At 42.9% G+C, this 57,731-nt stretch overlaps 1 protein-coding gene across 1 annotated transcript; it reads right to left on the bottom strand.

Annotated features, from left to right (window-relative positions):
• Window positions 1-30,035: 30,035 nt before the first annotated feature.
• LOC139642758 (uncharacterized protein C8orf34 homolog) lies at window positions 30,036-53,880 on the bottom strand. The gene is made up of 9 exons (XM_071517768.1): window positions 53,760-53,880; window positions 51,363-51,513; window positions 47,184-47,269; window positions 46,985-47,058; window positions 39,252-39,378; window positions 35,134-35,624; window positions 33,367-33,463; window positions 30,662-30,700; window positions 30,036-30,142 (listed from the first exon to the last, which is right to left on the bottom strand). Exons 1-9 carry the CDS (start codon window positions 53,878-53,880, stop codon window positions 30,036-30,038), a joined length of 1,293 nt encoding a protein of 430 aa, XP_071373869.1.
• Between the last annotated feature and the right edge of the window lie 3,851 nt (window positions 53,881-57,731).

The following is a 57,731-nucleotide window of genomic DNA, read 5'->3' as shown; positions in this document are numbered from 1 at the left end:
CATTAGTGTGATATCATAGACGAGGTAGGCTAGCCCAACAAACTTTTTTTTCCTTATTTCTGGTTAGAGAGGCCATGTTCACTGATACAAATAAACTGTTTTAGGCCAAAGAAAAATGTATTTGAGTACTGAAGACATTACTACCTGATGAAGAAAAATAAGATGTGAACTTTTAAATTAATGGTAGGAGTTAGTCTAAAAGAGGATTTGGCACTCCACTGACTCATTTCCTATAAGATGAGGCCCAATCCATATTTCATACTAAAGGGATGCTGACCTACACCATTGTAAATGACATTGTAAAGTACAGTGAAGCAACTCTACACTCCAGCGCTTCATTTCCCAACAGTACAATGAATACAGTACCTCATCCATCGATGGTACAATTGAGAGGTCAGCGCAAGTGCAGGAAGTGAAATCCATGGATTTGTAAAACAATCCCAGTTTATGAAAAAGAAATGTGCCTCTAACCACATTAACTGCAATTCACAATAGCATGCCAGTAATGAAGAGCGATTGGTTGAACCATCCAAATTATGACAAGTGGCCAGACATGACCGACATCTCCAGGTCCAGATGTGGTGTACAGTAGGCATGATGTTGCTACGCTTATTTCCTGGCCCTTTGATCCATAAGATGAAGTACATCTGCTGGAAATTTTGCTGAGACATTTTGCCCTGTACAGCCAAAGGGAATCAGAGCCAAACATTGGCTAGCTTTAAATTCAGTATAGACGATTTAGACAGTGGTTGATCCATATTTATTGAGCCATCAATACGATGTCAGGACCCTTCCACTCCCTGCAGTTCTTTCACCTCCAATTTGAGAACCTTCAGCCAGTCTGTGTTTGACTTTGCCTCACTGATGTTCCTCAGAAGCCGTGTGGTTCACTTCCACTGCGGCGACTGCCTTCTAAAACTTCCATGTGTCTGATTCTCAAAAGGATCCTTTGGGTTCCTGTGGTGGCGGTCCTAATCAGCGTGTTGCACACAGCACCCAGCCGGAGGGCCAGAGTTGGGCCTGGTTTCCATCTGAGGGAACAACAATGGCTCCCCATGCCATCCTCAAGAACCTTCTCCCCTCAGATCACACACGCTGATAGATCAATCTATAGGAATGACTTTGTCATTTTTAAACAGGGGCTTTCATGTCTCCCTTAAAAAGGGCCCCTTCCCTACAGTGCATGTCAAACCCAATAACCACTTGTTAAAAGATCATATAGAGAAAACATGTCCTGTGTCTCTGCATGGTGGGGAATACCTCCGATATGAAAGCATAGGAACAATGACGCAGAATGGACACAGTGGGCCATAACCACAAAGAAAGCATTATAATAGTTCCCTTTAAAAGCACCATCATACTTTCCCTTTATGCCATCATCCATCTGCCTATAGGACCACAATGTGATTTTTTTGGCTTAAATTATGCTAGTCTCACATATCGAGAGAGAGCGAGAGCTTGTTTGGGAAGCAGAAGTAGAGAGAAAATGAAAAACAGGGAGACAGACTATGCCAATTGACCAGTGATGTCATAAGAGAGAGAGACTGACCGCTGTCTCTCAATCTCTTGTAGCCAAGCGAGGGGGCTTTCATCAGATATCCGCAGGCCACATAAGGCAGACAAGCCACCAACAGCAGCCGTGGACTTTTCTCTCGGCAGTCAGGAGTGATTGGCTCTCTCTCCCTTGTAAAGTCCTTGTTCTAATGACAGTCGCGCGCTCCACACGCCACTTTAAGCTCAGGCCTCACAGCCGCCGCACTCCTCTCAAACATGCTCACCAAAAACATGAGATCAGCATACCATCTGCCAGTTGTGTCTCCTCCAGATCATTAATCAAAGTCCCTATCGCCGCATTGATGCTGTAGAAGATATTGTTCCCACCACATCATTACGACTACAGAGGCCCACATTGTTTTACACATGACATCATCGTGTGACAGCAGTTGAACTTGGATAAACAATTTAGAGTTAGGCTTAAAAAGTATTTGGCATTTAATTTTGCTCCACACCTTCGTATTCACATGACAATGAATGGGTTTAAATAATGGGTGAGATAGAGTGAATACATTGTGCAACACCAATTGTTTCCTTCACCCTTGCATTTCACAGAAGAGTGCAGAGAGTGCACAAAATGAAGTCTTTCATGACAAACAAACCAAGACAAAAAGGAACACTAATACAAAAAACTTCCCTTCCTATTTGGAGAACATTGGTTTGGTTGCACACACTGGAACAGATGTGGCCGGTGCCAGACATACCATCTTCATAGTGCCATGCCAGAACACCAACACACCAACTCCCCAAGCAACGGCTGTCACTCTTGTACTCATGTTATACCATCTCAGAACAGACCCACTAACCACAGCCCTCCTAAGTGAGGTTGTGGATGGAATGTATGCTTCTTGCAATGTTCTTTTTGTTGTTAAAGGCTTTAATGTTATTTTGACACCTTGACGGTGCAGCGTGAAACGTGGTCTTGCAAAGCAAGTCTAGGTATTAAAATACTAAAAGTGCAACATCCCAACGTGAAATCTTCTGTCAAAAGGGAGCCATGTAAAAAACATTCTGACATATGAATTTGGACATTTTACCATACACAAATACACAAAAAAATGCCTCCATGTTATTTGACTTAAAAAAAGATGTATGGTTGTAGCTTTGAGCGGGGTTTAGATATGGACCACCAGCACATAGAACACCAAAATATAATACAGTGCATATTGGTACACAAAAAAGACCACTGGATGTCAAAAGCAATAAATCAACAACAAACTTGTGTCCATCTGCTTCTTTGAACATGTCATCTAAATGCAAGTCATGCATGACCACCCAGTAACTACAGCAAAAGACTACTTTTACTCTTAAAGTGAATGCAGAAATAAACATTTCTAAAGACAGTGTGTTAACAGTGTGTTAATTTGTAAGTGGTATTCTTTTGTGCTGAGCCAAAAGATATCCATCTCTACAGCAGTGTCTTCCAGGTTCATTACATGCAAATGTTTGCCAACGCTTATTTACTCTGGACATCACTATTCTGGATATCAAGCAATGGTGAGACTGTCGATGGTTAAGAGTCAGATTCCAAGTCCAGGTTGCCTATTGATTTATGGTCCTGAGATGCTAGGATAAGTAGCAGCCTTGTTCTGCCAGCAGCTGAAAAGAAGGGGCCTATGGGCCCCAGCTGAGGGGCTAAATGTCAAAAATACAGCACTACCCTAACCTCCCACCCATGTAAAAACCATCCCCTAGGTTTGGAAGTGTCTATGTGTGAGTGATGGAAGGAAATGAAGAAAGCCAGTATTGTTCAGAAAAACAAAACTCGCTTCTTCCCTCCATCATCAGGGATTCCTCTGTGTGATTTACTATTGGTTCGTGGTCATTAATTATCCATCACTGCAAATTAGTGAAAAATGTAAACCACTTCCTCTGAACAATATCTGTGTTGAACTTCTTGGTCCACCCACCAAAACAGTGGCTCTGGCTGAAAATGAAGGACAGCAGTTGGGGTCCAAAGTACTGTATGGAATTCTTTCTCTTGACCAAGACAGGAGTTAGGCTATATATCATATGACAGCACAGCTATGGTAGCAGAAATGGGCAGTCATATATTGTTCTCTGCTCTTGGTATAATTGTTTTACATTATTAATTTTAGTGTTTGCTCATACAATTCAGTTTCTGAACTGCTGAGTGGGCTGTATCAAACCATCCATTACAAGTTTGCACATAAATTCTATCCTACCCATTGGAGACTTTTCCAAATTAAAATTCTCCAATATCTCAATTATTCTTTTTGTTCTCATAAGAAGCTGGGAATGTTTTTACATATGATATGGGAATGTCCTCAGGTGATTTCTGGAAAATGATTTCCGAGACACTCTACGAGACAACCTTGGAGCTTTCCTTATCACAGAAGCGGCCGTGGCCTCTCCCATATCCCAGTCATCCACTTGATGCCCTCCTGGGACAGGTTAGGATTGCTGGGAGGGATGGGAGGGTGTGATGGGTTGGGGTACAAGAGGGAGAGGGTTCAGATGTGGGGAGGGTGGACTTGGAAGGGAGGTTGGTGGTGGGAGGAGGGTGGAGTTCTCAGGAAGGGGGGCAGGTTGGAGGAGGGAAGAGTGGGGGGTAAAGAATGCCAAAACTTATGCTGAGCCTTCTGGAGGAGTCACGGGCCTAATTCAATGAAACATCTGTGATGGGAGGTGCCCACTTGATAAACCCAATGACCCTCTCCCACCATATATCTGCTCCAAAATCAGAGTTAGTTTCTACATAGATGTTCTCCCAAAATTGCACAAGGAATAGTTAGTCTACGTCAGATCCTGTGCACTGGCAAATACTCATGACAATAATGCTAATGCAAATAGGCCTAATGCAAACTTGACGTGCATGCATATGCATTATTCCTCATAGTATGGTCCCAATGGACAATACTGTTATTCATACATTATTCCAAAACTTTGTGATTGCAACATTTTGTTTAGCATTCCCATCCTGGAAGCCAGGCCAGGCCAGTCTGGAGTGATGTGGAGTTTGAGTGGGTCTTTTGAGTCTGGTGTGGCAATGCCCTTGGAGGCCTTTGTGCCTGTCCTGCTTCATGCTGCTTTATGAGTGAGTACACGCTGCTGTCTTGTTCTGTTCTCTTTATGCAGCCTTCCAAACATCTAACACAACTTTTGCTGTGGCTCTCCAGCTAAGCCTTTGAAAGTGGCAGCCAGGCTTGCCGTTAATCCCAGGGGAGAGGGTACATCTTGGGCACAGACATCCCTGAAAGGTCCAGGGGGGTGGGGCAGCGTAGGATCTGTCCTGTCTCTACTTTCACAGCTGCTACCAGCTGTGATGAATGATTGCTCAATGTTTCCTTGGACTTCCTTGGTTCCATTCCAAATAAAGTTTGACATGCATTTTTGTGTTAAACAAAATTTCTGTGCAGCCTCCACAAATTGCACACCCATGGAATCTAGTTAAGCAAAATAACTGCTAACATCAGCAACCAAATACAACCAATATTTTTAAGCATATAATGCAAGTCCAGTAATTAACTGAAAACATTGCAGCAGGCTTTACAATAATTATTTTCATGCTACTTCTATATATTCTTCAAATTATGCCTCTTCTTCCACATAGAAAAGAGCACTGAAAGCAGCTCAGCGTGAATAGATGAAATTTTCAAGCAACAAATCCCAGGCAGCAATTCCCAGAAGAAGGACAGTAGGAGACAGGCGGTAAAAACTAAAAGACTGCCTTGAGAACAACATCAATGAAAACCACCTGTTATTACAGGTTTGAAACGAGACCGCAACAGCAGAACAAAGTGGTGTGATGGGGACGCTTCTTAAAAGTCTGGTGTAAACTGAAAAAAAAACTCGACCACTCCACTTTGCCATCTGAAAAGATCATTTTCTTTCTTCCCCTCTTCCCGCTCTCAGAATTTATGGCTGCTATGACAATATGCTCACTGTTTAATAAGGGCCGCAGGAACATCTGGATTCACCGACAGAAACACAGCTTGTCCGTAAACGGCTGAAGACACAGTGACTTAGCTCTGTTTGCCTTCTTGGAGCTGGGGATCAATTATATGCAGTGCAGACATTATCACCAAGACTAATGTATCGGGTGGATTTTTCTCTTACTCCCTTCATAGACCTTCGAAAACACCTGAACCAACTACATGCCAAGATTCATTTTCTAGATTACCTCTTAAGTGGAGAAATTGTAATGGTCACTTAAACTATGCAAACTGTAAACAAAGGCAGATTTAAAAGCAGACCTACTGTAAAACATTGTGTGATGAAGCTCGAAAATTAATGGCTACAGAGAGCTTAAGTATTGGGGAGAGATTTATATGGTACAATCCCTGCTTCTGTACTGGTATCCATATGTGTTATTTACACTGAATGTCAATATAAAAAGTATATATTTTCGATGATTGAATGAAAGTACAATACATAAATAATTGATAATTCTCCGTCTCTATGGTGGATTTGTAATTATCAACATCCAGGGTAGTGCTGAAACGCTGTAACTGGAACAGTTAAATTATAATGACAGAGAAAGAGAAGATATGAATGATGGCCCCTGTGTGACAGTCTACATGTGGTTCACAAAACAAAACAAAACATTCAAGTGACGATAACAAGAGGTGACTCTGTGAAACTGGCCATAATTTACTGCAATTGGAGCTCATCAGAACCCGATGGCTTAACCTTGAGGTTTTTCATAAAGAAACTCAACCTAAAATCAAACAAACACAGCAAACATTTGGAGGAGTCCACCGATAAATTGGCTAAATTCAAAACAACCCAGTATGCAGGGTAGAGCATTACAGGCAGTTCCTGTATTTATTTGGACCCTACTGGACCAAAAGAACCATGATAATTTGACAAATAAATAAAAGGGTTGGAAATTGAACACACCTGTTAATATGTTTCCCCCTCCCTCCTGACAGTTAATATGGCTCAGCCTCAAATATCCCATGCATAATTGGTGTGTAAGAGAGAACAGACGCTGGCGTTTGCACTTTGAAGTGTTTATTTTTGTAGCCTTGGGATACAAAAAGGCTGCTAGTAAAAGGCTGCCTGGCTACACGGTCGTAGATTTACACATGGAGTAAGAGAGATGGATTGTGAGAGACAAAGGGAAAGAGGGGGAGAACTGAGGAGCAGGAGTCATGGAGAGAGAAAGTAAGTTAAGAGCTTTCAGTGCCATCTCTCAGGTGACTTTAATAGCCTTGGTGGTGACATCAAAACTGGAGTTCTCTGTCAATCTGTTACACTGCAACGTTTGTTGTTTTTTTCAAGAATAGACCATTGATGGGGGTCAGTATTTCCTTGATGGTAGAAATATGGAGCTCTAGCTAGCAACTGTCGTTATTTTAACAGCTATGTAATCACAATAAAGTGAACATTTAGCTCTTACATGGGCATAAATATAGTAATCTAATGAAAACATTACCTTATCCCATAGCAATGTTAACAGTGTTGATGAATTGAGAGCCCTACGGACCATTTATTGGATTTTTAAACACAGGTGCTGCAATAACAGTCTATAACTTCCTCTCATACTGACCCTATTTTTGCCCAAATATGTAGAACGAGACCCTGCCAACGTAGTTCAACGTTCCGTGTAGGGTTATTACTGATCCATGTTCAGAAAGCCCATTTTCTCAAAATAATGATTTGTTTATTACCATTTGTACCCACACAACAAGTGACATGCCATGAGATTTTAATACTACCAGCCTAATGACTACACTCACAGTATAAGTTTTGACCAAAATGGAAGACAGCCATACACGGTAAGGAATTGCACAGCTTGTTGAGATTTATAACTGTGTATACAGCATTTCATTTAGGACGCTGCTGTTAAATTTAGGAGCGGCCCAAGACGTTCCACCAATCCAAAATGGTTCACAAAATATATACACAAGGGCTAACTTAAGATAAGTACTGAGCACTTCTTCTATCCTACCCCCTTCACACCCTCATAAGTCATAAGACACATATTCACACGTGCTGTAGAAATAAACACATACCCTACTTTATGATCTCATTCTGACCAATGTTGCTGGGTACACCCTGACTCCTCTGTCTAAAGTGTCCAAGCCCAAACACCTCTCGCTCCCCAGTGCATCACTTCCCACCTTCTCCCTTTTGCCATCACTCCTTCCCAGTCTCTCCCTTTCCTTGCCTGCCTCGACTCCCTTCCTCTATTCCTTCTTGTGCCATCATTCCAGATGCTCTCTGCTGTCATGGGTGCTCCATTAATCTTTCTTTCTTCCTGTCAGACATCACTCTCTCCCTTTTCTTCCATCCCCCTTTGCCTTCCCTTACCCCTCCTCCCTCTGCATAACCAAACCTCAGTTCAAGTGTCCCGGCCCACAGGTATACTGATATGAGCACTTGCCCGAGACGCCATGTTTTCTTTAGGAAATGACTCATAAATTAGGGGGAGCTCCCAGGCTGGCTGTGAAAGAGCCAGACATGCATACACAAGGGTCCCTGATTAGTGTGGCGGGGAGAAAGGCCAGACAGACCAAGGCTGCGGGACCAATTTAGGACCATCACTGACTTGAAAGAGGAAAGGAAAACATATTGATCATATGCCACTGGCTGGGGCATTCTTAACTGGTGGGAAAGATATTCATATACATAAGATCTATATAAAGACATAAGATATGATCTTTATGTGTTGGTTATTGACCAAAATCATGAAAATCTATCAAGCACAAACAATTCTCAATCAGTCCTTTGGAGCTCAACAATACAGGACTCTAGAAAGGATCAGAAAGAAAAGGGTGAGTGCAAGTCACAGAGTTAACTATAAAGACATATAATTACATTTAAATGTAACACCTTGCTACTGAAGCCAATAGTGGAGGCTACAGGGATTTGATCAAGAGAACACGTACACAAAAAAAGCAAGTTAACAGCATTCTCCAATTAAGAGTTGTATGATCATCCCTGAAACTAGAAAAGGGCAATAAAAATGTGAGATTGTCCACAGTTGTTTCCAGTTGTTTCCAGTAGGAGGAGGAAAAAGCCACAAGGTCAGGTGGAGATGCTGTGTGATTACAGGCTACTCTCCACAGGGGGACAAAAGGAAAATATCTCTGCAATTACATTCCTCGAACGGAGACTTTATGGCCACAAGCTCCTCTCTGTGCTCACAGGCACTAGTGTGGCTTTAAAAGACAGGAAAGGAAGATGTTCTGCTTTAACAAGTGAGAGTCACCCCTCCCCTGACTGAAATGAGATCTCCCCTCTGATATGCTGACAGTGACAATTTAAAGCATAGTGCAACTCATTTTCTTCTAGAACACAGGCCAATTGGGAAGAATCTGTATCTAGGAGATGAATGCCAGATACCTTTATAACAGTTGTAAAAACAAAGTATGCTGATGAGTTATACTAGCACTCAAGTTTTGGACTGGTTCCATTGTTAAAATAGGCTGTCCATTGAAGAAAACCAGGATGATATGCTGGTGCTTATCTAAGTGTTCACCCTCAGCATAGTTTATTGAGTGATGATAGCATCAAATTCTGAGGAGCAGCCATTTTGCATCAAAGCATGGCTACATTTCCAGCATTTTTCTGTCCGTTAGATTCTGTAAACATGGGGGCACATTTTGAGAAGGAAGATTGCACAGCTGTTCCGTTTAAACCTGTGGCGTCCCGATTACAAAATGGCAGCACAAATCAATTCACAATGCGCACGTGTACACACGCACACGCACAGACACACCTACTTCAAACACCACAGCACAGGAACAGAACTTCCAGCAGCCCCGGAGGCTTGGCTGACCACCGTTAGCAACCTCCATTGTTTGGTGTTTACCATGGGGCTCGCAACTCCGTGCTTAGCGTGCTTGGTGATGACATGTTCCGCTAAACAAGACCCACTGGCTGACGCCCGCGCACACTGAACACTGGTACAGAATCAAACACAGCTACAGAACGATAGATTACCCAATTTTCCCTTGGTGATCATTCAAGTTCATCTTATCATATTATACAAGAAGAGGCCCGCCTCACAACATCACTGGAGGTTTACTCCCAAAAAGCAGTAGCAGCTACACCTTTGAATAGCATTAAGTAGCAGTTAGAAGTAAGGACTGAACAAAAAGAAGACTACATGCAAAAACCATTTCACTCTGAATAAAGATGTGCGCCCATTCCAAGTTGACTGCCACCTGGCTTTTCTAGCTTACAGGTCCTAGCCCAGATGATCTTCTTTTACCATTTATTTGTGACATTTAAAAGGGCAATTTCCTTGCAAAATAAACACTACCAACTACAGAGGAAATAGCAAATAGTCCAACACAGCACACTTGTCTCAACAGAACAGCTTCTTCAGACAGACAGGCAATGGAGTGCATGGGGAAGCACGGGGCGTCTAGGCTGAGAGCTAACAGGCTAATAAAGGTTATTCTATTACGTCTTTAAACGGAGACATGTAAAAGAGGAAATAACAGCCTGCGAGGGGAGACTCCAATAACTCCAGGCATCTCCTGATCTTATCAGCAGGTCTCCGCCGCTGTGCCTATAGCCAGCATCTCCAGCCACACAGCATTTTCTTACACGTAGACACTCTCTCTCTCTCTCTCTCTCTCTCTCACACACACACACACACACACACAGGCAGCTTGCAAGATCCAAGCAGTTTAGAGACACTGCCATTTCACAGTTCTCATGTCAACGGGTCTTAAATTGCAAATGCATGACAACACCACATTACATCGACAAACTAAAAGCCACAAAGTTCTTTTCCACTTGTTTTGTCTACAGAATCACGAACAGTAGTTGTGTGAACTTGTGACTGCTTGGTGGTGGGTTATTAAGAACACAGGCATTTTCCACACTCACACCTACAGCACTGTACCAGCTTAGACTAATTAAAAAGCTTCATGGGGCTAAACACATACTGCACCACTTGCAGTGGGGTCTGTGGCTGTTCATGGTCTAAACTGATGAAAACGTAACGCACAAAAGAAAACTTTGTAAGAATATCGAACTAATAATTATTTATATGGACAACAATATAAAATCTACAACCTCAAGCTGAGCAGACATTCAAAGTCAGTCATAACGACACCTAACAAAACCAATCCTTGAATGCTCAACGAATGTCCTGCAATTTTCCGTTCACGTTTTTACAGGATAAAAAAAAAGCTGTACAAAAGGGATTTCAGTTGGGAGTGGAATTTGGGTTTATGGGCAATCCCCACGGATCCATTGGGGCACAACAGTTTATTTTAGCAGGTTCTCTGGGGAGCAACCTTTAACCAGCTGCCCAGAGGAACATAAATCCAATTTGAGTACCTATTGAGCGATCAAAAAAACCAAACAGCAGATTTAAGACAAGGTGTATACGCGTCACACATCAGTGGGTCAGTCGGCTCAACAGGACGCCATCCGTCTTCGTGCTCAAACTTTACAGAGAATAAAAACACACTCATTCAAACATTCCCGGCTGTTCAACAGGGTATTGAAAACCTCAAGTCAAGCATGTTCCTCACATCATTACATGGAGTCTAACTTTTTTGAGAATGTCATTTAGACCAGGCGGTAAAAAAGAAAAAAAAAAAAAAAAAATGTGACCCTTAAACAAACAGCTATATTCAGTGTTAAACTTTAGGATCCAAATGAGTGTTTCTGAATGACCGGGTGCTGTCTAGCTTTTGGGAGAATTTCCTTAAAAGCAGACAACAGCAGAGGCTCTGTTTGTGCTGTGGCAGCACTATGAGCGTAAATGGCCCTGTGCTCCGGTCCCAACAGGACAAAACACTGAGGAAGAGAACAGTAAAGCCCCGAGGAGAGTCTTGTGATAACCATTTTCTCACACAGACAGCGGGTTGCAGAGCAGCTGTCCCTCACCTACCCTTAACTGTCCCAGCCAGGTCGGGCCTGCTTTCAAGTGCCAAAAACAAAACCCTGGGACAATAGACTGGCAAATTAGCATTTTATAGTCTTGGGTTGTAAGGAAGGTAGAACAGAGAATGAGGGAGGAGGCGGAGGAGAGGGTGGGCAAGAGGAAGTGAGGGGTTTGACCTGAGATACAGCAATGACAGTGATTGTCATTCTCACTGCCGTAAAAGCGTAGCTGAGTGTAATGAATTTAAATGGATACTAAAGGAAACATTATTCACAGAGGAGGAAATTGTTGATGCTCATCTATGAGCCTATAGGTAAATATTAGTCAAGGAAACTGAACAAAATATGTAAGCTAGGCTATAACTAGAGCTGGAATGTTTTATCTCATAACAATGCTTCAACAGACTGCAATGAACATTGTAGGCTTTGTGATTGAGTGCAATTAAAATAAAGAAAAATAACCTTAAATTTGCATGAATAACCAAAACAGATGAACTTAGGTACAATGGCTTTTAAATTAATTTGTATCATTTTTAGACACAGTGTGATTGAATATTTACTGATTAGCCTACAGCTGAGCTATTACTTAATTACTTTCAGACAGGAAATACTACAAACATGTATCACCTGAGTGTTAACTCATCAGGGCAGATGTCATCATTATGCACCTTATTGTTAAATGGCCTACCAGGGGCATCGTCACCCTGATGAAATCTGGGAGGTAATTTCCATAATCAGTCATTGTATTACTACCTGTTGAAGAATGAGCAGTAGACAATTGATGAACTCTTGACCTTTTGTGGTGTTGTGTAGTATGAAATACTCACAGATGGACCTGAAATTGTCCTTGAGAGAGCAATAAAATAGTGATATTCAATAATGTTTTGTATTGCTGTAGAGACAGTTTCAGAAACACCAAATAACTGGACTAATATAGCTTTCCACTGGCTCCATAGCTGAACATTGCACCAAATGAAAATGGGTGAGTTTTTGGCTTGAAACCTAACAATGCGTTGTGTCATGCTGAAACCGGTCTAAATTTTTCAGGAATTGAGAAAACAAGTTGTTTTTGCCATTAATATTTATACTCTATTGATGTTTTGTATAGTGTTTTCAATGGTTTGGCTTGATGTTTTGTATAGTGTTTTCAATGGTTTGGCTTGGTCCCAGGATAATGAAACATTTTTGTGGGGGCGATAATACCTGCCATTTATAGTTGTGCAATGGAAAAACAGGTGATACAAGGTTTTCACAGGAAACCAACACAAACACGCCAGCAATGTGCTAGAGGTTACTCAATCGATGACACTAGACTTATTTTTATGCCAGATAAAATGCCACAACGGAAAATTCCATATCAGTCCAATTGAAACAGTGTAGTTATTAAAGGCTTGGTGCACCAGCTCTGTCGACACCACTGAGAAGCTGTTTCTTCAGGTGTTTTTAACTTGTAATTTAATAAAAAACCATTTAAGTGTGTCTGCTGCCTCTGGGTAGTAAAATCATAAATCCATTACATTCTAAATATTTTGATATCTTACTGCTGTTGGCTTTTAAAAGCCACAAATGAAGTAATTGATTTTATTTGGAGGCATGTGTACAGTAAACACAGAAAAGGTTGTTAAGATACCTTATCAATCGACACATTATACTGTATGCACAACATATCAAATATCATAAGGTAAAATTCGGCCCTTGAAACCAAAAGTCAACAAAGACAGCAGTAAAACTACGACCTGACTTCCTTTTCTAATACCCATTATTGCCACCTGTACATACAGTGTAAAGCTGAGAAATTATGTTATCGGTATACATTAACAAGCACACACACACACACACACAGAGCGAGCCCTCAGCTGATCTGCGGAGGTGGTGTTTGTACAAATCTAGGAGGAGAGCTAGTCCCTGTTGATCCTCACCACACCCTCTGGTTTCCTCTCTGAAGGGCCTGGAAGGTAAATAACAGCAGGACAGAGAGCATTCCGACTGCTCCGCTCCCTGACCACACGTGCACTCACACACACACACACACACACACACACACACACTCTGTCCTACTCCCACTGCCAGGTTGGCTGTACCGACTCTGTCTCCCATCCTCTGATAGTCTCATCTCCCCTTTTCTCCCCACAATGTGACTTCCTCCATTTCGCAAGGCTTGTAAACAAACACACCAATGCTAACATTGCATAACCTGGGCAGAGGCCCTGGCCACATGTCGCCCCTACACACAGACACACTCACACTTGTCCACAGTGAGGGGAAGAATATGTGAGTGCTCCCCACTCTCTGATCCAAGCATCCACAAATTTGCTTATCATTCAGTATGTCTGTCACTGATTTTTTTCCCCCTCCTCTCCCTCAATCCCTTTCCCTCCTTCACGTTCTTGGCCAACAGGTCCTTCCATCTGTTAGCCAGCTGGTGGAAGGGGAGGACAGGGGGTTGGAGGAGGAATGGAGGAGGAAGGGAGGGGGCCTGCTCCACCCGGCAGTTTGCTACTCTCAACAGTCTAACTTTCTCCCAGAGACTCTAATGACTGTACGGTGGGTCTCATTAGGGCCTGGCCCGGCGCTGGGTTCACCTCCCCGCATGATGTCACATCCAGGCCACAGACATCCCACCGTCAAATACAGAGCAATGACATGAATCACTGAGAAATGAAGTGGATCCATATCTTGGAATATCAGTTAAATGCAGCTGGAATATATTAACTTTGTTGATAAACAAAGTTTGACCCTCTCCAATTTAGCAGCATAAATCATGAGAAAAACTGTTCACTGGACAGTCCAGTTCCTGCAATCTCATTGGCAGCATGCTCTCCAAAAATAAAAGACAGCACAGACAACTTGGTTTACCTTTGTGTGATTTATAAATGGCTCTAATGTCAAGCTTCAGGTCTGATTAAGCTCATCTAGGACGCCAAAGTAAGTGACAGTGTCAAGCTGAATGGACACCATTGAGGGGAAGCCGTGTCAGAATGTGTCACTCATCAGTCTTCTTTTCTTCCTCCTCCTCCCCTCTCTCCTCTCTCCCTCCACCTCCCCTCTGACAGACAGGTTCAGGGCAGGTCTGGGGTCGACCACATGTAACCTGACCCTGCCCAGTGCTCTCTCTCTCCTGATCTCAGCTCACACCCATTCCCAATGTTGGTTTAACCTGATGTTAATGTGCCTACGCTCGCGGCTCTTCTGAAACAAAGTTCTGTTCCACTAGACTTGTGTCTAGCGTACATCTAGCCTCTATCACCTCTGCTGTCAAATGTGATTTTCAAGCAACACAAACCTAACTGAGAAAGAATGTGTTTTCATGTCTGTAATCATGTATGTAAATGGAGATGCCATAGAGCATACCATGAGGGGATTTTTATCACATGTGGCTCGTCACAGTGGGCCAAATCCCTTAACAAATCCAGGAATAATTAAAAGCAAATATCTTTTCCTATTGGTGACCTTCCCATGAAGGGAGCCTGCCAATCTAACATAAATTACGTTGGGTGAAAATGAAAAATACTCAATTCCAACTACAACACCTAGAGCTACTCAACACCAAACTATGACGCCAACAGCAACACCTACAACAACTCAACTGGCGAGTAATAGGCCTATATATTCCCATTCACTGCCCTCTAATCCATTATTACAGCAGTAATACCTGATAGGGCATTCTTTACTACAATTATGGGAACGACAGTGATGCAATATGAGGTGCAGCCAAGTATTATTGGCAGCAACAAGGTACACATAATCCCAGTATAGAACATCCTCAAGGATATTATGGCTTTTATACAAGTTCCATCAAGGAATATGGACTGTCTTTAGTTTTCTTCAAAGATGTACAAAATAGGAGAACAGATGAAAGAGGAAAGGATGAAAGATCACTCACAAGCTCACTGAATACCACAAGAGTTGGCATCGCTATCAATAAAGCACAGCTAGACATGTTTTAAGGGAATTATCAGCCTGGATGGAAAGCACCTTTGATCAGATTGGTTGGCCGAAACAACCAGTTGTACATCCTTGAAAATCCTGTGTGTCCTGTTCATAGGCAAATTCATGTTTCCACAGGTGTTATTGGTCTGAGGGCTCGGCTGCCCTCTAACCTACTAACAGATTCTTACATGGAGTTTTACAGCATGGCAGTGTTTCTTTGCCAAAACAGACCATCCTAATTTAATCATTGTATCTTTGTATGTGTTTTGTTACATTTGTATGTAACATTGCTAATATTTCCCTTTTGTTATAGTATGTAATGTTTGCCAAATTTCAGTAATATTGTATTGTGGGTTGTTTTTAACCTCCAGTGTGTTTAATAAAGCCAAGCTGTTGAAGTAAAAAAGAAAGTTTTTCTTCAAAAGATGGCATGTCTAGAATACTGTCTCTATTCTGTCTCTAGCTCAAGGAGAAACAGACCAAAATAGGTCTGCCAGAGGGCTTCACATCCTGAGCAAATTGAAAGCACAGAGGCTGACTCTTACTGCAGCTGCCAATCATTCATGACGATCTTATTCAATCATATTCATATCAACATTCAATATCCATCAACCATAATCAGTGAACCATTAATATTCTCTCTCTCTGGTGGTTTAACCTGCTGTTAATATGCCTATACTCTTCCGTTGTGTTGGAGTGGATCTGCAGGGCATCTTAGACTTTGTCATCTCCAATGTCAAATCCAATTTACTAGCAATGTAAACTGAAACAAAGAATGCACTTTCATGTCTGCACTGAAAGCTATGTGAATGTAAATAGATGCCACAGATACATTTTGCTGCCTCACATGTGACCTCAACATCAGAATCTTCTAAAATCCAAAATAAAAGTAATATTAAATGTGACCAAAAAGAGCTGGTGAGAACTTACAGACTTAAGAGTCCACAAATCACTAACTCTTTCTGCAACATGAATGGCATGGCCTGCTAGGCCACTCTGCAGATGAGACTCTTAACAAGATAATATAGTTAACACTGTATGTGCTGGTGGAAACACTATTCAGTGCTCTTTCTATGCAGCTAGTATGTTACAAGGAGCAGATCCAAACCCGTATTGCCATGGTAACCTTCTTGACCTTTCACCCCTGGTCGTGCTACACCTGTCAGCAAGTCGCAACTGCACCCTGGGATCCCTGCCCCCTGACCCTGTGACCTATAGAGAACTTGTTTATGTCACAGCACTTAAAATACAGGCAGCGCATAACAACAGCATCTTTTACGTGAATACCATCCTGAGCTCCGTCTTAAGTCAGCTTTCTTTTTGCAGAGCAATGTTTGCAAAGGTAGTATTGAATGAATGAATGAATGTTTTTTTATTTTCATGTCATACCATATAGATGACACACAATTACAACAACATACAAAACACAGACTTCCAGGTCACTCAACATAATAACACAAACAAAGACAGCTGATATAATACAAAGTACTTATACAACATGTATTTTCTGAGTGTCCATGCTTTATCTGAATAGTCCACAAAAGCAAATGTTTCCGCCTCACACAATTTTTTCATGATTTCCGAGTCTTCCATCAACAAATAATCAAGATCTTCTCTATTGATCTTATTAATCAAACCAATGTATCAATGTATAATCTTTTAGTGTTCCGATCCGCAGCCATTGCAGCCATACACACTGTTTCAGCGCTTGTACTGGTGACAACTTCTGATCTCCTGAGGTCCTATGCATTAGGCCAAGGATTGTGTTTCTTGGATTTGATTCTTGGAGATGCACTTGGCTTCCCTCTGATAATATGCTGCTGTTCTGTGAATCCCCCACGGCTCCCCAGAGAAATGCAGCAGTACTCGGCGCCGAGAGAAACAAACCCAGATGATTTCTTTGGTCCAGCTTTGAAGTTTTATGGTACTGCAGCTCTACTGAGACTCAGAGGGCAAGGCCCGGACTCGCATGGGTTGCATCAGACAACTATAGTACAGACCCCAGCTTCATATCATTCTACCACATGCTCTGGACACACATGCACATGATCAGACAGTTCATTAGATCAATGGCACTGACTTCAATTTTTCAGGGATGTTACTTCATTACTTTCACCAGTTTAATCCCCAATCTATTCATCATGTTTAATATCCAAGAACATGTGTTTTCGGGCCTGGAGCCAGAGAAAAAAAACACTTAGTGACAGCATGGGCCATTCACATTACACTGACCTCATCTCCACAAAGCCCCCCGCCCACCCCTAGCTGCCCACAGTGACACGTCTCCCGCATCCTATTCAGGCCCTGTTGGGTGACGGCCCTAAGTCTCCCCTCATTCAATAAGATGCCTGTCCATTCCAGCCAAGGTTTCCATGTCTCTCCAAACACAGAGAGGCTGGGTCAAAAGAAAAGTCCACCAGAGAGAACTCCCATCTGTGTCCTCATCCATTCTGAAGGTCTGGACATGAGCAAACAGCTCGCTTTCACCGCCCTGGCAACCCTTTTCACTTCACACTGGCAAACCTTTTGAGTCGACACACACTGAACCAGGGCTCTGACTGCAGACCCAACATCTTCTCATGAATCGAGGGAGATAAATGTTTTGATGGTAGCACAAGGAACAAGACTTCCTGACTCTTTGTGACGCTGGTACCTAAGCTCTCTGAGAAGCTCACAGATACTGACAGGAGGAAGCCCCTCTTTCTGAATGGGAGACAGATCTATGGACCACAGTGCTTTGGAAAACACTGTGCTTAAATGGCAAGCCTTGAACCATGGGGCAATGAGGATATATTTAATGTTTGCATATGGTAATCATTGGCTTGAAAAAACGCTTGGCCCATTTAAAAAAGGTCAATAGCCTTTAATGTGGTGTGTTAAAATAACATCTTTAAAGATCTGGAGATAAACATGCATGCAAATAAGTGTGGTCTAAAACCAATAACATTTTATCTTCAGTATTCTTCTCATAACTTTTAATGTTTTGTTAAGAAGCACTTGGAACTTTGAAAATGCTGCCAAGCTGTTGTTTTGTCTAATCTTGATTTAATCATTGTAAAATTTAAATGTATTTTCATATGTAAATTTTTAACCAAGTCCAAACTTAAAGGAACAGGTGCATAATTTGCCAAAGCTCATTACACTTAATGGTAGATTATTTTGGGGTTTTTTTTAACGCAAACTCTGCCCCCTGCTCAGTTCAAAGCATAATTCCTCTTTCAATTACATGTCACACAAACACAGAGCAATGCGATGGGAAAGTTCAGTCCTCAATTGGGGAGTTTGCTTGGACAGATTGGACAAATATTTCTTTTGTGCGGTCGTCTCCTCGCCTCTGTTCGGCCCTGACAGCCACAGAAGAGGGAGTGAACAATCCAAACTGCACTGCATTATGGGGTGGGTGGCTGATCGGTCCAAGACACATGGCTGTCTAACCAGCTGCCTCCATGTTTACCCTTCACTACTTGGCTTAGGTATCAATTAGATGAGGTTATAGGGGAAAGGAGGCTAATAGCATACTATGAGACAGAATTCAGATTTCTAATTAAAAACATTACATTCCATCTTTAGTGTAAAGATTACAGGAAAGGATTTTCACCTCCCAAGAAAATGGCATGTCTCTACAGAAAGAAAGGCCAGGCAATGAGAAAAGTACAAATTGTCAATTTTAACTTCTTGCCCCATTGCAGAGACCATACACAATTTTATCCTTTTTTTATCCTTTTTATCCTGCTTTTCATTCAAGGCAAAACTCAAGAGACGGTGAGACAACTTCAAATCTGTTTCACACCATATGGGGCCGTGTATAGAGGCGAAGTCTCTGTAACAGCACACCAACTGCAAGGACAAACAGCAGCCCAGACCACATGCTCCTGTAAATCAAACCCTGACTGCTCTCCCGCCTCAACTTCTGACCCCCGGGGCTAAAGGGCAGGTGATATCATTATGGAGAGAATGATCACCTCATAGTCTTGCTTCACAGCCTGTTCGGCAAAGGTGAGGCAGGAGCAGGAGGCCTGACTAAGGGAGAGAAACACATTTTAGAGATGTTTAGAGATGTTCACTTTTGTTTTGTGCTTGGTCAGGAACTTGGACCAAATACACCAAGCACACCAAATGATGCATCCTAGTCCTGGTTTTGTCATGCATGGGGATCACACACTCTCAGCCTACTGCCATCAGCAAACTGAATGTTGAAAATAAAGAGGGAAGCAGCCTACAGTACTTACTGTCAAATAAAATTTGTGAAAAAAACAACCCAAAAAACTTTCAACTTGGGGGAAAAAAAGCATTGTTTGACTGAGTGTTAAAAAAAAACCCTTGATAGGAAATTACCACAATGATTTATTAACCACAGCAAAAGTATTAAGCTTTTCCAATTTGTAAATCATTACAAAACACTACATCATTTAGATTATTCTAGCAAGTGACAGAGGGATAGACAACCAAATCTGTTCCCCTTTACGAATGTGTGTCTAAACAAGCTACAGCAGCTCTGCTCGCAGGCATAATAAAGCTCCACAGGGATTAGAGACTATTCAGTCTCTCGCAGATGCAGGAAACAGTCATAGCACCATGGCTTGAAGCAAATGAAACATTAATCAGGGATCTGCATGCTATGCAGCCTCTTGGCATACCTTAAGAGTTCCCAAATCTCATCTCGTTATTCTGCAACACCCCTGCAACACCCCTCTGTAGCCTATACGCAGAACACAATGGTATCTACTAGTCAGAAAATCCTATGGATTGTTGTATTACTTGTCTGCACTTTATGTCCTGTGCTCTTTTACCCTCTTTTATCAGTTTTAATTTTCTGTTTGTTTTTTAACTTGCCTTTTGTTTTATTTCCTTGCTATAGTGCTATATAAATAAAGTCTTTCTTACTCACTAGAAGTCTACAATCCACTATTAAAATGAAAATATGTATAAGACAAAGTAAATATATTTTCTAATTCACAAAACAATGTACTATGTTGAGCATCATCATGTACACAAGGAGACAAAAGGATCGAACACCCTTAAACCGTCACACCCCAAATGGCAAACAAAAGCCTACCTGTAGATATTCAACCTTATCAGTTCTGATATACCTGACAGTTATATATATCAGGTTCACAAACATGCTACTGCAAGCCAATTTAAGTGAATATTGAGCTATCATTACAGAACATTCTGTATCCAGGGGTTTGCAGGCTTTCAGCAGAGGCCAGACGTATCATTTATTACAAACAACAGGAGATTAATGACCAGAGCTGGGCCGGGGCTCAACGTGAAGAGTGCTGCCAAGTAGGCATGTCATCAGAAACATGACAGGGCTGGGAGGAGAGTTAGCCTGCTTCAACAATGTCATCTGTGCCCTCTTGTGGAAGGCTGGCACAGTTCAACCTCCGGACACTTGCACTTCCTCACTCCCCGCGACTCCCTGTCTGATCTGGGGCAAAAAGACCACAGCTGCTGGCAGGCTTCTTTCCTCGACAGTTATTCTAACCCTCTCCCACTTTCTCTGGTTGCTCTTCTCTCTCTTCTCCGTTAAAGCCTTTGGCAAGTCCCAAGCACGTCTCAGCTTTATGGAAATGTATTAGAGAAACTAATATCAGCCCCAAATCCCTCAATGTTTGGCCTGGGCTTAAAAGGCTCTTAGACTTCAGCGTGCTATGTTCATAAACTCACGTCCAACTGTGACCTAACCTGTCACTGACATCATGGAGTAACATTGAAAATTATTCTGTTATCAATGATTTTTCTTCATTCATTCACCAGGCCTTCTTTGCCCCCTCTTTAAATCGAGCCAGAGTGTGACATAAATATCAAAAGCAATTTAAAGGGGATTTTACAGGCAGCTTCTGTCCCACTGAGATGATGCAAGAGACGTAGGATGACTCAAAGTGCCGATCCCATAATAGGAACCACTGGGTGGAAGAGAGAGAGCAGGGCAGCCAATGCACAGAAGTCATCTACTTCAATATTGAACAAATCTCTCTGCAATAAAACAGTTTATGGCTCATATTCCGTTCCAGGACCGAATAACTTGATAATTGCCTCTTTTAGGTTGTTCATGGAAACTTAAGAGGTCCCAACTGAATGGATTAGCATGGAGCATTGGTTAAGAGAAATTGTAGTAATAGAATTTGTCCCCCAGTTTTGAAGCATTATCTTATTTATGCTGGGTACATGACAGAGAGCGAGCAGACATGATCCTAGCATTATAGGAGGCAGTCTTTGGGTTGTTATGGGAGACTACATTTTTTCAAGCTTGGCCATGCTCTCTACAGCAGCTAATAAACCATGTCATATGCATGAACAATCATGCTATACACCTAGTGATGACAACAAACAAGGTAGCAAGACATGCTTTGGATGCCAGAAAGAGGTGTCTCCCTCCTATCTAATAAATCCATTTTATTTTCTTGTTCTCTCTTGCGCTGACGCCGATGAGATCATGTACCATTACGCTTGCCTGCACACCTACAGTGCATGTAGTAGGCTATAGGCTGCGCTTGTGGGTTACAGCATTTTACAAGGTTTTACAAAGTTTTCACCCATTGCTCTAGCTCTTTGTGGTCCCTGCTTAATAGTAGACAAAACACAGTGTGGTTGCAATATGGTTCCAAAGCTGGTAGTTGAGGTAGCCTACCTGCTGCGTAACCTTTTGACACAACAGTTTCTTCTGAGTCAACATTTTACTCCCATGGCTCAGACGACCCGTTGAGGTTTCAGAGGTACTCAATTTGAATAAACATTAAATTTACAACATTACATGGAAGTGGGCCTAAAAGTTGGAGGGAGGGGTTAAGCTGTCCTTGGGGTGGTTACAGTAAAGAAAGCGAAGTAGGACAGCTGTTATAGACATCCAGTCAGACTCATTCCTTGCTTAAGGAAATAAAACTGAAACCCAGAAAATGGAAAGCATTTGTACGGCCAAAGCAAAAACACTTATGACTCACACACAGAATTTCATCCTAGCTCTTAAAAAAGTGCCGTATAAAGTACAGGGAATTCATCTCGTTCAATGAAATCCCACCGCAACGATACTCTCAACATCTTAAGCAAATCATGACAACCCAAGTCCCAACAACAAACGTGACTCGTTAATGTTCTGGTCCGTCCATCATGCTCCGGATCAACCGAGCTGAGGCTAATGTGTCATGAGCCTGAATAATTCCACTTCGCATTGCATTGCTGGGAAATTGAGATCAGACTTTTGGCAGCATTAGTCTCTGATGAGGGGAAACAGCGTCATCTTAGTGATTGGGAAGGAAGAGAACCAAACACTTCCAATGTTACTCACATAGCGACAATTAATCTGTCCTCTGCCATTTCCCCTCCTACAACCTGCAAGCCAGTGACCCTTAACCATCATCGACTGACCGTGACGCTAATGTTGATGACAAGCATGCATGAAAGGGACAGCGCCACAAGGCCACTCATACACCACTTGCCTACACTATTTGCCAACTACCCCAAAGGGCCATTATACACCAGAGGAGAGGAGAGGAGAGGAGAGGAGAGGAGAGGAGAGGAGAGAGAGAGCAGCAGGTGTGAAGCAGCTGAAAACTGTCAAACTGTCTCTGGCGTTAGTATAGACGTTCTCTGGTTTCCTGTGGTCAGAGATCCATTGAAGGCGATTGAACAGAGCCGATCAGGCAGCTCCTCCCCTCCCTATTGGCCAGTAACAGCATCATAGTTCAGTCCCACTCCACCCTTCTGCTGCATGCTGTCACTTGACCCTGATGGAATAACATGAACAGCACTCTACAAAAGAGCCTCGACAGCCAAATCAAATGTTTAAGTATTAGCTGTACTGCATTCCCGTTTTTTTGTGTTATGGAGGTGTTTACACAAGAGCAACGGGTTATCTGTAACTTGTAAATGCTTAAATGCACAAGAAAGCATTACAGGGTGAAGGGAAGGAGTAAGGCAGACGATACTTCTCTGAGAAACACTCTTTGGTCATCAAAAGATTAAACGATTACTTTAAAATGTAGCCTATGATTCTGCACAAGTCATGAGATATCTGACATAAATATTAGAAGAACATTATGCAAGGAATAAATTGAAGACGAACTTATACGGTGGTTTGTAAAGTGAAATAGATAAATATAATCAAGCCATTAATGGGCCCAAAATGATTACGGTTTATTCATGTTTGGCAAAGAGAAAAAGAAGAAAACTATCCTCCATAGGTATATAATCACTTGGCTAGCAAGACAATTTATTACCTTTTCATCCCTCAAATCTGCCCATCTAACATCCCACCATTATTTATCTGCTCTCTTCTATAGAGACAGACAAACAGTAACAAGACAATGCTTTCACTGTAATATGAATCAAATTAGCACCTGTCAGGAGTATTTATGACTGGTCTGTAGTGCTCTCTGATCTTATTTGCTTTGTCGTGGTAAACCACAGAGAGGAGTAAACACGTTGACTTCGTAGCATCTGGATTAGGAAAATCTCTATCGAAGATGTGAGATCAGATGCCTCTCAAATTTTACTAAAACTGGATCTAAGAATGCAACGGGAGGTGTGTTTTTTTCCCTTGAGATTTGGCACAATGTTTTACCCACGATAGCAAAAAAACAGAAAATGATGAGGATTTTTTTGAAGTGTCAGTATGGGAGTGTGATATACATATATATGAAGTGTGAATATGAGAGGTGAGGCAAAAAAAAAAAAAACCTCTCAGGCTCCACAGTTGTGTCCTATCCAGTCATCCAACAGCAGCCTCTGGCAGAAGGCTTTGATAAATGGGCAAAGGCACAAAAAAATACGCTGGCAGCCAATTAGAATAAAGCAGTATGGGAACGAGTAATAAATCACCGCTTAAATAAAAAGCCATGTGCAGACTCAATAAATTCACTGCAACTTTATATGTAAATGAAAACATAAAAGAGCAGGAATGTGGAGGGATCGCTGGAGCTTTTGGAGAATAGGACAGTGAAACCATCAGCTCTGAAGGTGAAACAAAAACCAAGTGTAGCTGTAGCAGTGGAGGTATTCCACATTGCCCTGAGGGGGCTTGAACTGCATGTGGGAAAGAAAGCATCTTTTACAATAGGTATAAATATCAGCACGTTCACAGTGCCTTTGTCCCCTTGCCATAATATTTTGTTTCAATCCACTCCAGACACGGATAAAACACATCCACACAAGCAAACGAAAACATTTCCATGACACGGTGCGTCACAGGACCCATCTTAGATCCTTAGCATTTGAAAGAATAATAAGACTAATATGAGCCCAATGATTCCCTGGGCCCCGACAGAGTCTGGATGAGTCATCTGACCCAGGTCTGAGCCTCACCCACCGCAAGGCCTGCCAATGTGCAACACACACACACACCCCAGCCTTTGAAAAGATCCCCAAGTGTCTGGAACACTGACCACATCATGGTCAGTGAGAACCATAAATTAGTCTGTGAGAGAGAAAGAAAGAAAGAGAGAGATACAGACAAGACAGCTGAGACTACCGTTCTCACATACTGAACCTTAACAAAGAGCAGAGTACAACCCAGACTCTCTTTGACTCCTACAAAGACTTGACAGAAAAGCTTCACAATCAGCCAGAGATCACAACAGGATTTCTGTTTATCCATCCACTATGTAATCCCCCCTGGATTTGTTGAACAACTCTTTCGAACAACGTTATGATGTTCCAGGGGATCATTCAAACATCTGTCGATCCCAGTAATTATCTTTGTCTCTCAAAAATAAGCACACACAAGGGGATGAGCCATTTCCATGTCATTGGTCATAAATGCCAAGATAAAACCTTGACCTCGGTGTAGACAGAATTAACTAAATGAATGTCTCTACTACTGTATTATCTCTTGTGGTGAAAGGGAAGCCCAATGAACTGCCATAGCAGACAGCAGAAAATGTTAGGAAAACTGTTCAGCCAGAAACAGCATACACTTGTTTAATACAGACAGTATGTCCTTCAGCACTGCGCAAGTCAAGCCAAGCCTAACAGCCTCAAGTATCCAAACAACAATGATGAATATCTTCTGGTTTACAATGTTAAGAGTAGGGATGGTCAAAGAATATTTTGATTCATGCTGCTGACTGAGGTTTAAACAGTTCAAACTGCTGTTGGGATTAAAGTCATGCCCTTATGTCAGGTTTAACGTTACCCAAATAAAGACGAGCTATAGTAGGTTAATCCTGTAATACATTTTAGAAGGAACGAAATCTTATCACAGTAAAACATTAAAATGTCATGCAGCTAATAGGCCAAAAGTTATAGCAAAGGAAGTCGAAATCTTACAATCTCATAGACCTAGGAGAAATGAAACAGGAGGTAGCCTAGCGTACGTTAAGGTCACTATTAGCCTACTAACAAATTAGTAGGCTACCACAGACACACTAGAAGTCGCTATAGGCAAATTATTGTGATTTATTTTCGTATGCTAGACTACAATCCGTATCATCTCTCATCAAGTTAGCAAGTGTGCTAGGACCACGGCAGTAGCATTTCCGCCCATACAGCCACAGAAAACTAACCAACAAACAACATAAAAGAACATTTACCTTCAAATTGCTCCTCTGTCCTGGCCTGTCTTTCTTGGCCCAATACTAGGCAAGTTGTCTCGCATTCAGGTCATTTAGCTAAGTGGCTTTGATGATTTGTGTCAAAAAATCATCATCATCCAACTACAGTTAACTACAAGAAGACGACGATTACGATCTGAGAATTAAGACGGTATCTTCGGTTCTCAGTCCTGATTGGCTGAGCAAATACCTGGTAAACGCACACCTGTGACAGTTAATTTAAATATTAAAGCAGTCACTTCCCAATCATGTTGTTTAGCTTCTGTCCGAGCGGGATAATAACAGCCGGTCTACAATTGTGTTACATTTGTATTTATAATAGCATATAAGCCCCCCTGTTGTTTGCTAATGTTGGTGATATGACATCCAACAAAGCGTTAACTGTAGGCATTATTCATATATTATTGCAACATTAAAAACACTGGTTATTTTAAGTCATAATATATATTTTGTTTTAGCCCATAATTTGCTACAAAATATATTTCGGCTAAAATTGAAAGCAACAGGCTTTTCTTTCACAGGATATTTAATAATCAGCAACTCTCCATTTGCTGTAGAGTTAAAATAGGCTACATGCTCAATAATGGGGGAATACCTGCCATTCTTGTGGTCTAGGACAGTTTAATCTATATTGTGAACATGAACAACTCTCTACCAAAGCTTAAAACTTTGACAGATCAATAACTGTGCAGGAAGATGGGAAGAAGACTCTCATCCGTGATGTCATCAAGCTGTGTACCCATGAACTTCCCATGGGCAATGATGTGGTTCAGACTTTGTGGACTTTGTGTTTATTTGTGCTTTTACTCGGTCATACTTTCCTTCTTGTCCAATTCATTCTCACAGGAACTATGCATCAGTGTGACATCACAAACTGTGTGTGTGTGTGTGTGTGTGTGTGTGTGTGTGTGTGTGTGTGTGTGAGTGTGTGTGTGAGTGTGTGTGTGTGCTGAATTCCCAGCATTCAAAACCATTTTGGTTCCATGTAGCATTTAAGATTCCAGATTGGTTTTAAGTGAAGAATGACAGCACAGTGCGCCACTTGTCTTCTTGGATGTCATTTTCACATGAACATTACAGACTTGAAGAAATAAACACTAAGTAAAAGCACAATGGGGGCTGATTTAATTAGCTCTGAGAGAAAACTACAGGCAGCTCACTTAAGTGAAGACAGACAACAAAATCTAGATTGATTATGTTTTAAATTGCATTTACAGTAAAAAGCACCCCCACAAACATCCCCTGGTGGTTATGCAGAGTCCTGGTGGTAAGGGGTTTAATATGGAGCTTCTCCATAATTACAACATCTACTATTTATATTGCTTTCTCTGAATATTAATTGGACAAATGTATGTACAAACGAGGGACTGATGTGGCAGCGCCTGGGCAAGTTTCCCCAAGGCAGTCGGGAGGCTGCAGTGGACTATGTAAGGCAGAGGCCTAAGTAAGTAAGCAAGAATTATGTATAAACACATTATCATAGAGTATATGCATGCACTGTGCTGGCATCTGCACAGAACATAAACAATGTGCTGTCCAGGACGCTCCTCTTCACATCAGAAGCACATCAAGGTAGTCTGTCCTCTTCAGAGCCAGTCTGGGGAGAGGATGAACTCTGAAGGAAATTCCAACCCAAGAGAAGAACCTTAGGGGCTATTTCTTACCCAATATCATAGACTTCATTTTTCCAAATAGCTTAGCGGTTTTACAATCCTTCACACACTTAGCGTGCACACACACACACACACACACACACACACACACACACACACACAGAGAGAGAGAGAGTGAGAGAGCTAGCTTTTCCACATACAGTACATTCTCACCCTATTGGAACATTTCAAGGAGAGAATGATACTGACTTCATATGCCTTCAAAGCATACCTCTCCTCCACCATAGATTTATTTGTGCTGTACGTCGGGATAAATCCCAGTCTGTTCAGTTGTAAATTAAGACCTGGGTCAGTCTGCTGACCATTGATGGTGGTCCGGATCTCCCAGTAAGCAAAGTGGTGTCTGCCTCTGTTCCTGGGTGGCCCATACAGTGGCTTTGAATGGGCCTGGTTTATAAAGCCTGCACAGTAAACATACTGTAGGGTATTGGAGCTTTCCAACTTCAGGGAGATGGTATCAACAATATGAAACTGAATCTCTCTGATTGTTAATAGCATAACATATGTGACTGAGCAAAGTTATTTTGCAGTTTTAACTGATTAAATCTGTAGAAAATGAAATATCAGAGAGAAAAATCTGAACATCGCTAGCTTTCATGTTAAAACAAGGCCAAGTGATCATAATCTCCAGTATGATACTGTACCAATGATGGTCCCAACATCTCATTTTTATAAGTTCTGACACATTGAGACATTCACAGATACACAGATACACAGAGCGAGGGACTGAATTTAAGAGAGCCCACTTTGTGCGACATCTGCGGCAGTAACTTAAGTCTTCAACTAACAAACTGTCTCGCCTTACTGCAGAACTCTTCATGCTTTGATATTTTGCTGACATGACAAATGAAAGAAAAGAGGAGACATATGAACTCAGAGAAAATATTGATAGTAAAAACGGAGTTAGCATGCTGGTGATCTGTGAAATGAGAACAGATGGCAATCAAACTCCCGACTGCTCCCTGACAAAGACATCATCCAGTGAATATGAAATGTGAACATTATAACATGCAACGCAAAACGTTTCACTTTCTGACAGGAAGACAATGTTTATAGTGATATAAAGATTATATCAACACACCACACCGTGATGCGATTATGCCATATCCTTAAATTCTTCCACAGATCCTTCAAAACCACATCCCCTTCCCAAAGAATATGAGTACATGTTGTGTGGAAATACCTGGGATATTAATCCACATACCGAGCTTTATAAGACAGGGTTTTAACTGATTAGTGTTCTGACACATCCCTTTACAGGAATCGCCCTCAGTGCAACGAGGCTGGAGCTCTGCGTATTCTGTCGACCACATCCTGTTTCGCAGAGAGACGGCCTCAAAAGCTGCCAAGGCTTGGTACACCATACCACAACTCAGTTGGGTTTGAATAGAGGGATCAGACTGTGTTGGGCAAGAGGGTGTGTTCTCACTGTGTGTGTGTGTCGTCTGAATCGAGAACTGACGTCTCCTATGTAACGCTCAGACAACCACAGTTTAACCAACACATGCCCAGGCAAACACACAACATAAAATGTAGCCATGGTCAGAACAGATTTCTAAATTTTTTTTTGTCAGCGCCACAGCAAGTGTGTGAAACACAAAGTAGATCATGTGTCTGTCATTTAAAACATGACATCAATGTGGTTCTTTTAATGGGCCAAGAGACCCAGAGTCATTTCAATTTTGAATTCCAGACTCCTCTTTGAGGGTTTGCATGTCAAAAATCAAAATAAGTACAGAAGGAAACCGGGTCAAAAGTGAGACACTGTTGAGATTGAAAACAGAAATTAAGGAGGAAATGTGCACCAAATCATTTTAATTAGTATTACAGCATTCTTTGTAGTCCCTCCACAACTGTTATTTGCTATTTCAAAACACTACGTCTGGACAGTGCATATCAAGAAACTGCTTCTAAACATACAACATTCACGTTGTGTTGCCCTCACAATGTGAATATGCAATAGGCCTAGAAAACTGGTTTGTCAACAACAAAATGCATCTTTTTTCTTGACTCCACAAGGAAGTTCAATAGCATGCTGAAGAGCAAACAAAAATAATTGTTATATTCCATACTCTGAAGTAATATTTCCACATTATATCATACAGTTACAGTACATCGTCTATGAAATATCAGCATCTGTGAAAAAAGTATACAATCTCTTTTTTATTCATATGAATTATAAAAATAATTGTCTCTGTACACATATTCAAAATGTCCAGTGGTTTGCATAATTGTTTGATTGGATCAGTGTCTCTGGTCTTCGTCACTATAGGCCTGTAAAAAATGAAGCACAAAGACAAAAACATCAGTCTCCTAGAAACCAGAATCAGACACATTCAACCGCTAATAAGAATAATAACTGGGGCAATTACTATAAAACAGGCCTTTAATATCTGAACATGTCATAGATAAACACGAGGTGGAAAATGAGGCCTGGTGCTGCCTGACGGAGCTTCCAAGGGCCATATTTCATGCTATGAATTTTGGGAGAAGAGTGATTGGGGTGACTTCAGCAGTCGGCTTTGGGTTTGGTTGCCATGGCAGCGCTCTGGCCTCTCTGATAGCCAAGCAGCAGCCGGCTGCTCTCAGATCTCACTCCAGACTGGCACACTGACACTGGGAACTGTGGGCACCTCCAGAGCCACAAGAAGGAGAACCGCAGACAACCTCAAACCAGACAGACTTTCTCCTTCTCCCAAATGTTGACGCTGAGAGTTGACGCTGTCTGCTGCATGTAAACTCAGAGCCCAAGTGACTTAATGGAACTGGGCAACCGGGTTCCTCCCTCCCTGCATGGCCGCCCTCCACCAATCACATTTCAGAGCCACTATGCCCTCCATTTAGCCCGTGAGGGTAATTGAATGGACCATAAATGAAGGTGGAGGCTTGTAAGTCACCCATTGGTGGTTATTTGGGTAACATGCTGCGGCTCTACAAATGAGGTCATTGACAGACATTGAGGCTCTCTCAAAATAAAGCATTAGCTTACAGTACTAAAGCAGAGCCATACACACACCGATGAGAAACATACGTTGTTGGTTGCCGGAGACCCAGATGATACAGCAGATCATACGGTGAGTCTACTGTTATCTCTTGGTTTCAGGCTGAGAGACGGTTAACTGTTCAGATTCTCACCTGAAAACACAGATCTCTTGTTGGCATCTCGCGCTCCACCTGTAAAAGAATTAGGACAGAAAACACCCCCATCAGTCTGCTGTGTCATGTAAGGCTGCCTGATGACTCCTGAGCAATGTCTGTGGCCTACATTGAACACTGAGTTGATTGAAACAGAGCAAATCCAAAGTATTACCATCCTGTGTTTTTTTTCCTCCAAAATATAGATTTTTCACCATTTTTCAAGGACTGTGAAATGTGTTTATGCAGAACAAGCCAACATGTCCACCATGTAAAACATGATACAATAGGATTTTTGTCAATATTGTGCACATATATACTGTATGTATATCAATAATACCAACTACCACTGAACACTTTACATATTTAATCTTGACAGGTGTATAATGTAATGTACGGACTTAATTCCATTCTACATTTCTCTGTTTGATTCATTAAAGGGCTGAGTGTGTTAGCCACAGACATGAATGACAAAGGGGTTAGGAGTGAGGAAAAGGACAGACTTCTTTTCATCTGCATTGTGGTATGTGTGGTTATCCCATTGTGGAAGTTTGTAGAATAACAGGAAATAGCTATGGATTTTTTGGCGCCAGCTCAGACACATGCACTGGCATGGAGTTGGGAAGCGCTGCACTAATGAAGTGAGTCCCATATTCAATCACACACACATACACACACATGCACACAGACTCAAACACAAATGAGCACAGCACACCATATTATGGACAAATACTGTATATCTATACCAGGGCCCGAAATGCCCTTGTAACTTCTTAAATTGGCTGTGAAATTAAAATTAAGTAGGCAAAAAATAAGTCGGAGCACTCTTTTTTGCATTTCACCCTGTTCACAAATTCATTGAGTTATCATATATTCACACATGAATGAGACTACTGTCCCTTGTGGGCCACCGTAGGTGATTAGTAGGAGCCTATGGGTGATTCTTTCCAGTGGGTGAGAAAAATGGAGCGTTCTTGATCAGAAAACTACCTGAACTAGTAGAAAATGTCTCTGTTACTCTGTTTATGTGCTGGTATGTTATGATTTAAAATAAATCAAATGTTAGTGGTACAAATTGAGAGTTTATTTGTCAATATGCAATGCAACATCATTATTTCATAGTTCAGCAAGGACCGAAATCCCCCCAAAAATCTGATAAATGGGGCAAAAATGCCCTCTGAAAAAATGTTAATTCCTTACCCTGATCCACACACACACACACACACACACACACACACACGCACACACACACGCAACCAGATTCAGTCAGCAGCCCTGTGGACCCTCTCTCACGCCAATAAATGCTTTGTCACGTCTTGCGGCTGTTGGGGTCTCTTTTTCTCTGTCACTCTCTCCCCTGTCTCGCAGCCACCTCTAATCCAATGTGCGGCTCATATCCTTTCTCAACACGTCATCGCCATTGCCAAGACCTAACGCAGGCCCCCAGGGGCTATTAGGAAAATATGTCCATTCATTTTGCAAGATATTCATTTGGCAAAACAACTACCCTCAAGAGGAACTTGTCACGAACGGTTATATATCCATTTGACAACCTTTTTGCCTGCTTAATGTTTTGTTTGACTGGAATTCTTGTTTCATGAGCTCCATAAAAGTTGTCTCTCTGATTCCCACATGCACTTGATTTTCTGTGTGAGTGTGAGTAGCTGATGCTGGATTTTTGTTTACTGAGAAAATAGGGCTACATTAATTTGAGAACATTTTGTTTCTGATTTAATGGCATAAATAGTTCTTGGCTTGATTCATAAATTAACTGCAGATCTAGTAGTTGTTGTTTTTCAGTCACACAGTAGGCCTTACGACTAACTGTTCTGCAAAAATGTGTAAAGTAATGCTTGTGGAAGTTAGTTTTCATTTAGTCCAGCTACAATATCAGCTTCTAGAAACATCTTTGAGGATGAGAGAGATACAGAATTCTCACCATAAATGTTAAGAGAGCATGAAGTTGATGCTTTGTTTGTAGTCCGCAGTGAATTGAGAACTTCTCTTAGTTTCATCTTGGCAAGCCTCTGTGTATCAGCCCATACTACCAAATTCATTCACGTGATTTATGGACTGGAACCTTCAAGGAGGTCTGATCTAATTCTGTCATGTTCAAAGCCAGAGCAATGTGCTGTACTGCGTTCTAGCCAGACCATTATTATGATTGGATTTACGACTTTCAACCGAGAGCCGTTCATGTCTATCGACCAGATCTTAATGGAGATTAATCTATTAAATGATGCCAGGAAAGGAAATCTTAGACAACAACGTATTCCACCTCTGAACCTCGCAGGATATCACCCAACTGTGGAATACGGAAAGTTTCATGCCTCGGCCCTCGTGGCCCCTCGCAGAATTTTGCAGGGAATACTTACACATTAATCTCTGCTTTTTAATAGCTCTATTGCCATTTGAACGCATTAGTCACTCACATCGGAGAAGTGACGTTAATGAAATGAACTTGGCAAACTTACAAAAAGAAAGTGACTGTGGGAAGCTAAAGGCATTAGCGGGGCAATTGTCAGAATTGGGAACTGTGGATTCAAATGAAAGGCGTTGAGAAAGAGCTAAACTGTGAACTTTTGCTCGCTCAAAAAAAAAAAAAGAGTGTGTGTGAATAGGATATGATAAACAAAGGAATGGAGAGTTGAAAAGAGAAAAGGAACAAAAAGCAGGAGAAAGGAAGAGCGAGAGAGGTCACTCACTCTTGTCCTGTTCAGGAGGCTCCAGGATGTCGCTCTCTGTGTCACTAGGGATATGCCAAGGCTGTCTGATGGCCTGTAACTGCTGGTAAAACTCATCCTGAAATGGGAGGGGAGGGGAGGAGAGGGGAGGAGAGGAGAGGAGAGGAGAGGAAAGGAGAGGAGAGGAGAGGAGAGAAGAGAAGAGAAGAGAAGAGAAGAGAAGAGAAGAGGAGAGAAGAGAAGAGAAGAGAAGAGAAGAGAAGAGAAGAGAAGAGAAGAGAAGAGAAGAGAAGAGAAGGATTACTGGGTTAATTCATGCTCTGCGTGGATAACAGAAAGAGGAAAAGAGAGACGGAAGCGCAGGTTAGGGGAAAAAAAGAATTCTGTCTCAATCAGTCTGTCTGTTTACTTATCCATCTGTTCATCCATCTAGATATATATATACACGTCTTCTTCCCGGGCTTATAGAGAATGAAAGGAAAACATCTGGAAATATGTATTCAGTCCAGCTGCAAGATGTCATTTAGCAACTTTAGATTCTGGAATGTCCAAACAGAAAATCAAATCTAAACTAATTTCAAAACATCTTGGCGGCGAAACAGAGACATTCCCTCTTACTCCTGTTAAATCCTCTAATGGTATTACATGGAAAGTTGCGATGACCCCATGAAAAAGAGCAGCAGGTCGAAAAAGTGAATTGCACAAAACTCTCACTGGCACACATGCATGTCAGACCCAATAGAGCTACAGCTGTTTTTATTTTCTTTTATACCAAGTACACCTCTGAGTATAGTCCTCGGGGCAAACCTTTAATGAATAAATTGCCCCATGCTCCCTGCGAAAGGCTTTTATGTGTTCTTATTTTTCAGTGCTAAAAGGTGATGGAGGCTCCAGTTCTCCAAAGCAAGGGGAAACCATCGAGCAGTTCAGGGATGAGTAGCTGCGCAAGAAAGGGAAGAGGAAGAAAACCAGCCTTTACATCCCTTCTTTCCTGTACATCCAGTGTTTTTAATAGGTTCAGGATTCCCTCACTCTCTAACCAGGCCTCCTTTAGTGGCTTCAGCCCTTGTACACGGGACCAGGTGGCCTCAATAAAAGCTGAATCGGTGCTGTGGTGTTTTTGATAATCTCACCAGGCGTCAACCGACGTAGCTGTCAAAGGAATACAGAGGGATTGCGAAATTCCTGCCCACCATTAATAAAGCCCTCAAAAAATGGTTTCGTATTTAACGGTGCTGCCGTGAAGTAGACCATGAAAGGAGCTTGAGAGAGAAATCCCATTGAAAATTCTCCTTTTAAGCCAGACACATTTTTCCACAGTGAAATGACATCCTACTGTATAGACCTCCACCACTCTGCGCTAAACCCCACACGATGCACGTGTGTGTGCATGTGTGTGTGTGTGTGTGTGCATGTATGGGTATGCACGTCTTACTCTCAATCTCCCTGTGTAAAGGCTCTCATGTTCTACAGCCAACTTTACTTGGCCCGGCTCGGCCTATCTGACACTCACCACACGATTTCACTCTCACCAAACTAACACGTTACAATAAAGCTGGGTGATTTTCAAGCTCATGACCCAAGGTTTATGACCATTTCACCCCATGTTTTACACACTGTTTGAACAGTTGTTCTATTCCATTGCTAGATGATCCTTACATGGACTAAATAGATAAACATATATACAAAATATATGGATACATAATAGGCTTCTGGACAATGAGTTAAAAAAAAAGATAATTAGGTGTTTTGGATAATGAAGGTAAGTATTTTAGTTTGGGGTCTTACCTCGGACAGGTAGGCCCGTAGGCTGGCACCCAGGCTGTCTGTGGTACTTAGCCCAGGAGGGGTGAGCAGCGGTCGGGGGCGAGTGGGCTGACATGTGGGCGTCACCGGGCGGCTCCGCGACCTCCTGAACGTCACCTCCTTATGAGACCCAGGGGTCACGGCAGAGCGCGTCAACAAGCTATTGGGGGTCAGGGGCCTGCTGGGGGTTCTGGGGGTTTGAGTCCTGCTCCCGGGGTTGCTGGGAGATTGAGTCCGACCCATGACCAGGGAGGTGGGCTTGGGGCTGAGCAGGGGGAGGCCCACGGCGCCGGGCTTGGCTGAGAGGCCGCTGGCTGGAGACTGGGGCCTGGAGAGCTGGCTGGGCAGAGGCAGGGTGTTGGGGAGCGTCCTGTGGAACAGAGGCGTGAGCAGCAGACTACTGTGGGGATTGTTGGGGCTCCTGTTGGTCATTTTCCCTGCTTCTGCCAGCTTGGCCAGGTCCTTCTCAACCTCTGGAGGAAAAAAAACAGCACAGAGGGAGACAATCCAAGTCAGCATCCAGCTCTTAGACTTAGAACTTAATAGTCAACAGATGCAGTTTCCAAAAGAGTGAGTTACTATTGTTTTCTAATTTAAACCTTTCTCCTATCTTAATCACAAATTCAAATGAGAATGTTCAAATTGAGTTTAAATTACTGTATGCTGCTATTCCTATAATAGTCTATATGGCTCCCAGACAACTCTTAAGCCTAGAACTGGACTAAAAGATAAAAGTCGAAAGAGACATTACGCAGGCTCTGCTCTGAAGTTAGTATACATCCTATAAGACAGATGATTCACAGACTTCATTTAAGACTAAAGTGGGTGAGACTGTTTTTATTTAATCCTTCTTCTGGGCAATGATGACAATATTTATAGACCCTGTAAATTGTGGTGAATCCTGCTTCCTCTGTCAGAAAAGGTTCCAAGTTGATATTAGCACAGTCTGGTATTTTTTTTTTCCTGTTCCTGAGAAAAACACATTTGTTTGCACCATTGGTAGTCTCAAAAACATTTCTGTTTGTGAGAGAACTGATGCAGCCAACTCCTGTGATCAACATCTGGGTCACTTTTTCCATGTTTTTATACTCTTTTTCAGGATCTTGGCAATTGGGATTCAACAAACCAGCCTGGGAGTTATCATTTGAGAGGGATAATTTCAGAAATGACTCACCAGAAGTGACTTTTCCTGGACAACTGTATACGTGTGACGTTAAATAAATAACAAATACAAGCATGACAAGTATTTCACAAACCTTGACTTCCTCGTTTTTTGAGCAAATCGTGCTTTCTCCAAAAACAAACAACATTTTTCCACACAAAAATGTGAAACACATGCTCCTCTTCGCAGATCACTATCCATTAAGTATGCAAAGCAGAAAACTTCTGCAATACTACTCTAAATGCAGCTTTGGGACATGAATCAGTTTGCTTGAAAACTATTCCAGGCTGTTTTGTACGCCGTCCTTCCGGGACCGAATGCATTTAATTCGTTGACATGCATAATTAGATTGCTGTTTCTGTGCTTAATCAGCTCTGATTGTGGGGAGGTCAACCTTTACAGTGAGATACAATGCAGAGCACATACAGCACAGTGCCTTGCCCATGTGTTCAATAACCTGCATGTGTACTGCGTGACATTGTGTCTGTGTTGTTTTAACCTTACTGCACTCTACATGTGTTACTTCTCTAAATCAGCAGAGAAGGGGAAAATGAAGGTCCAGGCTACAGCGAGGACTTTCTTGGTCCGATTCTGACTTAACTCTGTGGGGTGTTGGGGCATTTCATGACATCAGCTTGTGGCAGGACTGTAGTATGTAACATGACAAACCATGAGAATGCCTTGTTATTAGGTTGCTAGGTTGTATACACAGCTAGATGGTGACCAAACACCCACTTACCCTGAGAGATACGTATCTCTGCGTGGGTGCTGTGACGAAAGTAAAATAAATACTATACACAGCAAGGATACTGGTATAAACTCAGCCTCCATTTATGATGATTTTCCGGTTGAAGCTCTTACCCACCCACACCAATCCTACCATAACCATCATGACCGGTGTTTTTATTACATCGTAAACAGGATATGCTGATTAATAATCTGATATCTTATTCTTGTTTACCGATGTAATGATAAACAGCCCATTTTTGGTTTGAAAATCATTCTCCTTTCCGTAGATGCTGGCTCCAGTCATGATTTTTATTGTAAACCAGTCGCTGCCCCCAACTTCCTTGCATTAATGAGTATCCTATGACAACCAGCTGCATCGAGAGATTTCTGTGCAGTTGACTGTGTTCAACACAGAAATTACTGTAGGCCATCTCACAGATGCTGATACAAAATGACAGCTTTTGAAAATCAAAGAAGTGGCATCAAAATCCATATGGTATGAAGCTTTGATAAGTTTTGATCCAATCGTTCAGTAGTAACAGGAAGAAAGAGGAGGGGGAGAGAAAATGAGAGAGAGAGACAGATCTAATCTATTATACAGTCTTTGATCAAGCAGCAATTGCACTTGGTGAGAGAGTACAGGGCCACAGCACGCTATACAACCATTCACAACTCATGCAATCTTTATTGGGTCCATCCTCTGAAAATAAATGAAATTGCTAACGACTCGTCTCTTGTCTGGACTACATCTGCAGTCCTAGAAAAATAAGACACACCGCCTGAGCAACTTAAAATAGTCGTCCTGTGATCAGACTTAAATGAGATAGAACTGAGAGACTGGCCACGAACTACACAGTCCAACCCAGGTGAAACTTACATTTTAATTAAATCAATGGCATCTTTCGGTAACACATTCAGTTACCAGTCATTTCTGCGTCTATTATGAAATAATGTAGATTCATTTTATCACAAAAGGCGGACAAAGAGAAATTGCCCAACCACATAATTGGGGTAAGAAGATGAGATGAAAAGAGAGGCCCTGGCTCCAAACATGGAAAGTATTAGCAGCTAATAAAGGCATGAAAGAGCCAAATTAGCTTGTTCAACAGCCTCATTTAACCGCCTGGCGGGATCCCTCTGCCTGAATATTCAGTAACTCGGCGTAAAACAACTAGAAATCAATGCCATCTGAGGACCAGTGGGCCAAAAGTGAGTGTGTTGTTAACACACACAGTCCTCCTTTAGTGCCCCTAAGCACCAGTATGCTGTTGTGGTCTCTCTGCACTGCGAGGCAGCCAGAGTATTCAGTGCCAATGTGCAGATGAGCTGAGAAGACCTTAACAGCTGGGACCGCTGTTGGGTGACATTAATAGGTTCACTAAGTGGGGCCAATATGCTTCACATAACTGTGGAATGTGAAGGCGTGTACGAGGCCTTGACACACAATGGTGCAGTCCAACGAAGTGGGAGGACACGCGTAAACAAACAAGTGGGTGACACATGATGGAGAATGGCAACATTCCCTTTGGTCTCCGCTCCAGGCTTTGATCTGGTTCATAAATGAATACATACTTGATCATCATGACAATAAAGGCAGTTTCTGAGTCACCCAGACGTCACATATATCAAAGAGAAGAGATGAGACTTGAAGTACTCAGGAATAGTGACTCCAAAATGTCACACAAATCCTCTGTTGTCACACACAGTCAGTTTCCAGCACACTTCAGACTTCACACACTTAAAAATGACTCAGCAGAGCTGGAGTTATTAGACTGATTGAAGTTGTCAGAGCTGGAGTCATTAGATGAATTCCTGGCATGCAGTAATTATTTTAATTAGTTCTTCTATTTAGTCCCGCAGTAATTATTTTAATTAGTTCTTCTATTTAGTCCCAACACATTTTAGCAGGAAGATCAGTTTTTAATTAACCAAAAAACTCCTCTGGCCTAAAACAGTATATTCCTTGGCTAGACTCTCCCCTCTCCTCCCCCCATATCTACTCCTCCAACCCCTCTCTATTAAGTCATAGTTCAAAGTGTGTGTGTGTGTGTGTGTGTGTGTGTGTGTGTGTGTGCATGCGCGCGTGCGTGCATGCATGTGTGTGTATTCCAAAGCAAGTTTTTGATCTGGGTTACCCACACTATTCATCATTAAAGCCACAATACACACACACACACACACACACACACAAACACAAAGCACTGCCTACCAGCAAGGTGTTTGCCCATGTTCTCCAGCTCTTTAGAAAAGAGGGAGTCGCCCAGTAGCAGGCCTGTCTGCCCGATGGAGCTCCCTCCTCTCACAGCCTTCAGATCAGCCTCCCAGACAGGCTGACGCTAGTTAGCAAGGAGAATAAAAAAAGAGAGAAAGTCACATTAGAAGAAAGACTTGGGTTAATCCTTTATATAATTTCCAGTTATTGCTGAAAATATCTGAGCCATATCTGCTGGAAAAAAAAGAGGCAATTATTATTTTTATGGGCTTTAGAAAAACATTAGAAACCACAGCAAGTGTAGATGAAAGCTTGCAGCATGGAGCGCACTCTGTTTAGTGAATGCAGGGCAGTAGACTGTCAGTAGTGGTGGAGGACATTTTTGTATAACTATCAATAAATCTATAGGAGTTCTGCACACTAGTCTGCTGGCAGAGAGCCTGACAGCAGCAGATCCTGCACCAGCAGTTAACGAACAATAAATCAGCCATCTTACATAGTTTCTTAAGCGCCGACTATATTGTTATGATACAAAAATAAAGACGATCATATGCCATGAAAAGACAAGGGGTTCTGTGAAGGCAGGGGGGATCACTAATGGTTGCTAGTTTGGGCTACTTTGCTCTACCTATTCCTAGCCTAGTACATTATTTGGAAAGGGACCCATTAGAAAGACTAGGGTTGCCAAGTCCTGTAATGGCAGTACGCCTAATCCCCCTATTTATCCCTTTGATGGCACACAAGTGGACAGATGATCTGTTAAGCCAATGGACCAAGTATGCATGAGCCTCTAGTGCAGGTGAGAAATAAAATCCGCCCGCTGTAATCCCACCTCCTGTAATGTTGGTTTACACTAGATTAGTTATGATACCGCTGATGCCAACAGTTACATCATCTGATGTGCTTAGCGCCTACTGACAGACAGGCTGACGTGACTTGACAAAGTGCTGACACAGGCTAAAGACATTTTAAAGCCGAGATCCGATGATAGACGTACAGTCTTCCAACAACATTTAAAGACAAACCGGGGATATAACAGTCTACTCGTTTTTAGAGCCCCCGGATTCCAAGTGGTCTGAAAAACATGTTTCCAAAGAGGAGGTATGGTGAAAAACAACTGAACTGAACAACTGGCTACCCACGAATAAATGGCGGAACGTGATTCCCAGGGTCTGTGGACTTGGTCTTGGTGCCTGTCAGTGACATGAGGCGCTTTGTGGCAGTGCGACCACAACACCACAACCCATCCTTAATTACAGCCCTCATAAAGCAGCAAGGCGGGTGAAACATTACAAATAATGCCCCCCCCCTCAACTTTATTTCTTTCTCTATGGTGGTATCCCCCCGATCCAACAGCATGACATCATTCTTGTCCTCTCTCTCTCCTCTCGGCTCTGAGAACATAGCAAACAGACCTCAAAATTTCTCAAATGCGTTTTTTGTTGTACTGTAAGTCATTACTCTAAGGATAAGCATTGGACCATGTTGATTCATTTAAATCACTTCTCAAGACACACCTTTTTAGAGAAGCATACAATTTATGATTGCATTGTTAGTTTTAAGTCTAATTGAACTGTTTCTTATGCTGTTTTTTAATGCTGCTTTAATGCTGTATTTGTGCTGTAAAGTGCTTTGAGTTATTGAGAAAGCGCTATATATAAATAAAATGTAATATTATTATTATTATTATTATTATTATTATTCAGGTCTTACTGCTACAGTTGGAGCACCAAGTACAAGTCCTGCTTTCACCTTTGTTGTATTATAGGTTCACTGGGTAAAAACTGTACAGTCACGACGCTTTAAGTAAACCCAGCCTTGTTACACACAGCTCTGTCCATATGGACTTTCTCTTATCAGAGAGGTCTACAGTGAACCATCTGCACTGCTCCAGCCCTCCAGCTCCTCCGTCCAGAGAGCGCGGCCCATACCATAATCAAGACCGTATATCCTGGAGACTACACACTGGAGGCAAAGGGCCCTCGGTGATACACTCCTGTGGCCAGACACACAGACAGGATATACCGTGTCTGCAAGCAATCCAGCTTTCCAGATAACATCCAAAAATAAACAGACATTACAATCAAAATATGACTGTTGTTGAATAAATGGTTGTTTTCGATTAGGAGGACGACGCTCTCTGTTGACAGAGATGTGGACTGCTTTTCATCAACTGTCTCAGCCTAGGGCTGCAGACTAGTAGAATCAGTTTTGCCTTTAAATTCATTCAGATCAATATTATCAAGACTCCAAGATGCTTGGTGCATATGGGACTTGAATGTCCTTTTCAGGTGCCATTGTCTTCGATGGGAACATATGATGACTATGTGCTTAAGAATTTGGTGCAGTTCTTAAGACACAGACATAATTGTTTTTGCCAGTTCTTCACAAAGTGACCTGGAACACTTCAACATAGAGGACATTGCACAGTACTGTTTGTAACTATTATACCTGTACAAATTTCACACACAAAACAGCAAGGCCCTATCGAATACCTCATCTCTCTCATACCCAGTGAAAAGATAAATTGGACTTGATTACAGTTTTGCTGGCAAGACAGAATGAATGGATGAAAAGAGAATTTCCCTGCACTGTGGCTTGAAGCAGCCATTGTCCTTATCAGAAATGATGTATGACATGAACCCAAATGAGTCAAACTGTTTGCTTTCCCTTTGTTTGGGACGCTTGGATGAAAGTGTTTTAATCTACGCAGAAGAAGAGATGAGAAGGAAGGCCTTTTCATCTCCCAAATAAAGAGCTGCTCTAATTTTGCAATGACTTATGAGGATATTAATGTCAGTGGCACAAAAACCAAGTTGTATAATCCCCCTCCCACTACGACGAAACCAAAAGACCATCTGAAAAAAAAAGAAAAGGGAAAAAACCCTTTGGTGATGCTTCTGCCCAACTAACAAACATGGATCTTGTTTCTTGCAAAATTGAATCCATGTTGAGAGCGAACAAGACAGAGAGAGAGAGAGAGAGGATGGGCGTCCAGAATTAAATTTTTTACAGCATCCATGTGTGCAGCTATGCGTGTGTGGTCAACAGTAATAGCCACCACAAACTGGGGTTCGGTCCAACTTTGCCCTCCGCACAACAAGAACTGTTAGGGCTGAACGCATACAGTCGCGGACCCCAAACACGGTCGGGCGCACATCATTTTAGACTTTTACCTGGGCAATTTGTCACATGCGCTATGGAAAAAGTGTGTGGCATCTACTCGCGCTATACGGTTAGCTTTGCGTGTCTCCTGCTACAGCTGTTACAGGGGGATGTGATCTCTTTTCGACTCCTGTCCTGCCATATGCCCATGACAGCCAGGGGGGCCACCCTTGCACTAGGAAGTAACACACACCACAATACAGGCCGCTATTACTTTGGTCACACAAGGCCCCGGGCCAGGCCCTGAAAACCATTTGAAAGGATCCTCAATGGTTGCTGTCATGACATGGGGATGGATGGAATGGGAGGGAGGGAGAGAGATAGAGAGAGAGAGAGAGAGAGAGAGAGAGAGAGAGAGAGAGAGAGAGAGAGAGAGAGAATGTGGAATGTGATGCCCAAGTATTTTCTATTTACATGTCTTTGATCGTTTTGACACTATGGTAAAAACAGCTATTTGCTATTCATGTGACGGACAGTTCCCTTCACATCTGACGTGCGCTTCCTTCTTGTGTTGTGCAAAGCAGCGCTCTGTAACCAATATGCTATTGAGAACCATGTGTGTATGCAGGTTTTCATTCCGACTAAACACTGCAGCAGCTGATTTCACTGATCAGCACACCTTCAACCTCAGAGGCCACTGGTGTGAAACGATTTTGTTGTCTAAACTATTTTGAAGTGTGTTTTGTTAAAACATTGCGTACAATGTTAGACAAGCCTTATGTACACTATGCTCTGGCGCTGGGATTAAAGCGTCTTTGGTGATTTCTGCAGAGGATGCAAGCAATAAGAAAAAGCTGTTCAGTGTCTAGATCTTCTATCCCATGGCATATCCTCAAGTTTACCCAGCAGATAACTGTAACAAATTCAACAGAATAAAAATCAAGGCATATGTTTTCCAAATGACAGATTCAGTTCTACCTCTTTCAATCTAGCGTAGCCATGGGATGATACAGGATATAAGGTGTAACACTCGACTTTTAATGAGTTCCTGTTGTCTTGGCACACAGCAGAATCACCTAATGGACTTTATGGACTGTACACAGGCTCCCAGGCTCACCGGCCCAACCACTGAGTCAGCACAGCCAAAAGCAAACAGGATATTGACAATAACACAATTAGACCCTGATTCAGGCTTTCCTCCTGAGACAGACCAAAGACAGGTCTGATGACATACTGTCTATGCCTCAGACACAGCGGCAATAGCTCATCGTTTTGTGTCAGAAAAAATGATGAAAAACTATCGGGGGGAAATGAGAGAGATGTTTGGAGGGTTGGAAAGTTCAATCAGAGAGTAATCAAGTCACCAAATGTTTTGCATGCAATTCACTGACAGAGTAACAGTTACTGTATAGTGTGATGGCCAAGCATGCAGAGAGCGGGTGTCGAATAGCAGATAGATTGGAATTATTATCGTAAAGGTAAACACAGGCTACAGTTCAAAGAGTTCGCATCAACAATCGAGTGGGAGTGAGCGTTGTTCTACACAAAGTTACAAGCAACCAACAGGCCTTTTCTCTTCAAACTGGATTAGGCTATATTTAACAGAGCTCTCAAAATCACTGTGCCACAACAAACATGTCTGGTTTCTTGGGTTCAAGGAAGATGATCTGCTTGTGTTTGTTTGAGGCTTTGCAATGAGTTTTTGCTAAATTTTAAAAGGACATTAGTTTACATATTTTACATGTAACACTAGTCTGATCTGTTCTGTTGCATGCAAGGGTGTGCTTAGACGCATATGCTTATTGGGTGCTTGGGACGGAGCACTTCTGTCTGTGGGTGCGTCTGTGAGGATGTACACACAGGATTTGCCCCAATAAGACGTAAATAGCACTGAGATTGAACGTGCGATTGTGTGCATATTTACCGTTTCTCTATGCCACTCTAATAATGCTAGTGCACTTGTTTAGTCATGGTATCTCTGCAGCACTCCCAATAAAGATGGCACATTGGTCAGCTTTAAGTGCAACTGGGACCCTGGAAATTGTAGAGCAACTGTTAGAGAGAATAGAAGGTATCTGCTTGAGAGACAAAAGAAACTAAAACTACCATCCCTTACAAGTTTTATCAAGATTTAAAATGGTTGGGATTGCGTCTGGTAATGAGCATCACAACACAGATCAAAGTGTATAAAGAAAAATCCAAGTAATTTTATGTTGAAAATGAATGAATGAAGTCTTCCAGCACATAAGTCTTTCAGCAAAACTGTTCTTCAAGCTCACTTATTGTATTAAGACAATTATTTAGGGCACAGCGCACAGATGCCACATTAAAGAAAACCACTAATATGAAAAGTCTGGAAATCCTAAAGAGACAAACCTTAGCAGGAGTAAAACGGCTCTAGGGCTACCTATGCTGATCTGCTCTGAAGATAATCATGCATGCATAACTGTGGAGGTGTGGGAGCATACTAAGAGAGGGTTGGTGCCAATAGAAAAGGGCCCCTGCCATACAGCATATCCGCTGAAACCCAGCCAAAATCTCCTGGAAATATAAATAAACCATCACAACGGTGCTGCCTTGTATCATACATATGGCATTGCATCACTCTAATTATCTAATTTCTACCATAAAAATGAACAGTTTCCCCCTGACAGACTTTATGATGGCAACACCCACACAAGGGCTAGAAGAATTTGATTAAAACATATCATTTAACGCCTACAAAGGAAACTGTAGAGGAATTTGTTGGGGAATTGCTCTGGCTATTGCTCTAGGAAAGTATCTGTCTTTATTGGGCAATTATCACCTAAAGGAGGCGGTAGTGGCAGGGGGCTTGTCGAACTAATGATAACCATTAACAGTGTTTACTTTCCAACATCCCCAAACCTTTACTGCCCAAAGCAGGGCAATCTACAATACAAGGCATTCTTCACTTATGGACAACTACACACTATGAAATGGCCTATTGAGAAAGAACAACTTTCAAACCTAGAACAGGTTCCATGCATCCTCTCTCTAAAACCAATAACAAGTGCAGTAACAAGTAAAGAAACAACTTAGTTTAATTTTGACCCTTTCCTACCCAATACAAAGAGCATATGTTCTAATTTATTATGATATATAAGTTATGGTACGACAAGCATAGCAGCAGATACACATTTATATCAGTAAATAAAAGAATGGAAATAGAGTCTGGCATGGCGGCTGAGTTATATCTCATACTGTATGACTTCAACCATTGTTTGTCCAAAGAAGTGACTCAACTCATAAAAGCATTACATTTTGTTTTCCATGCCATTTAGAGTCTCTGGTCCACAAGCCCCTGAAGGACCAGTTAAACTAACAAGCTATTAGGGAAACAAATTGCATTAGTCTTTCAAAGAGGGCCAAACACATGCAATTAAAGAGAAAACAACCACATTAGCTACAGTAGGTGACAGAAGACGTTCACACTTGCCGTTTCCATATGGGACACATTAGTACCTTGCTCTTTAGTGCGCCAGACAGCGCTCAACCTATAGAGCTGTAATGTAGGGGAGCGATAGAGCGCTTAGGTCCCTGGTAAAAAGCAGCCACAGACTAAAGAGCCCCTGTAGCTGTGAAAGTCAGTGGTAAATAAAACAGGGAAATCAGATCTAGCTGGAAGCTCCACTATTCAGCTCAAATCAGTGAAAAAGAACTTTCTGTATTGGCATCAAATATCAGCTTCAAACAGTTTGACACATATTTCATTTGGAACATTTGAATCAAATATGTGTCAAACAGCCAGTTTGCCAAACAATGAAAATGAGAAAAAGAGAGCCAGTTTAATTCCATATACTGTAGAGTTTGTCTCATTTCTAGATGGTGGCTAGGGCATTTGGCTGAATCCATTGAACTTCCGACTACAGGCTTTGATTCAATAGGGCCTACAGTCTCTAAAAGTCTGCTCCCAGTTAGTCTGGAGCCTCTCTGCATCTGCTGCGCACACGGAGCAATGCCTCGGCTCCAAACCCCTTTCTATCCGTAAAAAAGCAGTAAAACAAGCCTTTCCCAACACTTACTTTGGGTAATTATAAAAAGGTATCGGCTTTTTTTTTGGGTAATTATACAAAGGTACCGGCGTCTTGGCCGACTGCTTTATTAACAGCATGTGAGTGTCTGCCAGTGTCTGAGTCTGTGGTGTGTGCAGCAGTCGGCCTCTATAGATTTCTTCCCCATAGCATGTGAAGCTATCACGCCATCCAGCCATAGAACAAAAGAGTGTATACTCCTATAACCCAGAACTATTTGGCTCTATTGTATCAAACTTCTAAATTAGCCTGAATTGTAATTGTGCCACTAGATATTCTTTTCATTTCTCCTTTTCAGATTGCACACAAGTGCCCCGAGAGGACAGCAAAGTGATACAGGGAGATCTCTAATTAGGGGTATCACTTGTTCAGCACTATCAACTGTTGTGTAAGCTGAAATGCCTCCGTAAAGATGGATCAGTTGTGCTTGGGTCTTGTCCTAATAACAAGAGGCTTGAGGTGGTTTTAGCTCTCTCTCTGACAATAGAGGCTGTGGAGGAGAGAGCGACGTGGTAATTGATGGGAGTAAAGTGATCTTGATTGTTTGGTGATGGATGCAGGGAGGACACTTACAGCGCCTGACACTTGAGACACAGCCTCGCATTCCTGGCCCCGTCCCACTACTGTGTCCACCCCGGGCAATGGACCTGCTCCAGACAACACATAAACACACACACACATACAGAGAGAGAGAGAGAGAGAGAGTAGAAAATGAGAACACAAAAACATAGAAAGAGGTAAGAATTAACCATTTTGAATTTGTGTAACTCACAGGAGATGTCAGGTACGGCTTGCTCTGTGATGTGAGGCCTGTGCTCCTCTTCAGCTCTGGTATCTGACAGACTGTCCCCCTGCAACCTAGAGACAACACATAACACACACTGTACATTAGCAACGCAACTACATGACCATGGTAGTGTTGTTGGCAATGGAGAGCACTTAAATCTCTGAAATCAGCATTTTTCCACCACACCGTAATGCATATTTGGAAACTTAATGTCAGATCATGAAAAGACAGTAAATCTCTATCAGTCTGAGGTGATGAGACAAAGAGGAAGTGTTCAGTGGGTTTATAATCTCTGTTTCAGCCAATAGGGGCACTGACATCTGGGATGGTACCGAGGCAGGGAGAACATAGGGGACAGCTTATGAGCAGAAACCCTATCTCTTCATCACAGCTTCTCATCCCTCTGAAATGAAATCTGAAATGGGCCTTCCTTGAGTGTACTGCGTTCATATGAAACCAAAGTAATACACTTACAGACATATGGTCTGTGCATGGATCATTCCTTTCAGCAGCAACTACCCTCTGCTTACTGAAAAAGCAAAAATGAAAAATTGGCACACAGATTCTGTTTCCCCCTTAAATCATACAGTTGCTGTTCTTTATCATAATATGTTCCAAGCCCCTATAGCCTTTTCAGAGCTATCAGTTTGGAGTGAAATGGGAGCGGGTCTGAGAGATTTGGCTGTCTCTTAAGGTCCTAAAAGATTTAATGTTCTCTCAGATAGGAAAGTATACTGTGGGTGAAAGACAAACAGCTATCGGAATGCTTTTTCAGTGGGAACGCTAACTACCATTCTGTGCTCCGTCCTGTGGTCCACTGAGATAAATAGGTTACACGTGGCTTTTCGCTGTATCTCTGCTCCTCTGCAAACTAATTCACACACAGCAACAACAGTATGCTGTAAATGCGCGGCATTTATTTTTCTACAGCATATATTTAACGACTGTAAATCATACCGCATATTATATGTAATTACACACTACTTTAGCTCCAAATTCTTTCACTGCATGCTATTTCCATGTCATCAGCGCAACCATTAGCTGAAGACAAAAGAAAGCAATCCATAGGCTTTTATGGTGTGGCTGCATTCCGCCACAGCCACAGGGCTCTTGATTTTTACCTCTATGACAACTCTAAAAACAGAATACAGCTTTTCAAACTATATTCAATTTCTCCCCCACCACCCCCCTCTCTGTCTCTCTCTCTTTATAAGACCATTAAAAAGCCCCAGAGATGACTATCACCAGCCCTTCCCAATCTCTGAATGAAAGCTGCTCATAGCCACAAGTCCTGACTACCATTCCCTCAGTACATTCCAGATATGAAAACAATTAATTTAATGAGAACTACAAGCCCCACAGAGGTCTGCGGAGATCTATCCATTTCCTAGGACTGCACCACCAACTTCTCCGGACTGCATCGAGGATCTGGGATGCGTTTGCACACAGGAGGTTTTGTGGCAGGAGCAAATAGCCATAAAAGGGACTGATCGAGTGTATGAAGGAGGTGGGCGAAGGCTGGTGTAACCGCAGCTATAGCCCCAGAGACAGGGACATGCCCACAACACACAGGCCACACTGCACTTTACACTTCAACCCACCAGCAGAGAGCCAGAGGAAGCAGCCTGTTTCCTGACCTGCCACTGCTGGTTAGGAGCCACACACAGGCTGACTGGACCGGAGAGGCCGGGTGGTGGAGGTGTGGACATTGTCTGGACGGAAAGGAGGGGCAGGACAATGGCCGAGGAAGTGACAAGGCTGGGATCAATTTCACTTTCAGGTCAATCAGTTCAAACTGGAAAGTGATACTGCTATACAGTGGTTAATAATAAAGAACTGACTTTCAGTTATTTCATTCAAGATAATATATATGAATCTTTTCAAGAAAAAGGTTTTACAATTTTTGGTTTTTAAAGAATACACATTTTCTGAACTGGTTGAATTAAAAGTGAACTGACCCCAATCCTGCTGTCTAAAATGGCCCAATCTTACTACAGACAGTGTGATTTTGTCAGTGTGATGTAACTGTACTGCTGAAGTCCATGTTGTCACATCAGTTAATCAAAATCAAAATTAGTTTACGTGACTCTTGCCTCGTTTTAATGGCCTGTAACAGAGCAGGCGGATCTTGAACACACCTCAGCCTGAGTAGTGGCACACAGGATTTAGTAACTTTCAGGAATGCTGCTGGAAATTAATAAACGCCCTGTAAGGAGGAACAGGGAGTTGTCGCCTTCACGCTGTGGGTGTGAAAGTGAGCGTCACCTGCTCCTTGGCTTTGGGTGGTACATGGCGAGTACTATGGCTCAGTCTCATTTGACTGCCTAGACAACTAGAAAGAGTGAATACAGTGTACGTGCTTTGGAACAAGAGTCCCGGGACATCACTGACCCATGAGAATTCACATGCAGAAGAAAAGGAGATGAATCCTGGTGTGTTTGCCTGAGGGGTGACAGGTATGTGAGGAATGCTTGTCCAACTTTTGGCAGTGTCCACAGGTCCAGGCAGGGCCAAGCCACCTGCTAAAGCCCTCTACCATTGTTGTGAGAGTCATATGATATTAGAAAGAATCCCTGTGATCTATAGGGACCTTAATTTTACACCCCAACTCTATGGTGACTATAAAAAAAATAAATTTTTCCTAAAACTCACAGAGACACAGTGCAAGGTCACATCTGTACAGTAGTACTGTCTGCACATGGGCACACATGCACATGGGACCAACTGTGCCTCATATGCTGGTCTTCTGAGAAGTAGGTTTAAGGGTTGGCCCCATAGTGGGCCAGGTTTGATAGGTGTTTCTGGAATCCCATCAATTGTCAGGGTCGCCCTTCTCCATACTGCTCCCTGACCTCTGCCTTTACTACCTTCTGTTCACAGGAGCACTCCTCCCTCACAAACTACCGTGTGTGTGTGTCTGTATGCGAGGGCATGCATACACACGTTTGTATGCGTGCGTGCATGCGTGTCTGTGTGCGTGCATGCATGCGATTCTGCGCAACTCCTGATTTTAGAGTTCTGTGCCTCCAGAATAGCACACAAGGCATACCATGTGTGCAACACTTTTTCAGCTTAGCGATCTGTTTATGGCCCTTCCACTCACCAAAAATGAGTATGAAAGACCAGGGCTCCTTCGCCAGTAAAACTTGGGAAGGATTTGGTGGTCAGGTTAAAGAGGACGAAGCAGGAATTTGGCCTCAACCAGAGAGAGAAAGACAGAGAGGGAGAACAGATGTCTGACATTTCAGTCAAAAGACACTCAGCGCATGAGCCAAAACTCACTCCAGATACAGATGTGGCTCTGCTCCGCCACTGATCCAACCGGGGGCCGCAGCGATAAGCCGGAGATATAAACTATTCACCTTAAACATCCCGTTGATAAACGCCCGACTAAAACCCAGCGATACCATTCATCCTCCTGCAAGACCTCGGAAACCATCTAGCTGCATGTGCGTAGAACCAAACCGATAAGCAGCATGAATGAATGAAGAGTAAGAAACAAACAAATTCCAAACCCCAAACAGAGGAGGCCATGCAGGCAGACGTGTGCCTGGCGTCTCATCGACCAGATACCCGTTTATCTGTCCCTGGCATCAAGGGAGAGTCCTGCCCACACCTGCCTGTGGTATCACACCCAACATCCAGAAATGTGAGCGCTGCACTGATGCTGCGGATCAGGTGAACAGGAAACGTGTCGGAAGAGAAAAGGAGCGATAAAGAAAGAGAAAAAGAGTGATAATGGAGACGGGTATCAGCACCGGGGCTGCTTTGTGAAAACAAGCAACACCGGAATGCACTTAAGACATGATACGATTCTCTGTTCTTGATCTTAAGGTATGTACGTCTTCCCGATGAACAGGGATACAGATGCAGAGGGAGCAAGGAGAGTGAGCGTGTGTGTGTGTGTGGGGGGGGGGGGGATCATGGATGGGGATGAGAACATGGTGGATGATGGAAAGAAAAAAGGGCTACTATTTTACTATAGCTAGGCTTTCTTTGAATTCCAATCTTTCTAAACCTGATATACATAAGCCTGATACACGCTGTGGCAGCTCTTGTGCACTGACACATACAAATCCAATATCTTCTCTACCAGGCACCAGGCATGAGAAGGTGAAAAGCCGGTGCTCGGCAGCTCAGAGCAGAGCAGGCGGTAGCATTTACCTGGCACACCTAGAGCAGATGTTGAGCGTAACCTTGGCCTGCGGCTCAGCCTGATAGGAGCTGCGTCCCTGGCTGAACTTACTGCCGGACGGAGCCAGGCCCGTCACGCCCTCCATCCGCAGGTCATCCAGATCCTCTGAGAGACGCACAGGCAGAAGAGAGTAAAGGGTGAAAGGAAGAAACAGAGGAGCAGGGAGAGAGAGACAGAGAGAAAGAAAGGGGACAGTGATTAATCACACTCTAGTCTCTGCTTTGTCAATATCAGCGCCGGCGATGACAGCCAGCTCAGAGCCAAAAGAGCAAGCATGCACATCACAGTAAATAAACATGCTCAACCCAGCCCCTGCTGCTGTGCTCTCTCTGCTCTCTCTCACACACACACACACACGCAAGGGCAAAGACACACAAACATATAAAACAAAAAAAAAATACATTGTTGCACATCAACAACGCACAACTGTTTGTTCTAAGGAGAGATGTCAGGAAGTTGGTGACAGCAGCACATCGTGACAGCAGAGGAACAGGAAGGGAGACGCTAACAAGCCGGGGACGAAAGGGACAAAGAACAATGAAGTTGGCGAGGAAAAAGGAGCGGAGAGAGAGAGAGTGGAGAGCTGGACCGATGGATTCGTCTGATCTCTCCCTGTGTCCTCAAGAGCACAAATTCTGTCTTAGCACACACACACACACACACACACACACACACACACACGCACCCTCTTCCCTCTGACTCTCTAAAGAAGTCCATATGTACGAGACACGCTAGTATCCGTATCGTAACCTCTTACTCTCTGTTTCTCTGCCTCACTAATAGCCACTTGCACACGCACGCACACACACACGCACACACGCACACACGCACACACACACACACACACACACAGAGCTGACAGGTGCAGAAGGAACGGTAGGTACCTGGAAACCATCTGTAGCCTACCCTACCTTTCCATCTTTGCCATCCCTCTCCTTTTCTCTATCTCTTTCTTAGATAAATGTCTCTTTTGATCATTCTGTATCTCCTTAAAATACAGCTGGTCTCCACTGAGAGAAAGATAAAACGCTCTCCACATGCAATAGTTCTTCTTAGGTCCAATGTTTGGCCCCGATCCAAGGCTAAACATGACTCTATGATCAGGTATCGTATCACAGAATCACATTTTCTGCTTGAAGGCGCAGTAAACGACATGCATTTCTTTAACAGAGACGCAGCAATAGCGTGATAGCAAAAAAGAAAGCATAAATCACGCCAATAACAAGGGGCCATGAATTTTATGAAGGAACAGCACTGAAGTAGAATAATATGAGTCAATGTTTTCTGTTGCAAAGCACAGTGCAGCAACGGTTCGTTAAATATAGTCGAGGATCAAAGGCGGGAGTCTGAATCAGCCAGAAAGTTTTGGTTTTGAGTACATCCTCAAGAGATAAAACATATTGCAGCACTCTATGTGTTATGAGAATGAATCGTGGATGTCTGGACTCTCTCACTTGGTTAAGTGAGGTGGTCAAGCTTTCTAAAAACATGCTGAATTACAGAACATTTTGACCGGTCACACACACCATAACAATATTTGTCCTATTCTTCTCATCACACCAGAGGAATTTAAGAACTTGACGCCAATGAGAGGGTCACTTTCAGGACACTTTTTCTCACCTCTCGCCGCCATTGTTTCTGCACATGCACATACGTGGCTGTCTATGTGTGTGCCGAGTCACACGAAACCAACATTGATACTTTTCTCTTCCAGATCGCATTACCCAGCCCCTGGTTTGGAGGAGAAAAAACAGGCCTCACACCTTGAAAGAAGAGAATGCATGACTAATCACCGGGATTAGAGGTGAGACACTCGTTCATGAGAACTCTCTCCCTCCATCCATCAGCATGGCACGGGGCCACAGTCTCTCACCTGTCTCCTCTCTCTAACCCTCTCCTTTGGGTGTCAGGCAATCGTTCTGATGCAAGGATATACGCAGTAACCCACCCTGCCAGAAAACGTAATGCTCCAATCCACTCTGCTGATACGTGACTGAAACACATGACTCTGCTTAGCATAGCTGTTCAGGGTAATTGATTCTTAGCTCAGTTTTTCCACAACCAGTTAATAAAACCAGAATGATTAGCAAATGCATGCAGTCACGGCTTTCTCACGTTATGATCATTGACATCAATCATGCCACTCGCACAGAATCTGGGCTGGGCAGCAGTCTGAGGAGGAGTATTGTTTGGGTTTGTGGAGAAGGACAGTTACATTCCAGTAATACCCTTAAGCAGGGTGATATTAAATGTCCCATTCATCATGGTATGCAATGGAGGGGGTGGGGATGGAGAGGGCCACGAGCGATTTGGGCAATTTGCCGGCCGTGGGAACTGCTCAAGTTCGGGCCTTCACCTTTTCCTCTCTCTCTCCTCTTCCTCCATTCCCTCTTCTTCTTCTTCTCCTTCTAACCGTTCTCCTTTTTTGGCTACAACTAATGTGGCATGCCAGATTTTCTTTGGGTCACAGCCTAAGATACAAATCATTACTTGACGCTTGGAAACATTCACTTGTGAGGCTGCAGCTTTCACAGGAACACCAAAAGAATAACAGCGCCCGGCTCTGACCCAGCAAGGGAACATGACCTCAGTGCACGCAGCTGCCTGTCACCTCGGCTCCCGCTTTGTCTTCGCTCCTCGTTCCCTTCGGGTCAAGATAGAGTGACACAAAGAGGGAGAGAAAGACCTCAGTGTCTGGGGGAAGACGTAGCTAATCTCAGATACACACAGGTCACCAAGGTAAACAAAGGCCTCTGTGGGGAGCGCACATCCCACACAGGTAGGAGATTAGTCTGCTATGTCAAAAGGAAATGTAACAGAGGTTTAAAATATTTAGCAAAGCGTGAAGACATGACGTGCTAAAGCAAGCGGTTCTGCCCTTGTGTCAGTGTCTCTGGTATTAGTGCTGCTGCGGCTCAGTTTGGCTCGAGGAGAGGAGAGGAGAGGAGGAGAGGAGAACTGATAATATCAGCTGTGGACTCCTACAGTTACAGCTGCCAACAGGAAGGGAAGAGGAACGCACCCTCATCAGCCTAACTAGTGTGTGTGTGTGTGTGTGTGTGTGTGGATCAGTGAAAAAGCCTCCAACTGCTCCACTGTAGCTGCCAATGGTAGAGGACTGTGGCTGCACTGAGCAGCTCCCAGGTATAAATGTGTGTAACTGTGTGATTGTGAAGCGGGGCAGGGCTGAAAAAGAGCATGCACGCTCTGTCAACTTCGCCTGGATAAATGTAGGTTCACAAAAAAAAAAAAAAAAAAAGGCTGAAATGGCTTTTTATGTGGGTTTAAATCTGCTTGTCTCGCCAGCCATGTGCCAGCGCTCTGGAGCCAGGAATGGACTTTAAGACTGGGCGCAGTCCTTCATCTGTGCAACAGCAGTCTGAGCCTCAGCCATGACAGCGCTCCACACGGCCGAACCCCGCTTATTACTCTGCCACTGCTACTGTGGAGGGAGAGGTGACGGATCTCTGTGTCGACACCACACTGTCTCTGAGGAGGGTTTGTGGATGAAGTGCTAAAGTGATGAATATGATGTGTTTTTGGTGATACCATTGCAAATGACAGCTTTGTTTTTCTAAGATTATTTTTGTGGCCACTGGCCAGTATAGTTGAGAGAGAGACAGAAAGGGGGGAAGAGAGAGAGAAAGGGGGATGGTGAAAAAGGTCCCAGGCTGGACTCGAACCCAGGACGCCACATGGCACGCGCCCCCAGACCACCGAGCCGCCCCGGGACTGTTTTCAAATTCACATCAATATTCTGATATTGCTCAACACATGCTCGTACTGTATCCCGATGATTAGAGGCCTGAAAATGATAGCTGCGATAGTTTCATATTAGCCAGGATACTGAGGTTTTTGTGGTCTCTCTAAGCTCCATTTCCATGCTGATATTTGGAATATTCTGTTAATTCAAGTAAACAGAGATATATGAGATGAGGATATGAAGATGCATGTAAGCAGCTTATCCTGAATATGATCTTAATTGAGATATTAAATGTGATACGCGCTTACTAAATATACAGTATGTTTGGCGTGTCGGTTCTTTTTGTCTCTGTGTTCATTGGAGGAGCAGGAGCCTGCTTAGTCAAACATATGACTGAGTGCAATACTCTCCAGGTTCACAATGCAGCCCCCCGGCCTCCCACACAGTACCACCATGATAAGTTTACAGTGTATCTCCCCTGAGACCAGTTTACCCCGGGACCATGACAGCCTCCCAGGCCCCTGTCTAGACACAACAAACGTCTGTCCGCACTCGCCCGTTTGTCAGCCCGTCACATTTCCACTCCCCGGGCACTGGGGGCAGCCATGCATGCTCCCCATGCCGAACGATGAGACACGGCAGATAAATAAAATGGGTCTGCACTGGGGGAGGGGGAAGGGGGGGGGGGCTGAGGAGGGAAATGGAAACTATTCGAGCGATGCAATCCCAACAAAAGGCCCGAGTGACGAGGAATTCCGTGCCGCAATCACTCACTCACACCAAAGCCGGAGCGGAGCCGAGCGGAGCGGCGTGCACACAGATCAAGTGTTTGTGCGCTCCTCCCTCCAAGTTTCCATGTAATTTAATGTTGTTTAGATAGCGACCGACTGACTGGCTCTCTGCTGCTCTTCGCGGCGCTAAAAACAGGGCTGAAGTCATAATTAGCGCATTCGCCTCACAAATAACTTAATATACACCTTCTTAGATGATGCGTTGACAGATGTATGGGGTGGAATCATCTAACACGCTACCCCACACATGGAGAGGGCAGGCACGCACACACGCACGCACACACTTCATCATCTCTTGCGCAAAAACCCGAGCCATTTCATCAAGTGCCGTGAGTTATTGTCTCTCATCTAAGTGAAATAATTGAATTTCCATCCTTTTATGAGTGATAAAAGTGCTGGGCGAGCTGCGGCTTGGTGTCTGGGAGGTCACTCCAGAACAGGCAGCAGTGACGACGTCTCGCCGCAAAACACTAGGCTCTAATTAATAGACTGTAAGTGATAGATGCCCTGCTCTTCGACAAAAGCTGCCCTCACACACGTGCACACACACACACGTGCCACACAGGGACCCACATGTGTGAGCAGCATACTCAGACATACAGTACAGATAAAAAGGCACGCAGCACAGTCGGCCCAGCACGTACTCTTACTGTGACACTTGCAGACCCCACACTCTCGCTGCCCTCACACATACAGCGAGCATTTGTGTTTCATTAAGCCTTGAGCACAAAGCCTCCACTTGGCGGTTAGTCGTCACACAGACATCTTTGATGTGAGTGGGGGCAGAGACGCATTTGTTTGGCTTTGTAATAAAAACAATATTCCAACTTACATTTCATAATTATGTCTCGGCTTTCAATAGCGCCCCCACCCCCCACCCGCCTCTCCCCTGCCCTAAAAATATGCCTGTCAGGCTCCAGAACCTCACATCTCTGAGTGCAGCAGTAAAACTCTGATCAGAATCAGATGAGGACACACATGAGCAGGGTAACATCACAGCTCTGAGGCCTGTGGAAAGTCTTATCACAGACCTTGGTGCAAACCTCCTTTTAACTCACTTTCTAACCACAAATGCTGCAGAGATTAGGATGCCACTATAGACATGACTCGGCTTAGGGGTGTATTACAATGCCAGTCATCATAGCTGGATGAGGGAAATTGAGTTGAGTTATTTTGACTGTGGAAATTTCAAAATGTCGATAAACTAAGCTTTTGAATGATACTTGAAACTATGAATTTGATGCTTGAGACAGTATGTTTTGTAGTCTTGCAGTATGCAAGACAGCCATCTTCCAGGATCAAGGCTGCCATCTACAGTACAAAACAGTAATGGTTAACTGATACGAGAATCAATTAATCCATCAAACAGACGTGCGGACATTTCAAGAAGAGTCCTTTAACGGAGGCTGTGGAGGAGAGTGTATCAAAAAATCACAGATAAAAGAATCAGTGTTGGGTTGACAGAGTGATGTACAAGGAGCAATTATCTCCTTTGAGCTCATATTTCTATTTATACATATTTTGGTTGTGGAGGTTACTGTTTTACCCACTTGTTTGTGATAAACACATAGATACAGTAACACAAACATCACAACACACAGACAGAGATGTAGCTGCACACTCACATATGTGCATGTGCATTCAGTCTCACACACACACTGACAACTGATTACACAGCAATTACTGCATAAAGTCATCAAGTCTATAACTCACTCCAATCACGCCTGTCTATTTGTCAGTTGAATCTTAATCTTGAAGCAGACAGGAGCCTATCTGACGGCCAGAGACATACCTGAGAGGTGAGTTTGTTTTCTTTATCACTACAAAACACACAAAACTGTCAG

The sequence above is a fragment of the Centroberyx affinis genome, unplaced genomic scaffold (genome assembly GCF_046629955.1).
Source record: "Centroberyx affinis isolate AG114_WGS23_722 - 3 ecotype Tasmania unplaced genomic scaffold, CSIRO-AGI_Caff_v1 ptg000519l_1, whole genome shotgun sequence".
In the NCBI taxonomy this organism is placed as follows: domain Eukaryota; kingdom Metazoa; phylum Chordata; class Actinopteri; order Beryciformes; family Berycidae; genus Centroberyx; species Centroberyx affinis.
Note: the sequence above shows the minus strand (reverse complement) of the source record. Positions and strands in the feature narration are given on the sequence as shown.

What these genes read in the sequence shown, in the direction of transcription:
- LOC139642758 (XM_071517768.1), bottom strand. Translation starts at nt 53,880, where the DNA reads ATGATTTGTATCTTAGGCTGTGACCCAAAGAAAATCTGGCATGCCACA. An exon ending in TACGGGCCTACCTGTCCGAG is followed by an intron (nt 33,464 to 35,133) that starts GTAAGACCCCAA and finishes CTCCCATTTCAG; the next exon opens with GATGAGTTTTACCAGCAGTT. An exon ending in GCCTCCTGAACAGGACAAGA is followed by an intron (nt 30,701 to 33,366) that starts GTGAGTGACCTC and finishes ATTCTTTTACAG; the next exon opens with GTGGAGCGCGAGATGCCAAC.